Source organism: Malus domestica, chromosome 11 (genome assembly GCF_042453785.1).
Source record: "Malus domestica chromosome 11, GDT2T_hap1".
Lineage (NCBI taxonomy): Eukaryota > Viridiplantae > Streptophyta > Magnoliopsida > Rosales > Rosaceae > Malus > Malus domestica.
In genome coordinates, this window is record NC_091671.1 from 20,109,709 (window position 1) to 20,181,797 (window position 72,089).

The window sequence follows — 72,089 nt, forward strand, 5'->3', positions numbered from 1 at the left end:
CGCCAAGTTATGAGCAATATTCCCGCCAGCCGAGTCACCCGAAACAAACACGTTCCCAAAATCCGCCACCTCAGTCAGCCACGTGTCCGGATCCTCAGCCTCGGCTATGGCTTGGAGCCATTTCATAGCCGCGAAGCCGTCGTCCATGGCAGCCGGGAGGCGGTGTTCTGGCGCGAGGCGATAGTCAGGTGCAACGACGACGCATTGGAGCTGGGAGGCGAGCTGAAAACAGTAGTTCTGGCAATTGGGCCAAGCGCGAGAGCCGATGCAGAAGCCGCCGCCGTGGATGTAGTAGAAGATGGGGAGCTTTTTGGACAACGACGAGGGGGAGTGTGTCGTTGCAGCTGGCTTGTAGAGGCGGAGTTGGAGTTGATTGGTTGGGTCGAAAACGACGTCTTTCCAGTCAACGGAGCCGTCGTCGTGGACAGGGACGTCGAAGCTTGGTTTGGGAGAGCGGACGATGGACCCGTCGCTGTAGACGCGGAGAACCCCGCGGCATTCTTCGTAGGGCAAGGTTGGAGTGATGGCGGTGTTTTGTGACATGTTTGGAGGGATTGTGAGGAATAAATGGGAGAATTGTGAGAAGGGAAAGGAAGTGAAGTGGGAAAGAAATAGGGAGGTTAGTAATGGAGTTGGTGGTTTTGCCTGTCGTTTTTGGTGTTTTCGTATGGTTAAAAAATGGAGAAGTGGGGTCCAATGGTGATTAGGCAAAGCAAGTTTTAGTGACTTGTCTTTAAGTTTTTGTGTGGACATGGTGGTTGTTATATGCGGAAAAGGATCCTCTCCCGATCCTCTTTGTGAGGATTTGGGAATCAATCAATCACGTCCGTTCATCGTATATCGTATGATCAGTTTTTGTTAGATACTATTTATATTCAATTTTAAATTTTAAATTTAAAATAATGTTTGACCGCACAATATACGATGAACGGACGTAATTGATTGATCCCCCGGATCCCCACAAAGAGGATCCGACGATGATCCATTTTCGTTATATGCATACATAAAATGAGAAATCTTTCAGTGTGCCGATAACAAGCTCGTTACATCAAGTGTAATAATATAATAGGAAAACTAATGAAAATGACTTGAAAACTTTGAGTTTTAACGATAAGGACAAAATAAAAGGTAAAGTGAATAGTACTAGGATTGACATTTTAGTATAAAAATGTGGTTTTTCGTTAAAGTGAACAGTACCGGAAGTTTTTCGTTAAAGTTTCCTAATATAATTAGTTAGAATTCTCTTCTACTAGTTTTCAGTTAATTACATTATTATATTTGATATATCAAACTGTGTTTCTAACCCATTGAAAAATCTCTCGCGTATGAGTTTTGATAAAGAGAACCATTTAGGATTGCCAATGGATCGAAATTTAATTATAATAATATCGGATTGAGATTTCCTATCCCTAAAAACATTCCAAATTCTACAAAGGAAATTTGGCCATAAATCAATAAAAAGTTTGCTAATTACACATATATCAATGCAAAGTTTTTATTTATTTATTTAATCAATGGGCTAATTGCAAATGATGTGTTTACCCTTTAAAAGCCATCAGCCAATTGAATCAACCCATTCCATTTGGACACACGAAGAGAGCCGTCACGTTCAACAACTTGAACTATCGCAACAGAGCTTTAATGGCAATGGATTTATTTTTTTTCTACGATTTTTTACTCTGCGTTCAATCATGATGCTTGGTTGATTCTTACGACTCAAAATCTTCTAAGATTTTTTAGATTTCTGTGGTGTTTGGGAATCAACCGTATTTGGTGTTTTATAAATTAAGTAGTGTGTTTGTTTACATGCATTCTTATGTTTTATGCATTCTGTTGATGCACAAAACCGAAATGTCTTAAAACAACGTAAATCCAACCGTGAATCATGCAAACACCCAAGAACACAAAGATGTATCGTAGTTCACCCCAATGTTTGGGCTACGTCCACTCTGATGTTGATTGTATTTCTCTGTAATTGTATGTATGGATTACAAGTGTGAGGGGGAGTCCCCTAGAGAAAGAGAGAGATTAAGAGAGTTTCTCTGTTTGTGAGGGTATTGCCCTCTATTGGGTTCACAGAGTCTGATTTCTGAGGGGGGATGAGTCATCTTTTATAGAATAAAGGGCTTCTCCTTTTACATAATTATGGGCTGGGTAATGAGGCCCAAATGTTGAGGCCCAATGTGTCAAAGCCTGAGGCCCAATATGTGTGGTACCAACAGCAGTCCCCCAAGTCTTCAGTCAAAATAGTCTTTTGGTTGGAGACTTCAAATCCAATCCATGTACGGGCCAAAGTGGCTAGATGTCTTGAACCAATACTCAACACAAGGCAATGCTCAACATAGAGCAATACTTGGCTAGATGTGTCACACGTTACGAGACTGCTCGGCTGGAGGCGATGCTCGTTGCGAGGCTGTTCAGCTAGAGGCTATGCTCGCGGCGAGGCGGTTGCTCAGCTGGAGGCAATGCTCGTTGCGAGGCTGCTCGGCTAGAGGCTATACTCGTTGCGAGGCGGCTCGGCTCGTGGTATTCCTCATTGCAAGTATCTACTTTATGTCGACATGCACTTAGTATGAGTTGATTCTCAACATGATTCGGGTCCGCTTGTCAGGTTCGCATATTGCGTTCTTTTAATCAGCAATAATGTTGATCAGTGGATCTAGTTGCTCAATAATTCTTGACAATAAGTGACAGTATAAGTATGACCGTATAATGAATAAATCAAATTGACAAAATATTGTATTGTGTGCCTTTTATAAAAAAATAATTTATTCAGTCATGTGGTAAATGATTTGTATCATATATGACACTGTTAAGGGCAATCACATGACACTAGGCAGCATGCTAACAAATATCATAAAATAATAATAATAAAATATTAGATAGGAAATGATATTGAGAAAACGTAATGATGTGAAAAGTAAAGCTCTTTTTCTTTTTCCTTTTGGCAGATGGTAGATGGCAGACGAAATAATAATATAATTAATAATAGAGTGATGGCAGATGGCAAACAGAATAAAAACTTATCTTTTTAGACAATGGAGTGGGCATCATCTTTGGTGGTCGACAAAAGCCATCGGTCTTGATAAAGTTCTTATCTTAATGATCAAGTGCTTGAAGACTTGAGCCAAAGTGAAAACCTTTCTGACACCACCCATTTGCTTTTCTTGATCTCCCCGCTCCAATAGTAATCAAGATTTGGGCATGAAAATGTAATCCACGCCAGCAATGTTGCATCCACATCACTTTCCATTCTAAGAGATAAGTTCACAAGGCCCGGGCATTTCTGCAATACCGATCCAACATAACCGACCTGTGCCCTCGTCGGAACCCTAATCCTAAGCATCTCCGCCGCCTTCCACAACCTCCTCGTCGTCTCCCTCCATCTCTTGCACACCCTCGCCGCCGACAACAGCCCCGGCGGCGACAACCTCTTCAAAATCTACCAAAGATAGCTAGTCGTTTACTACTGCATTGCTGGTTGCTTCGGCTGGTTCTCTGCAGCCTATGTTTACAAACTGTCCTAGTAGTGTTCGGAAGCCGAAGAAAGTAAAATGCTAAAACTTGGATCAGAATCGTCATTTGGACATCATACTTATTAGTGGATAGGGTTGCTACTGTCACGCTTGGAATGATATCCAGCTTCCAAGTAGACGATCAAGAAAGCTCCCCATATCCAAACAGCCATACCATTATGGCTTTATGGGCACCATTTCTTCTCGTGCATCTTGGCGGTCCAGACACCATCACTGCTTACGCGTTAGAGGACAATGAGCTTTGGTTGAGGCACCTGCTGCGTTTAGTTGTCTAGGTTTGAGTGGCTTTTTTCATCTTTTTAAGATACTGGACGCCAAGCACGTACCCCTTCTCACTACTAGCAATACCAATATTTGCCGATGAGGAAGACGTGCTTCTGATTTGGGTACCTGGAGGGCAGGGAGACGAGAAAGTCGATGACTTTTTTAGTGTCCGGGCCGCGGTCGCGATAATCACCGAGAAAAATAATGAGGGCGGTGGAGAAATCTGATGGGTATATTCGAGGTTAGAGTGAGGAGTTCTCGAACTGGGTATGACAGAGCGCCGTGAACTGGAAGAAGAGAGCCGTGTGCGATGGCTGTTGGCTCGCAAAGACGACGTCGTTTGTCTAGTGGAGTGAGTAAGAGGGACTTGCGCCAATGATGTCGTTTGCCTCTAGGACCTTCCACCCGTACTGTTACTGCCATTAGTATTTCATGCTGCCGTCAAGGACAATGATGATCGTGCGGACGACGATGACGAAAAAAGAAGAAGAAGCGGCCATTGATTTGTCAATGGTCAGAGGAAAATGAAAGGGAATGGCAGAGGAAGATTATGGAGCTTTCTTGTTGTGAGGAGTGAGAGATAGATTGGGAAGAGTGAGTGTGTGAGGGAGTCAGTGAAGGTTTTCTGGAAAAGCCCAAAGATGAAGGTATTAGGTTCTTGGGTTGTGCAGATTCACGGTGGTGAGATGAAAAAAAATGAAAGAGAACCGACATAGCTTTTCGTGTCGTTTCCCACAGACGGCGCCAAATGTTGATGCACAAAACCGAAAGGTCTTGGAACAACGTAAATTCGACCGTGAATCATGCAAACGCCCAAGAACACAAAGATGTATCGTGGTTCACCCCAATGTTTGGGCTACATCCACACTGATGTTGATTATATTTTTCTGTAACTGTATGTATGGATTACAAGTGTGAGGGGGAGTCCCCCAGAGAAAGAGAGAGATTGAGAGAGTTTCTCTGTTTGTGAGGGTATTGCCCTCTGTTGGGTTCACAGAGTCTGATTTGTGAGGGGGGATAAGTCCCCTTTTATAGAATAAGGGGTTTCTCCTTTTACATAATTATGGGCTTGGTAATGAGGCCCAAATGTTAAGGCCCAATGTGTCAAAGCCTGAGGCCCAATATGTGTGGTACCAACACATTCAATTATTTCTACGTTTTTTTTCTTTGTTTACTTGCCTCAAATTGATGTAATTTTGTAATTTTGTATTAAATTTTGAACTTGAATGTTTCAATTTTTTGCTTTGCCTATGGTTGTGGATTTGATTTGATAATTTTGTTGCTTTGATATTTTATCTTCCTTGAAATTTCAATTAATTACTGCTTTGGGTGTTGGTGATATAATTTCAATTTTGTAGTAACTTTGTTGTAGTGTCTGTTTATGCTTCATCTTAGTGATTTAAGTCCCTTTTTGTTTTGTTTAGGATAATGGAGCTTTATGTGATAGCAAAGTGTACATACAAAATGGAAATTGTGAGATTTCTAGTTCCACATTGTTCTTCATTTGTTGATATTTGCAAAACAATTTGTTTGTACCATACTTGACCAATCCCGAAACTACCGAGCACCGTCAACATTATAGCTTCAAGGACCCAGAAGAGTTTCCCTCCAACAAGGAGGCCAATTACCGTGCTACACTTGTCGACATCAGAAGCCAATCACAGCACGACATGTGTCAACATCAGAGGCCAATCACAACACGACACATGTCAATGTCAGAACAAAGCTAGAAACTCTCTTCTATAAAAGGAGATCATTCTCCCACAATAATCCCTAATGTCATTTGTACTAAATCATTCACTAGAACTCACTAAATGAGAGCTTGAACCTATGTACTTATGTTAACCCTTCACAATTAATGAGAACTCCTCTACTCCGTGGACGTAGCCAATCTGGGTGAACAACGTACATCTTGTGTTTGCTTCCCTGTTTCTGTCCATTTACATACCTATCCATACTAGTGACCGGAGTAGTCTAGCAAAGGTCACAAACTTAACACTTTCTGTTGTACCAAAGTTCTCACCGATTTTGTGCATCAACACAATTCATTTGAAGTTTAAGGAGTTGTACATGAAGAGTTTAATACTTAAGTATTCGCGGCCTAATTATGCATTACAAAATGAGAATGGCTTTGATATGATGTAAGAGCTTTCATGGGGCACTTGGTGCGGATAATGGCTCCCATGTGGTGAGTCAACAGGTTGTCGAATTTGGCTGCTCGCTGATATCGTGGGTCGTAAATGACCACGATATTGACATGCATTATGCTGGTGGTCCAGTGTGAGGACAAGTCTCAATAAATTTCTCAGACATTCACCTTCTTCACACCCTTAGCTAGGAGTAGTAAGATGAGAATTAGTGGGAACTTCATGATACTTGAGAGTAGTAAAATGAGACAAGCGATGATCCATCATGAGCATTGTAGTGAGGCGTAAACTTGTTTAGGTTTAAATTTAGAATTAGCTACAATACATACATGTATATAGCACAATCATCATCTTACAGTTGCATATAATTCTAGTGAATATAGGTATTGCATACAATCATCACATGACTACATGAAAACATGGAACATCTAAAGTGTTTTTTTTTTTAAGGAAAACTAATGAAAAAGGCTTGAAAACTTTGAGTTTTAACGATAAGAACAAAATAAAGGGTAAAGTGAATAGTACCAGGATTGACTTTTTAGTGTAAAAATATGGTTTTTCGTTAAAGTGAACAGTATAGTGGGCTTTTCGTTAAAGGTCCCTTTTTTTTAACCCAAAAACCACTCATAAACAAGCTCTCACACAACTAATGTAAACATTTCAACATGCACCTAAAGTCTTGTGTTTGTTTTATGATAGGAGCATATTTATGCGACTTAATTAGCTTGTTTCCTTGCATTTACTTAATTAGTTCTTAGTTATTTTAGTGTTTTAAGCTATTTTCGTGTGTTTGTAGGTCCATAGGCCTTATGAAGCAATAAGGTGCATTTTGGTGCAGTTTTGGGCTTGGAATGGATAGCACATGCATGGAGCAAGGTGGATGGACGAAATTGAAGACTAAAGAGGCTAGGGATGTGTTAAAGAGAAAGAAGAATTAATTTAAAGAAGATAAAGAGCTCAGCAAGAAAAGAAGAAACATGAGTCAAGTTACCTTATTTTGATTTAACCTTCCTTAATCCTAATCCAACTAAGTTCCAGCCACAAGGAGGGTTCCCAAAGATATTAGGACACTAAAAAAGGATTCTAGAAGCCTTAATCTTAGCCATAAAGAGGTGTCACACCACCTTTCACCTTCCTTGCCGTGCACACCATTCTTGTCCCCTCCATTGTCTCATTGCTACACCATTTTATCACTTTCCCCTTCCTTGCCTTACACACCACCCTTGTCCCCTTCATTGTCCCCTTGCTGAACCATTCCACCACCTTTCACCTTCCTTGCTGTGTACACATCCATGTCTCCCTCCTTGCAGCCTTAACCTTTTGCCTTTCCTTCCCTTTTCCTTGTCACACCACTCCCTTTCCTTTCCCTAGCTATGCACTCCTTCCCCTTTCTTCTAGATTTCTGCCACAACTTTCACTTTCACTTTCAATTTCATTATTGTGTCATAACCTTTCCCTTTCCCTTGCCTTGTGTCCCCTTCCTTGTCCCCTTAACCTTTTCCTTGGATTCTGATTTGATTTATAGTTAAAAATCCTTCTACAAACATTACTTTTTTTCCCTTGGTTTTTCTGCCGCACCCTAGCTGTATTTCCCTAGTGTTTTGACATATTTTTCTATTTAAGTAAGTGTGTGTAACAGCCATTGGGTACCAGATTTCATCCATCCTCCACCATAATCCACCACCATTCAACACAACCAAAAACACATCCACACACCATCCCTCTACTTTGCCGCACCCCCTTACCAACCCAAATCCATTCCTAACCCAAAAACACATCCAAAATCATCCCTTTACCTATGTGCCGCATCAAGGAAAAGAAGAGAGAGGAGCTTGAACGTGCAGGGCATTCAAGTTGATTCGCTGGGCGTTTTAGGTGTAATCAATCTTTTGTTTTCAATGTTTAAATTCAATTTTGTTTCTTTTGCTGTGAATATAAGAGGCTAAACTTGTTTTAGCTAGGGGAGACTTTGAAGCCATGATTTTATATGCAATATGAATTGATTAAATCCAGTTATGAATTTGTGAATCGTGAATGCAATTTGCTTAACTGTTTTATTCAGAACTTATTCTTGTATGTCGATTAAGGGTGCACACTTAGTTTGCATGCATGAATTTGATGCTATAATATAAGGGAATTTCACATAATCGTTAGGAACTTATATTCACAAGTAGTGAAGGTTGCTAATCACGATCGCGTTAAGTTAAATTCCTGGCATGAGTATCATGATGTCATAGTTACGAATGCTTTGTCAATGCTTATGATTTTCACAGAACATAATGATCTTTGATTGTATCTCCATTATGATGTCATGTAGGGAACTTTTGAAGAATGCTTTGGGTTGTCGAATGATGTCATCCAATCCAATAACTAAAGGAAAATCTAAGGGTTAATTAGTGATTGACACGGTTAATCTGGGGCATTGTCGTTCATAATTCAACAAAAGAGTAACTGGAAATCGATTAATTTTCATATAATTATGTGTGGATAAGGAACCTCTAGCTAAGCCCATAAACCATCCATAAATCCAAATTTGTACCAAACTTTGTCTAGTTTAGTTTCTGTCTTGTTTTAGTTCAAATTTGTCAAAACCAAAACCCCCCCTTTGTTTTAAGTGTCAATTAGGTTAGAATCTGTGTTATTTTGTGTTTTTGAGTGTCTTGAGTCATAATTAAATCAATTTTCGTTCAAAGTCATTCCTAGTATCTAGTTTGAGTCAATTTGATTGTTTAAAGCTGTTTTGAGTCTTTTAAGGTTGTTTGAGTCATATAACCTTAGTTAGAGTTTTAGAGTCTAGTTTTTATGTTTTTAGGTCAGTTTAGTTTAGATTAGCATTCCCTCCTAATCCCCGGTTTAGAACGATCCATACTTATACACATACTACAATTGTCAAAAGAGGGTTTTAATTTGTGTGTTAAGTTAATTTTCGCATCATTTTACCGCTTCCACATTTGAGTTTGCTAACAAATTAAAAAGCAAAGCAAAATAATATTATATCCTTATTACATCAACAATCATTTATAATAGGTTGTTTTGTAAAAACATCAACGTTCAGTGATCAACTAAAATAATCTGAAAATCTAACCACTACTTACCTAATATACTAAGAAGAGCGTTACTCACACATCCATTTTTATTTTTCACACATCCGGTAGTATGTCTTCACAGTTGTAAACCAAAACAGAAAACAAAATCACTACTAACATGAAATGAGAAATTTTTTAGTATGCCAAAAGTACGGCTCGTTGCATCAAGTGTCATTATATAATTAGTTAGAATTTTCTTTTACTAGTTTTCAATTAATTATATTATTATACTTGGTGTACCAAAACGGGTTCCCAACACATTGAAAAATCTCTACGTAAATGGGTTTAGTTGAAGAGAATCATTTAGGATAGGATTGAGATTTCCTATCCCATGAACATTCCAAATTCTATGACGGAGTTTGGCCATAAATCACTAAAAGGTTTACTAATTATCCATGTACCAATGCATAAGTTTTGTTTGGATTTAATTAATGAGCTCATGTCACTTAGTACTGCGGTTTAGTAGTATTCCTATTCACTTGTAAGTGAGAAGTCTTTGGATCGATTCTCGCCAAAGACGGATTTGAATCCTATTATTGTTAGCTCATTGTGAGGTTTAGCCTATTCTCCCACTCTTTTAGTATAGATAATATCGTTTGTTAAAAATTAATGGGCTCATTGGAAATGACGTGTTTACCCTTAAAAATCCATCAGCCAATTAAATCAGCCCCTTCAATTTAGGCGCACCAATAGAGCCCTCGCGTTCAATAGCTTGAAGTATCACACCAGAGTTTTAATGGCAATGGATTTTTTTGTGCGATTTTTTACTCCAAGTTCGATCATGATGCTTGGTTGATTCTTATGACTCAAAATACTCTTAAGATTTTCAAATTTCTGTGGTGTTTGGAGATCAATCGTATTTGGCATTTTATGATTGAGTAGTGTGTTTTTATATTTCAATTATGTTCTATGCATTCAATTATTTCTATGTTTTTTCATTGTTTACTTGCATTGGATTGATGATTTTGTGATTTTGTAATAAATTTTGGACTTGAATGTTTCAATTTTTGGCTTTGCTTATGTTTGTGGATTTTATTTGATAATTTTATTACTCTGATATTTAATCTTCCTTCAATTTTCAGTTAATTACAACTTTGGGTGTTGGTAATGTAATTTCAATTTCGTAGTAACTTTGTTGCAGTAACCGTTTATGTTTTGTCTTAGTGATTTCAATCTCTTTTTGTTTTGTTTAGGATAATGGAGGGGGAGGCCAACTTCATTGGTGCTAGCAGTGTCCTTAGAAACTCGTCGGGGGCATGGGTTTTTGGTTTTTGTGCTAATCTTGGTCGAGGTGAGATTCTATGTTCTGAAGTTTGGGATGTTTTTATTGGGCTGTAATTTGCATGAAATAATGGAATTAAGAAGATTATGGTAGAATCAGATTTTGCTCTTGCAGTTCAATTGATTTTTAATGCAAAAGTGGATAATCACCCTCTGGGAAGTTTAGTACTGAATTGTCGAGCCGTTATGCACCAAATTTGGTATTGTGAAATTTGTCATATCTATTGTGAAAAGAATTTTGTTGCTGATGATGATTTAGCTCATTTGGTCCAGTGTTTTTTAAGCAATCTCCTTATTCTTGTCATCGATTGCAAGTTGCAGATATAATTGGGGTCTCATGGCCTTGTGATATTCTATTGTAATCTTCATTTTCTTTCAGGCCTATGCCCCTTTGTCAAAAAGAAAAAAAAAAGTGTACATACAAAATGGAAATTGTGACGTTGATTGTGAACTACAAAATCAGAATGACTTTGATATGATGTAAGGGTTTTCATGGGCCACTAGGTGCGGATATGGCTCCCATGTTGTCAGTCAACAGGCTGTCGAATTTGGCGTCTGCTCGCCGATGTCGTGGGTCGTCAACGACCACGATCTTGGCTTGCGTTATGCTGGTGGTCTAGTTCGAGGTCAAGTCTCTACAAATTCCCTGCACGTTCACTTCTTCTCACCCCAACTAGGAGTAGTAAAATGAAAATTAGTGGGAATTTCATGATACTTAAGAGTAGTAAAATGAGACAAGTGCTGATCAATCATGAGCACTGTAGTAGGGCGTAAAGTGGTTTTAACAACAAATTGTCTAACATTTACCTAGGCTGAAATTAAAAATAGATTGTCTTAACATCAATCATAAGCTATGAAGATGAACCAGTTTCTGTAACTGAAAGTATGATAGCATAATATCCCTATCTATTCTACTAGTTGTTGTAAAAATTTTGGGGATAAAATTCTCTTAAAGAGGGTAGACTGTTACAACCCATGTCGTAAAATATTATATTTTATTCTCGAACTAGTGGAATGTTAAGTAATTTTCATGCCTTGACTCGAATTTAAATTTCTTATATTTTCTTAGTCTTCCTAAATATTCATGTTATGTGAATGTAAAATGCACGGAGGGGTAAAATGGTTCCACTGAATTTTTTCTTAGTCTGCATGGTTTTGATTTTCATTATTTATCAAAACACTCTATTAATCAACAATATTTCATAGTGAGTTCAATCAATTGAAAGGATTGATCAATAATCTTTCACAAAAATTGGTGTATTTGCTCATGGCAGTCAAATTAAAGGTTGTGTACGTAGTCATCAACCTCATGGCAGTCATACATATCGTCGTATAGCTAGCCACAGCTGTAGGTTTATGTTGCAGGTACTTATATTTTCAGGAGAGGCTAGATTCGCTAGTAGACGCTAGTCATCAATCAGGTAGATGTCGTTTCACCTGCTTGTTATACATTTTATTTACTTTGATAATGTGATTGAGATTACTTTCTTTAATATGACGAGTGATGTGATAAGAACTTGATTACTATTACGATAGTACTCTATGTATGTAGTTTTCAACTATCTATGGGATTTCAAAACGGAGGTTATTATATTCGAATGATTTTGACTAGAATAAACTTGATCCACTCACACTTTGTTTTTCGACGCTTCAGGATATAGCGAGAGAACAAGGATGATTTAGGAAGTGGCGATTGGGCTTGGCAGTGAGACCTTCACCTTCAGATTTTGGTGACGACTCTCTTATTGCAGTTTACTTTAGTTTGTAATAATTGCATGATCATACTTTCGATTATGCATGACATTGCACTACTTTGTGTTTACTGTTGTATGAAACTACTACTAGCTATGGTATGTTGTGATAATAATGAGATTGTATCACTGAACATGTGTCCCCAAGTGGGGGGGGGGTTGATTAGTAACACTTTGTAGTTGCTTTTATTTATGAATAATGAACTATTTGGTTCAAATTCCTTCACATCATAATTATCTTATGATGACTTTCATCATTAAGTTCGGCTTATGACGTCATCTCATGATGGGATCATATGGTCAATTAAGTGGCGGCTAACACATTATAATCTCGTCACTTGTGTTATTAGGATTAAGCATGGTCTGATTTGAATCCAATTTGTCTATAAAGGTTTATCATTTAGATAGGCGTGTTCGAGTTTAAGTAGGTTTACATCTCAAACTACAACTAAACCAAAGCTAATTTACAGGTTGATTTTGTTTGATTTAAGCTTCAAGCTAACTTAATAATAATGATAATAATAATAATAATTATTATAATAATCTAAACTACCTATTAATAAAACTTTGTTTGTCAACTAAAAATCAATGAAATTATTATTATACCCTACAACATATAATTAAAAAAATTAGAAAAGAAAAAAATATGAGCATTAAAGTAATTTCACATAATCTAAGTTTTTGCTGTTTTTTTCTTCTCAACCTCGCAGCATGTCAACTTATCAATAATACCTAAGCTGACATTTCTCTCTCTCCTGGTAACTGTCAACCGCAACTTACATCTCTCTCTCTCCCTGTCGACCCCCATTTTATTCATGCTGCCCGTTTAAAATAAATAACTTCTCATAAAAACATTAGAAAAAAAAAAAACAACTATTTGAGAAAAAAAATAAAAAGAATTTTTTTCACACTGTGGCATTTGCCTACTAGTAGTAGCAATAATAATAATAATAATTATAAAAAAAAAAGAAGAGAAAACCTCTTATCTTTTAAGATAGGGAAATGACGTCAAATTTTATTTCGTGCATTAAACAAAGGCTTTTGTTGTGAATGGTTTTTAAAATTAATCAAACTCCTCTATTTGGTCTTTAAGTTTCAATGTCAATCAGTTTATTCTATGGCTTTCACTGTTTCACATCAATGTGGTTCTTTTGGTAAAATTCTATCAATAATTTTGTTATTATGTTGATGTAGCCGTTTGGTAACCATTTTATTTTCAATTTTTAGTTTTTACTGTTTTTGAAAGCTGAATACTCAAACCACTTTCAATTTTTTGAAAAATGAAAAACTCAAAATGAAAAACTGAAAGTTACTTCTTTGAGTTTTGAAAGTAGTTTCAACACAAGTTATCAGTTTAAAAAATAGTGAAAACGAAATGGCTATCAAACGACTAAATGGTTTTAATCCATTTCTCGCTAACGAACAATGCTTGAGAAGATTTCGATTCTAATAATAATACACACACACACACAACGGAAGAAAATACGAATTAGAATGCAATTTTTTGAATTAGCACATGTACATTAGAGCATGTGGCCACCACTTGAATGTACAAAAAGAAGATATACATCTAGGCAAAAAGGAGTTGGAGCTAGAGAAAGTTCATTCAGAATTGCAAATAGAGAGAGACAGAGAGAGAGAGAGAGAGAGAGAGCAGAGTAATATTCTAAAAATTGTTACATAGTTCATAGCCGTCGAGAGTAGCCAGAACCTGCACATTTCTTGCAAAGTACCAATCCTACCAAAAAAAAAAAAAATCGATGAAGCTACTGCGAAAGCTACGACCTAATAAATAAATATGTGAGAAAATGAGAGATTGAACCATACAAAACAAATATCGAAGAAGTTCACAATCTGGTGAATAACTTGACAATCTGATTACTACCAGAATCATTGAGGGGCATGCAGAGTTCAAGACTAAAAGATCCTAATAATCTATGTCCCCAGAAACCAATAGGAGTACAAGACTACTACTTCACTTGTTCAATGGCATTTCAGTACTTAGTAGTAGTAGTGATATGATTAGGGTTGCATTAGTATTAATCTACACGATTTACTTATTGGGTACTCGCTCAGTACTTCAACTTGTGACATGCGACACGGTACTTCAGTAGCACTTGTTGTTGTAGTACCACAGACATAAAAAAAATCAGAAGGGCGAGAGAGTATTATTAACCAAAACCCTAGATCGATTATGTCCTTCGATGATCATACATGCCTAATTAAGGTCTAAGGATCGTAATAATTCAGCAAAGAAGATGTCAGAAACTATTACCTGCACCCTTGCAAACCTTGCAGTCAACCAAGCCTGTCTCTAGCTTCATTTTGCCATTGTTGCAGAAGACACATTTCGTACCACCTACCGGTCCCAAAAATATTTATGTATTAGGAGAAGACGGACAGTACTGAGACACCACCGGGGGCAAGTCTCAGTGATAGACAAAATGTTGAAACAAATAAAAGAATTACTAAATGTTGAAACAAAGAAACTAAACAGATGGTTTACAGATCCGTATATTTTAATTCCAGTACTAACATTTTTTGCTTGCAGCATTGTGATCCTAATCCTATATGATAGATCCTTGGATGCTTCAAACTAAGGTTTTGTAGAGCAGGGATCAACAATTAGATGTTCAACACTACATGACGTTCTAATGGTTGAGTACCAACGTGATTCCCCTGACTCGAGAACTCGTCCAAAACCTAGCTCAAACTGTGCACAATACTGTGAAATGCTCACAAAAAGAGACTCCAAGAAGATAAATCGTAGCAATCACATCACATTGAAACTGAGAGAGTTCAAAATCATGATTAAGATAAAATTCAGAGTAGACCGTTCCCAAGTTATAATGTGCGACAGTGCAAGCTACAAAAGGGCTAATTGTACTTAAAACCCTTCAGTCTAAACTGGTTGGGTTCAGTCCCATGTTTAAACCTCAACCTACGCTGGTAAGCACTGGGAAAATCTTACTTGTCTGGTGACTGAAACTACGTGAAAAATAATATTAATCGAGATCCAAAGAACACATGTTGTCAACCAAGTCCGTCTTCGGCTTATTTCTTCGCTGCAGATCCTAAGTTTAAAATTGATCAACTATAAGAGACTTTACTGCATGATTAGTGTTACAATTTTCCCTTCCATATTAGCATGAAAAATGCATAAAAAAAGGGCTAACTAAAATGCAAATGCCACACAAGTGGACATGAGCCCTAGCGGCCTAAAGCCTCCATTAGGAAAAGTTGCTTGGTCTCTGCTTGCACCGTTTGATTAGTACCTGAGTGTCATATTAAGGGCCTGTATGGTATGGGACTACTAGGAGAAGAACCAAAAGCGTTTTCAAACAACCAAAAGTTCTTTTGACTTAGTTTGGGAGAAAAACTTAAAAGTACATATGGGCCATAGAAGTGCTTTTTTGAGAGACTTGGGTTTTTTAATAAAATTTCAACGTGTTTCACTAGTTCAATGACATAAGTGCTGAAACTTTATCCATATCATATTCATATTGCTGTCAATCATTCATTTCTTATCTCAAAATTAAAAACCAAGATAACAAAAGCAACCGGAAAGTGATTACCATTGCCAGCACATCTCTCACAAGGCACAGGGTCACCCTGCAAAAGATTCATCACATTTAACCCAAAAAAGCTAAAATCCATAATCCCCATTTTGTAAAGATAATTATAATTTGGAAAACTAGCCACAATAAACGTATTTTGATATTTGGTTAGCAGAAATGATTAATTTTCAGTAAAGACGGCATATTGATCTCATATATCAACGACACAACAACACAACGATGTTATGATGACGACATAATAAACACTGATCATTTCTACAAAGAAATGTCAAAATATGTTTATTGTAGCTAATTGCCCTTATAATTTTTCGAAAAACAAAGGCAGAAGGAGTAGGTAGTTACCTTAAGGCCGAGAAAGAGGGAGAGAGCAATGGCGGCCAAGACACTGATAGTGGCAAGAAAAGTTTGGGTGTCCAAGGGTCTATCGAAGCCAGCAAATAGGAGAATAGGTTGGACCAACAGCCGAGTGGTTGGCTGAATTATGATTTCACGTCCGGGGGCGGCAATAGTGGCAATGCCGGTTGCGGAGCAGCGGATGAGCGGAGGAGGGGTTTCGGGTTTTGTTTGAGGTTGGTGTGGAAAAGATTGAGATGTTGAAGGAAAAGAAGAAGAAGAAGAAGAAGAAAGAGGGTGGAGGGAATAGCAGGAAAGTGTGGCCATGGATACAAGTTAAATGAGTATGTGGAGCTCAGTTTCGGTACTCTTATTCTGTTTTTTTTTGTTTTTTTTATTTATTTTTATTTATATATATTTATTTTACTTATTTATTTATAACTTTTCGCAAGGAAAAGAAAAAGAAACTTTTTTCAATTTTTTTTCTTTCTCTTTTTGGCATTAATTTAATAATTCGAAAAAGAAAAGGGACATAGAAAAAAAGGTTGCTTAGAATGGTAAAATGGGTGTGTGAAAACTATTTTACTTTGGAGTTTCATTTCATTGTCATGACCTTGACTTCCAACTTTTTGGTAAATATTCCGTCTTTAACTTGTAAGTTGAAGGTCTTTGAGACGAATTTCGTGGATAATGAGCTTGATACAAAGTTATTATGAAAAGAATAATGTTATTTTTACCGTCATTTGTACCATCTCTTTATTAGAGATGCGACACACATGTGTTTGTGGATCCTAACTCTATTAGATATATGGTACAAATAGATAGTAAGTGTATTACTACTCTTATGAAAAACTTATTGTGCTGCTTAGCCCACATCTACCACCCATAAAAAAAGAGAGTCATGTGAAAGCCCAACTAGGCTGTCATTGGACTTGAATTAACGGCCTATGGGCTTAACTCGGTATATGTTAGACCTGAATGGATACAATAAAACCTCTATAAAGTTGAGACTAAACCAATTTTATAACTTAGGAAGGTTCTTACTTAATAGAGGTGTAGTTAAAAAAATATTAGTTATTGACTTATTTATCCTCAATGAATATTGCATTTACTAAATAAGAATATTTGAGCGCCAAGTATTTTATTTCTTGCATATTTTTGTCCTCATTGACAATTAGAAATATGTGGAAGTGTGTTTCCTTAAGATGAGACCAAGAAAAATTTATAACTTATTACAACATGGAAGTGATTCAATACATAGTTGGGCCCAAGTTGGGACCGGAACTTTTGATGAATTTAAAAAGGTTATTTCATTGTAGAGTATTACTTTAAAAATGTTTTATCGTAATAGTTGGACCCACTAGTAAGAGATTAATTATACTAACACCCCCGAGGTCTTTTTGAGTTTTCACAAAACCGCCGCGTCCCTTCCTCTCTCCACCTCTCTTTTGAGTGTATTTTTTTTCACTTCAACTAACAAGAATCATCTAGGATGACTTGAAATCCTCCGTGGAAGGATGTTTACAAAGCGAACGCTTCCCTTTTCTTCTTATTACCCTCCCGATCTTCATTCTGGGTGAACAATCCCAAAGCTTTGCAAAAAAAAAAAAAAAAAAAACAGGGATATTTCCTGGTAAGTAGGAAATTAAAATAAATAGAGTGAAAGAGATGGTGACGACAATGAGAAAATTTCGTCTAAATTTCAAGTTTAACTCCCTCGTTCAAACGCAAGGTTAGAGGATAGATCAACAAACGAAGGTTGGTTCCCGGATTCTGAAAAGGTTGCTACAAGCAAAACAGAAGCTGTTGCTGAAACACGAAAAGCAGGTGCATTTACTGCCCTCAATTCAATAGCAGCGCCTGGCAAATCTCTTTTACAAAAGTTTAGAAACATGTTCGGGAACCGACTAATCAACCCATACGCCACCCCGTCCATCTCGCTATCTAAACCGACCAGAAACGCGAAGCAAAACATGCAAAAAACTAGTTCAAAAATCTTGTTTACTTACTGTCAAAGTTTACATTGAATTGAACTGATGATGGAAGTCCATTCACACGTCACCCAAAGACGAAGCACCTCTGTCCAAAACTGTAGTTGAGCGAGCTCAAGAGGGGATTTTTCTTCAAGACACTGATTTAGGAAATGAGTCGTCCCCAACCACTCTGGATAAAGAATTATATAGCTAACAAATTCGACTACCGAACGTTGCCAGACGCCTTTTCAAAAGTTAATATCACTGGATGGCTGCACAATCACTTTTCACCAATTCCCTCTTCACAGCCACACGATGTGAAGAATTTACCCAACGCATCTCTGGAACGACAAAAAGCTCAATCATCCAACTACTTCCTAGTTGTAAATTTTTACTGGCTTTTCAAATGTATGACGATTCTGCAAAACACAAATTGTAAAAATGGCAGTCGCGTCAACATACAAGCCTATCCACAAATATATTTGAGCAAAAATATAATCTACTAGTTTCAATGCCATTCTTGTTTTTAAAGAAAGATGGACACATGGAAGACGAACAAAATGGAAATATGCAACTCACCTGATTAGCTGCATAAGATCTTTTAGGAGCACTGTCAGAGTGCTCCAGCCCAAGATATTGTTCCCAAGCACCATAGACATCTCTTCTCTATATAGGATGGCAGATGAAAAACAAAACAACGGAAATAAAATCTTAGATTAGAAACATACTACGAAAGTAATAATGTAAACTTCTATTTCTAAAGATTTCCGTATCACTGATTTGCTATTTCTAATTCACACCTGAAACCGACTAGACACAATGTCCGAGTCCTGAAGATATTCTGGGCGACCTAGGGAAAGAAATGCAAACTTCCACTGGCAAAGGGAAAAAAAGTGATGTTTCATCATTAGAATACAAAAATCCCATTTCTTCATTTAAAACTTATGAGAATGTCCATCTTTCTAACAAAATTATAAAAGTGAATATGATGATAATGATAACTTAGGTTGCACCTTAGCGAACTCCTCATCTGCAACCTGTAATTTCTTTTGTACTCGAGCTTTAATTTCAGCCAAAGTTTCACCTTCATGTATGACCAAGAAAAAAGGTTCCCCAAAGTTTTGAATTTGCTAGGAAAGGGAAAATTTGAGCATATAAGATACACAACTTCATATGATAATCATTTTTGAAAGGCAAGCATACATCTGGAGGATAGCAGAACTGTGAAACTAAATAGTTGCAACTACCATTTGGTTTTGAGCTGTGTCTTTAGTGAAATGGTAAACATGAATTACACGATCATTAGGACCAAGATTTTTCTCTTCCTCAGGAACCTATGAATTGAAAGGATACAAAAAAACATCGATTAGACACTCATAACATAAAAAACGCAACCAATAGCTAGAATTAAGACCTCTTAGAGCATAAGCATGAGAGAGAGAGAGACATAGACCTCTTCAGCTCGTAATGTCCAGTATTGATCATTTATGTTCTCAATCTTTTCACTGTGAGGAAAAACCTGCAGATATTTTACAGCAAGATTGATTAGTAGCAATAACAATAAAAATCAACTTTGTATTTATAAGCATTCTAACGGCCATAGAAAATGGAAAAATGGATAAAAACCCCCAAATGTGAATAATCCCATTCTTCCAACCAGTTATATCAACATTTGATTGAGAAAAGAACTAGAAAAGAGGAAAGGTATATCTCACAGAACCACGGAAAGCCCAAAAGGTAATTAACAGAATAGTGTCATGCCACACAAAAAGGGCCTAGGTTTTTGTGGTGGACTCATGATTCATTTTACTCACGGTTGGATTTTATGTCCTCACCGTACCTGTAATACTTGATAAATATAAATTTTGATAAAAAGCTATGCCTATCGCAGAATTCACAATGTTGTACATTTGACATGCACAGATATAGAAAACAAGCCAATTAACACTTAGCTCAAATAGCAGGGACATAGAAAACATTAATATCGCAGAGACATTTGACAATGCACAGATATAGAAAACAAGCCAATTAACACTTAGCTCACACAGCAGGGACATAGAAAACATTACTTTCAAAGTGTATTCTTACAAACTGTATACATTACAAATAAAACCCTATTTTTGCGATGGTATTGTATAATTTACTTTAGAAAGAATCCATTAATCAGACCAATACCTATCAATTTTTTCTTATCTACTTCACAGGTATGGTAGTCAGAGCGTTTTTATTGGAAGATGAAGCTCATACCTTGTAGATCTTGTGATAGAAAACTTCAAGCAACCTAAGTTCTGCATCCGGATGAGACAATTCAACCTGTTCCAAGATGGGATACACCAGTTAGAGCCATAAACTCAGGGTATTAAACTAAGTAAATAAACGATTAAAGTAAACCATTGACAAGATCAACAAAAAAGTGGGCCAAAAAACAAAAAGTTCTACACACTACTAGTAAATAGTTAGTTTCAATTGGCTGGATAGGATGATAGTGACATTAACAAGCCAAAAATGTCACCTTAGTTTTAAGATCATTAATTACATCCCCAACAGTGCTCTGTTTTGGCAGTCTTATGGTGTGAATAACCACCTGGTAAAAGACAGAAATATCAGAAAATAATTAAAACTAACAAACCATAACTTTGTACGAACTTGTAGGTGTACTCACTTCTTCCTTAGTAGCATGATGGAATGCGACTTTCAGAGTTTTCAAACCTTGTAATTCAGGCAGAGGGATGTCCAACACTTCATAGTACAATATATCTGAAGTCTGTCATAGATTGTTGTAAGAGTTTTGTTCTAGGTATTAAAATAAATATCCCCTAGGGATGTGGAATTATCACCTGATTGTAGTGGACCAGCATATCAGTCAAGTGGTCAACCCCACGATACTTAATTGGCTGGGGTTTGGGTTGTTGTGAGTAACAGTTGTGCGGTGTAAGCCTAAGTTTGGATGGATCATCCAAACCAAGTTGTTGAGCTACTCGTTCCACAACATCATCATAGGTATGGAGTTTTGACCTTAAAATCAATACGACAACCCGTGAGATTGTAATGACAAAATCACTTTTAGATCATATACAGGACAGTTAATCAACACAAATGCATTGGTATTGTAAATAATGTAGATAAACATTAACCAACAATAATGTAGCTTACAGTTCAAGGGAGAAATCCTCTTCTTTGGGTTTCTCAAGGGATCGGAAGTGAACAACCTGTGACATATCAGATGATAAAGACTTAGCCAAACTAAGGTACCTTTTTTTATGAGAAACAATTTTATTAAAATACACAATACTTACCTCCTGAACTCACAGAATTGTGACAATGAGAATATATCACCAACACAAGCATACATAATAGAGATATAGGATACATTATCTGAAATAATGCTCCTCAAGAATATTTATGGTGAACCAACTAGATATTCAGACACAATAGTCATGAGAGAACAAGGTCTAGTAATCTACAGTATAAAAGTCTACCCAGAAATTAGAAAACATGACTATTCCATCTTATTATACATGATGACGGTACAGCACCCACAGTTTACCACAGTTAACTTCTTATATGGGTGGGGTGAAACAAATCAATCATCCAGAAAACAAGCATGTCTTTTACATCCTTTTTCTAGTAACAGGACCAGCATGAGATCAAGCTTCAGTAAGAGTCTCACAGCTATACCAAAAGTCTGTTCTCATATGACTACCAATTAAAATAAAGCACCAAAGGAATAGTAGTTTCCAAATTCCAACACATTAAGTATAAGTTTCAGGAAGTCTTACTTGACGGTTGTGCACATATTCCAGAAAAGATGGGACATCATCATAGCGGAGACGTTCACCTTCAAATGAAGTTGGCTTCTGAAAGCAGACAATGTCTCCATCCTCAAGCTGCATACAATGACAACAAGTTCAAATATTGACGAGCAAAAGTACTAATGAACACTGATAATATTTAGAAAATACCTGGCAGGCACGAAATGTGAACTTCTTATCGATGGGTTCACACATGACATTGGGCTCAAACTTAATTTCCTGGGAATCAGAGCATTGGTAAGAAACCATGGTTGACCACTAAAGAAAGAATCAAAATAAATCAACCGCCACATAAATAATTAGTAAATAACAGAGACCAGTAATCAGGCAGCTCTACACCAGACAAACTCAACTTATGGCTCATGAACCTTGGATTCAATCGGTAAAGGCACAAGGTTTTGGGTACTTGTTTGTAGATGAGACAAACAAATCATATCGCTATGAGACAATCAGAAACTTCTTCACCCAGTCATGGTTACTGTCGTGAACTGACTAATGTGCCATCCTTAGCTAAATTGCTAGTTTCATTGTCATAAGGAGATATACCATGTGGTTCTAGAAGTTGCCTACAGAATGACACAAGGAGCTGAGACAAGATGTGATTGCATACAAACCTCATATAGGTCAATCTCTTCCTCGGGAGCATAGCCAGCCATTTCATTTAATTTTGACAAGATTTCAGCTGCCTTACCAGTACTCTTCACGAAAAGTCTTCCAACGTATCTGACATTATGGAGAAAATAAGCAAAAAACATAAAACTTCATCTTCTTCCGTAACTTATTGAGTAAGAGTAACCCAAATATGCCAAATTAATGTACCGTAATTCTTCTTTTTCTGGATCATAAAGCTTAAAGAACAGCAGGATATCATCCTTTGTCTTGTCAGGTGGTGCAATAGGGTGTAAATCCTGAATAAAAATGCAGAAAATCTGGGTAAATGCTACAAAGAACATTCCATACAAGAATGACACAATCTTTAGCAGTAAAGTACAATTACCAGCCCAAGCTCTACTTCTAAGAATAACTTTAGTTCTGCATTATGAACCTTGTTCGATACCTCCCTCAACTGTCCAACCTACAATGCAATGAAAGAAAGACTGATGTAAAAAGCACTTTTCTGGATTATGTTTAATGATGTAAAAAGCAAAGTCAAGTCATCCATGTGGCCTTTATTACTGTACTGTACACATCAGCTATTTCCAGAAAATGTTTCATTTAAAAATACAAAAGCAAAAAACTCTTTACTTGATGCTATAGAAAGAATATTTCTGAGTTTCCAAAAAATAAAAAACTAATTTTCTTCAAAATTGTAATTTTCCATGGAAAACCTTTCCCAACCAAGACATACTAATTGTTCAACCATTTTTATTGAAACAATGTGGAGCAATTCTCATTGAAACAATGTGGCCTAAAAAAATCATATAATCTTGGCCAGGCTTCACCACCAGTCAACCATGTGTAACAATAAGTCTACATAGTGCACAAATATGGAATTAAGACTTCTATACAGAAAAAAAATATAGCAAGGCATCCGATGTAATGCAACATGAAAGAACTGCTTCAACAAGTCAAAGACAGAAACTATAGCTTTTTTTCCATTTTAAAAAACGCACTCTCTAAAAAGCATTAGCTTGTACATGCAAGCATCATCAAGAGCATGGTAGGCATCAAATGGATATGGAGATGAATTTCATCTGTCCCACAAACATTGAAGAAAAAGAAGAAAAAAAAAAAACTTTAAAACATAAAAATAGTAGCAGCACAAGATAAGTACAGATTGTGTTTCCTCCATAGGCGTCAATGGACGGTTAGGACGATATGTATGGTTTTGACGCTTTGCCCACAGCCAAAAACGCTGAAAATGCACTGGTATGCCAAACTCTTTTGCAACCTCCTCCTGAGTTAATCATTATGGAAAGCAATTAACAAGCGCAGCAAGGAAACACAATCCATGTTATTGGAAGCAGCACATCATCACTAAAAAGAAAACACAAGATTGGAAGTGAAGACAGTGATACATATTCGGAATTTGGAGGAGGTACCTAGTTATCAATCATTTCTTATACAAATCTTTTTGGGAGCAGCTTTATTTTTTATTTTTTTATATATAATAAATTAAATAAATTTCAGAATGGATATAATCACCATATGCTATATACCTTGAAGTCCACTTAGAATACTATGCAAAAGGCATAAATCCCTTGGAATGTTTCATTGAAATTTGATTCATCTGCTAGCAAAACTTTTCACTGAGCTACCAGCCGGTTCACCAACAAGTTTTCCTAACCTACAATCCATGTAACAAAAAAGCCACCTACAAAACTGCAAGGGAGCCCTAGCTGCCATTTTCATAAACTTATACCTTTGATTTTTATATCTCAACAGGAAACCAGAAATTTAATAAAATCGGGATACAAATTGAGCAATCATAGTCAGAGAAATTTAAAAACAGCTAAGCACCTTACTCTCAAAACAGAGTATGCCCAGAAAACCCAGACGAGCATACCTACCATTCAAGCCTAATTTGGCACATCCCAGATGATGCCATTGTATTAGGAATATTTGCGATAAAGTTAGAGGTACTTTAGTTACCTACGGTTTCCCTTAGGTTTTCTGCTGGACTCTTGTTATTTCATATTATTTAGTTTGGCGTATTTTAGTACTTTTGTTACCCTAGGGTTTTCTTAGGTTTTTAGGTTCTATAAGTTTCCAACTGTAATCCCTTAGAGGATTTTGGAAGATTGAATAAATTTACAGCTGTATAATTTCCTTCCAATATTTCTTGGGTACTACTGGTCACCAATGCAACCGGTGTTTGGACCGCTGGATTTGAAGACCGTTCAACAAAATTAAGCGTGGATCAAATCTGGCAGTCCAAACCATGATGCACTTAGTCACCGGTTGAGCAGAAGGAAAATCGGTTTGCTTCTATCAGGATTGTGTGTTGCAACCTAAACCTAAAATTACATGCAAAGCCACTGGGAGTGATTCCTACAAATTTAAGCCCTGCATCATATGTTTAACAATTACTCAATGGCATCAAATTTAAGCCACTGGGAGGAAAAATATAAATAGCCATATCTCACCATGAAACTTAATCAAAATCATACAAAAAAAATAAAAAATAAAAAAAAAAAAAACACAAAACAAGGACCTGCCGTCCCAAATCCATGGTAGAAACAAATAGAACATATCTTTTGGTATACCTATAAATGTCATCTAGTGCTCAAAAGCATCAAATGATTATCAATTGAATGAACGCCAAATTTAATCATACATTTGTTCTCTATTTATCACTTCACTTGCCAGTTGCCATAATATTGTCATGTTTACTACTTTTAATTCCCTATAGTGCAGACCCTCAATAATACACACACACACACACACACACACATACATACAGACATACATACATACATACATGTACGTACGTATATATAGTTAGTTAGGATCCGGATAGTGGAGACGCATCTGACACACATTTTGACACAAGTGTTTGTGAGGCCCACTACGTAATGTATTTAAACAATCCAAACGTCCATCTTTTATGTCCTACCTCAAAGATCATGTCTACCAAAATCACACAAATCCAAAACCGTATGACCGTTGGAATTTTTTTTTTTTTTGAGAAGAAACTAACATTTTATAAAAGAACAGAGATACACAGAAGTGGATAAGAAATCCACCAAGAACAAAAACAAGAAGATCTCTCAAGAGGATCTGGCTACAACAACAAAACCTAAAGCTAAATCACTTTACTGCTGCTAACATATCCCACAGTAACTGAGAAAGAGAGTAATTTTTAAAATCATTTGAAACTGAAGCCCAGAGGGCTGCCCAGAATCTTACTCTTCCCCAAAGTACTTCTACCCCCACACCAATATAATCCTCAAAAATTCTTTTGTTACGCTCCAACCAAATGTTCCAAAAAACTGCCGAGACCAGACAACCCCACAAAGCTTTAGCATTCCTCCCAATTCCTAGGGCCTCAAAATTGGTGCTTAGAAGCTCGAAACAACCCTTTGGAATGACCCAACTAACCTAACCTCCTGAAACAATTTCCACCACAGTTGAATCAAGTAAGAACAATGGAGAAAAATGTGGTTTACACTCTCCTCATTAGCTTTGCACAAACTGCACCAATGGGGGCAGAAGCAAATAAAAGGGCTTCTCCTTTGAATTTGGTCACAAGCGTTGAGCTTCCCATTAGCCACAATCCAGACAAAAACTTTGACCTTCGGAGGAACTTTTGATTTCCAAATCTGTGAAGAGGGTGGAAAATGTTGCACAATCCCATTGTTACTCAAGAAAGAGCGATAGGATTTGCATGTGAACAGTCCTGATGCGTCCAGTTTCCACCTTCTGTTATCCGTTCTTGATTGAGCCAAGCGAACATTTTCCACTTTCTGTAATAATCTAGCCGCCTCTTCTATCTCCGCCTCATTCAAATTTCTCCTGAAATCAAAATTCCAGCTCAAAGAATTGATAGAATGATCCGCAAAACTTGAGATATTCTGATTGTGCAATCTCGATAGCAAGAATAATCTAGGAAATTGCTCTTTCAATGGTCCCCCTTCCAACCACCCATCCTCCCAAAATCTCACCCTCTCCCCGTTGCCCACCTCAAACTTGCAAAATTGAAGAAACAAATGAGAACCACACAAAATATCTTTCCAGGGGCTACGACATGAACCCCTCAGCGTAGGATTTGCGTTCCATCCGTTATTATGCAGCCCATACTTGCTTCTTATCACCTTGTGCCAGAGAGAATGTGGTTCCTTTGGGAATCTCCACAACCACTTAGCCAGTAAGGCTTCATTCCGATTCCTCAAATTCCCCACACCTAAACCTCCTTCCTCTTTACTTTTAATAACTATCTCCCATTTTACCAGGTGGCCTTTCTTTCCTTCCTCCACACCTTCCCAAAGAAACCCTTTCATTAGTTTTTCTAGGCATTCAATCACCCCCGCAAGGAATTTTGAACAAGGACATGTAGTAGATCGGCAAGCTTCCCAAAACAGATTGAATCAAAGTTAATCTACCTCCTCTGGATAAGAAGGCCTTCTTCCAACTTTTAAGTCTTTTTTCCATCTTTTCTACCACTGGATCCCAAAACTTAAGTGCTCTTGGCCTACCCCCAAGAGGGAGTCCCAAATACTTTATTGGCCAATTACCCACCTCACAACCCCAAGAATCTGCCAACCTTTTTAATTTCTCACAATCTGAGTTTATTCCAGCCAAATAACACTTAGCTTTGTTGATTTTCAATCCTGAAACGGTACAGAATAAATTGAGGACCTCTAATAAATTGTTCCAAACTTCCTCATCTTCCTCCAAGAAGAAAATGGTGTCATCTGCAAATTGAAGATGAGAAATCTCCACCTTTTCTTGCCCAATGCATAAACCTTTGATCAGATGATTTTCTTGAGCCTTCTCCATTAATCTACTCAAGACATCAACTACTAAGGTAAAAAGAAAAGGTGACAGTGGGTCGCCTTGTCTCAGAACTCTTGAAGCTTGAAATTTTCCCCTAGGCCTCCCATTGATCAAAACGGAGAAATTTGCAGAACTTAAGCATCCCTGCACCCATTTCCTCCATCTATTGCCAAAGCCTTTTCTTTGTAAGACTTCGTCCAAAAATCTCCACTCGACATGATCATAAACCTTTCCAAAATCGATTTTGAACACCAATCCCTCCTCTTTCTTCTGCCTCACCTTTTCTACCACTTCATTTGCAATAAGGACAGCATCCAAAATTTGTCAACCCTTAACAAACACTCCTTGATGTGGAGAGATTGTGCTGCCCAAGACCTCCCTCAATCTTGAAGCCAGGGTTTTCGCCATAATTTTGTACAAACCAGTAACTAGACTTATAGGCCTATAGTCCGTCACTTTCAAAGAGTCTGACTTTTCAGAATTAGACAAATAAAAGTTTCATTTGTCACCACATTTATTATCCCTGTCTCAAAGAACTCCTCCATGACCTTCAAAATATCCGCTTTCAAGATATCCCAACAATGTTGAAACATTTGCAAAGAATAGCCATCTGGTCCTGGCGATTTATCCGTTCCACAATCAAAAACTGCTCTTTGAACTTCCAATTCCTCAAAAGGCCTCTCAAGCCAAGCTGCCTCAGATTCGCTTATTGAGGCCCATTGATGCCTTCCAGGCCCCAACAAGCCTCTTCGTTGCTGCTAAACAGGGACCTGAAGAAGTTGACAATATGTTGTTCTATCTCTTCCGCATCCTGTATCACTCCCCCGACATCCGCTTCCAACCTTTCTATATAGTTTCTCTTCCTTCTCCCGCTTGCAATTCGATGGAAAAATTTAGTATTACCGTCCCCTTCTTTAGCCCATTCCACTTTACCTCTTTGCCTCCACTTCACTTCTTCCTTGTAAGCCATATCTTCCACAAGGAAAAGTAGCTCTTCCCTCTTACTTCTAGCAGCAACATCTAGCCCTTCCATCCCCTCTCTCCTATCTAACTCCTCTAAGCTGGTCTCAGCTTCTTTAATGTCGTTCTCGACATCACCGAAACTCTCCTTACTCCATCTTTGCATCTTTTTTTTTTTTATGGCTTTTAATTTGATTAGAAACTTATAACCCTCCCAACCTTCCACCTGCTCAGATTGCCACCATTGTTTGAACTCGTTCCTGAAATCTGGGTGTTGTAGCCACATGTTTTTGAATCTGAAAGGACTTGGCCCCCATTTCACCTTGTTGGTATCTAGCTGGATTGGGCAATGATCAGAAATGACCCTTGCCAAAGCCATTTGTCTTACCTCTGGAAAAATCTCTTCACAACCTACAGAGAACATAAATTTGTCTAAACTTCGACACACAGGTTCTTCTCTGAGGTTTGACCAAGTATATTGAGCGTTAAGCAATTCCAAATCCTTGAGTTTTGTATCTCGGATGAAATCATTAAAATTCCTCATGCTTGTAGTCATCCTTCCCCCGTTTGATTTCTCATTTACAAATCTCACCACGTTAAAATCTCCTCCTACACACCATCTTGGTCCGCAAAGGCCGTAAAGGCCAGCCAATTCTTCCCAGAACTCCCTTCGGTCTCTATTTTTGCAAGGACCATAAACACCTGATAACCACCATTCCAACTCGTTGAGGGCCTTAATTTTTATGGAGACAGAGAAAGCTCCAACCAAAGATTCAATAACTGAGATGTGTTTGGTGTTCCAAATCACAGCTATACCCCCGGAACTTCCTTGTGCAGGAGCATAATTCTACTCTTTAAATCTACTTCCCCAAACACTAGCCACAAGCCTCCTATCGATTGATGCTTTCTTAGTTTCTTGTAAGATAATGATATCGGGCATTAAGCGTCGGAACTGCTGTTTCAAAATCAACCTCTTCTGCCTACTTCCCAATCCTCTAACATTCCAGCTAATTATCTTCATTAAATCTGATTATGCCCATTTGAAATTTCTTGTCTCCCTTGTTTCCACCCACAATCTTGTTAACTTTAACTTTCCCAGTTTTCATTTCATGAAATAAAGACCTTTTCAGAGGAACCAAAGAAACTTTCATATTTGACATAAATTTGGACGTTTGATTTTGTGCCTCATGTTTGACTGATACGCAAGCCGGCCTTTTCCTTCTACTGTACTTTAATAGTTTCTTGTTTTTTCCAGTATCCTTGAATTCAAACAGTTCCACAGCGTCTGATTCTGCTATATTTCTTGTAGAACTGTATTTTTGCATTTTCTTCATTACAAATGAATGTCTTAATGGTTTTGGATTTGTCTAATTTTCTGCAAGGATGATCTAAAACACAGATGGTTTGGATCATTAAAGTACATTACAAGGTGGGCCCTACAAAATGGGCTTCAAAATGTGTGTTTAAAGCATGTGTCCCCAGATCCTAAACCATATATATATACATATATAAAATATATTCCTCTTTGTGTGTGTACTTCTGCTTGTGTAGAATGGTTACAGTTACTAAACCGTAACTGTACAAATGAAAAAAACAATGACACACACAGGTCAGTTAACTGTTATTAGACAATGTAAGAGGACTTGAAAGCATCTAGAGTTCTATCCTCTGCTTCTACCTTACATCCAACCTACAAAGGGGGGAAAAATAACTTATTTTCTTTAAGAAAAAAGGAGAACTATTGACAAGTAAAGCAATAACTCTAGCCTTTCGAGTTTTAATACACTAACTAATATCTTGCAAAACGAAAGAGGACATAAGCAACCATTAATGCCATAACGTATTTAGCAGACAATATGGATAGTTGGATACCAGCGGGACAAGAAAGTTTTTTTTCTTATTGATAGAAGAAAAAAAAAGGTTTGAAATCAGGTGCAACAAGCACCTTCTGAATTGTACCTTAAAAAGGTTAAAAGGGGTCTGCTTCTGAATACGAAAACTTCTAACTTTGTCATGATCCACAAGATCAAAATAAATATCCTTCCCAATTTGCTCCATGAGGTTCTCATCCCTGGCAACCTAGACGATTCATATACCTCTTAAGCATATTCAAACTAGAAACTTGTACAAATTGACCATTAAAGTCACTTGTTAATAAGGGAGACATTAACAGCTAAACCCCAACCTTTATAATAGTATACAGGTGTGCCTCTGCCTTTTCTTTCTTCTTGTGCTCCTTTTCTTCTTGTTCTTTTTTTAACCTCTCCTGACACAAGTCAAATGAATTTATTTAGAACTTATCTCCCGTAAGGCAAAAGTGTATTTGTTTTCATTTGTATATAAGTAACTCATAAATTAAGCAAGTTTGTCTACAAAGCAGTTGATGTGCCAAATGTATGAAACAAACAAGCAAAGCATGACCTTATTTGTATCTCATTTATTTCTGATTCCAAGTTCAAGTAGAACTTCACTTGGATCATTATGGGAATTTGATCTCAAACAACAGGATAATTGAGATAAGCATTGTTCAGAGGTTCTTTCAAATACATCGTCAAATGGAGAAGCCACACATCCAATTTCTTAAAAATGAATAAAATACCCTAAAACTTGGCCTTAAGAACAGGATCTCACCCTAAGATGTTCAGCAATGTCCCTTTCATCCACATTGCAGATTATTTTATCTCTGTCACTTTCCCGAATGTACACCAGCATGTATGCATTTGAATATTTAGTAAATTTGAAAGGAGTGTTATTAAACCCAGGGTTTGCCTGCGGTAACTGTAAAACAATAAGCAAATTATGAAAAAAAGAAAAAAAAACTTAAAAAGTATAAACATTGATTCAATATCGCAGGCAGAAAATGGAAAAGCATACCTCTTCCTCACCACCATACTGCTCCTCTAGTGCCCTCTTTATATCTTCTTTTGTTACCCTCTCATCATCGAATTTATACCTGTGAACCACATTCTTAATGACATGTGAAATAAAGGGTGCTTGATTGAAGATAGTAGCAACTTCAGTTCCTTGCTTTCCCAGCATTTCTCAAAATTCAATCAAATGTCTAGAATTAGCATAAAACTTGGGAAACAGAATTGGCACAGAAACATACCCACTGAGGTGCCTATTATGACACAAGGCCTCAAAACATCCATATGGCATGGTCATTTACTATGTTATAATTACCTTATTGTGGCACACTGAAAGTGAATGTGAGTGTGGTTGCCACTTATCGAGGAGATTGATATGAAGGTGGTATGCTTAGTTATACTCATATAGATAGATTGCTATATAAAAGTTACAACCACATCCATCTTCATATAGATGGAGATAGACACTGCTAAAAATCAAACTACAGTTCACCCAGAAAGGTTGACAATACAACTGTAGTGAGTCATTAATTGCCTTAAGATTCAAAGAATTCACATATAAGGTCCCTTTTGTATTAGATAAGCTTCTTGTTTTTTTTTTTTTTTTTTTTTTTTTTTTTTCCAGCTTTTCTGAAGTGGTCCACTCCCAATTTTGAAATTTGGATTTCTACTGTTTATAGGCAATAAAATTGTCTCTTCTGAAAAGACAAATGCAGAAAAGGGTCCTCATGATGCTAGGAAAGAAGTTGATCAAATTTAAAACGTAAAGTATATAGGCATATTTGTACATGTGTGCTTCTAGAAATTCTGGCTTCAAACAAACAATATGAAAACCAAACTAGGGGGTTGATGCAGCAAGGTGATGAGAATCAATCATGAGTTTTCCAGACAAGCAAAACATGTGTGCACACTTGAGAGATGGATACAGAACTGTGACATACCACTGATCAGAAAGTGTTGGCCTGATAAAGGCATAATAGTGTCCACCGTGCACCCCACCACTATGCACCAAAACACTGTAAACAACCATAAAATGGGTAAGTACAATAGAAAGATTAACTACAAATCGAAACTAATTCTTTTATAGAGAGATCAAAACATGGTCATCCTGTGTCTAAGGGAGACATAAAAATGCCTTAAGAGTGTTTGTTTATTCCACAACAATAATTTTTTGTAGAGTAAATTGGAGTAATGGTCCCTCAACTAAAAATCGATTACCAATGGTCCCTCAACTTTAACCCAATTGGAGAAATGGTCCCTCAACTTTAACTCAATTGCAGCAATGGTCTTTCCAACATAACTCATTTTGACAAAATTCTGATGAAGTTGACGAAAAGGACCATAGCTGCACGTTTTGATGAGTTGAGTGACCAATGGTAATGGATTTTTAGTTGAGGGACCATTGCTCCAATTTGATTAAAGTTGAGGGACCATTGCTACAATTTACTCTTTTTTGTAAGAAAAAAACATTATAGGTGAATGAGCAGTACAAGACAGGGAAAAAGCAAGCAAGAAGAAGAAAATAGAATAGGAAAGCACACAACATATATAAAATGAAACGTGTACATACATATAACATCATAACAACTAAAGGTGAAGAAGAAGAAAATAGAATAGGAATGCACACCACAGATATAAAATGAAACCTGTACATACATATAACATCATAACAACTAAAGGAACACGGCCACTTAGAGCATCACCAATGGAAGATGCAAAATGCCTTGAAATTGATATTTACATTTTTTGGTTGGCTTGAAAACACTCCAATGGAGGGATGTCAAATATCCATATTCCCCAGAAGATGTAAATAAAAATGTAAATTTACATCTTTTGGAGGTCGCCCAGCCAATCAAAGAGCGAACAATGAATGAAATTCCAAATTTCACATCTCTCCCATTGGAGTAAAACTAACACTACACCTCCCGGAAATGTAAAATGAGATGTAAATGTGGGTTTTACATATCAAATTTGTATCTCTCTTAGTACTATGAATCTTGTGGCTGGCGAGTTCGATACCAATTTATTTCCTTACAAACAATGTGCAACAAAAGTGAAATTCAGCATCACTATCAGATAGTAACGTCGACCAAAATATCCTCACAGCAGAAATTTTGGCACCCTACCAAGATTCCTTAAAGGACAAAAATGTTTCTGTCCAGAAAAAGGAGATGCAGCTAAAAGAGCAAAGGGGTTTCCTACAAAGCATGCATGAGGAATTTAGAATTCTTTCAATAACAAGAGCTACATAGAATCCTTCCCCAACTATATCAAGCACCAGTAAGTGAACCTCATAACTATTATTATCACATGAAAGGGATCACCAGAAAGCTTCCCTAAGAGATTTAACTAAACAAAGTGGCCTCCGATACATGACAAATAAGAATGGTGCTGAAAACGTACCTGTGAAGTGTGTAAAGGTTGCGAACGCTCCTATCAGCTTCAGGCGATAAATATTTTCCATTCTCTCGATCAAGGTCAAGTTGTAAAGGGAACTCATAACGATCATTAATCTACACAATGAGACCATCAAGAACTATATTTAATGTCGAGTAAAGAAATGCAGTTTATCAGTCTTATGTAATCAAATGCTAATCACATCACTCCAATCTCATCTGGAATAAATTATGAATGGATGGTTAGAAAGGCGCTATATATGACAGACCAGTCTAATAAACAGGTCATTCAAGTCAAATGTCTGATAATAGAACCATTAATGGCCAGATCACAGGACATGCAAATCATAAGGACAACTTTAAAGCAAACACAACATGGGTCCTTACCCTTTTTTGTCTAAACTTTGATTAAAACTGGTTTAATTGACTGCAACTGAACTTTCAGTCTAAATTTACTCTCTTTTGTATTCTTTCCTCAGCATTCATACTGACCACAACTTATCAAGTAAATATACTCTGATTGCGAATAAATGGATCATTAAATACAAACAACAGTTTCCCATCTTCATTTTCAAACAATCATTTGGACACAATTGTGATGGACAAACTATAGTGAAATTCATGGTAACAAACTAATCATGCACAAATAACAGTCATTATGGCATGTTATATCAATTTTTTCCCCTTATTGAATTCCAACCTTCACCATTGTGTCCCGCATGAAGTCATACTCAAATCGTTTCAGTTGAAGTTGAAGCACAGGGGGGAAGTCAATGAACAGAACACCTTTCTTGGCATCCTGAAAAGATCCCACAACGTCCAAAATGATCATCCAACAAATATAAGCCAATAAAACAATAGTTTTTCTTATGACAGACAGCCAAAAACAAAATGCAACAAACTGAAGAAATAATCACACTTGTGGCTGAAGCAAACCAACTATTAGAATTGGGACATTACAATCCCTCCGCAAAACAAAAGACAAAGGTAGATTTAGCATGGGAAAGAGAGAGAGGAACAATAAATAGGAGAGAGGTAGGCAAGAGGAAGAAGCCAAGGAAAAGAAAAAATTGAACGTAAATATTGATGCTTAAATCTACCCACCAAATCATTTATATAAGTTTTTACAACTTTCTAAGATAAGATCCACTTTTACAACTTCTACTGAATTTACGCAGCAACTTGTTTGAAAAGACCGTCAGTTTCTTTTGAACACCCCTAATATCATGTACAACTAGGCTATTCAAACTTTGTTCTGCCTCATTATTCAAACATTTTGTTTTAAAAAGAACCAAACTTTTATTTCAGATTAAAACAATACAACAGAAAACGAGATCTCTCTAAATTACAAGACAGGCTTTTCCATTTCTGAGAAACAGCATAAAACAAATAATTACAAGATAGAGGCTTTCCAATTTGAAAAATAACAGAAAACGAGCTCTCTTTAAATTCCAAAGCTACACGCACTCACAAAGATGCCCAACAGCATGCCCTTTCCCATAAGCATTCCACCTCCTCACAATATCCACAAAATTTCTGCTTTTCTTATCTCCACGTACCACTGGAAAAATTCACAGCACTAAACCCCCTTTTCAAAGCTTTTCACATAATAACTTATTAGACGACATTGGAATGGACCAGCATAACCCAGCCTCCTCAATTAACCAAGCCCACAAAGAAAAAGCCACAGGACAGGGCAACAACAAATGATCCAAAGTTCCAAAATTTCAGTAGAAGAGACGGAGCCGAGATATCCAACGTGTATTGAGTGACTTAGAAGAAAACGTTACAGAATGCTCCAACTTCCAAACTCTCCAATTTTGCTTTATGAGGGATGAGGGAGACTGGTCCTAGAGTTGACAACAGCGACAACTCTGCTTCTTGATCATTCAGATTCCTTTGAAACCCAAAATCCCAACTTAAAGGCAAAGGAAAGAACTGACACACATTCTTGGAATAGATATGAAATTGTGATTACCTGTACAGATGCAGATATAACGAACAAAACTCTGTATCCTCAATCCATCTGTCTTTCCCAAAACCTCACTTTAAACTGTGTCCTTTAGAAAGATCTGTCGATGGGCAGCAACTTGTATCTCTTGCCTCAACCTTCAGATCCCAACCAAATCAGATAAACCATACTTCTGAATTTGTTTTATCCCCTTGCAGCTGAGAAGAACAATCCACTATTTTCTTCTTCTTTCTTTTTTCTTTCTCATAATAAAATAACTCATCATATTTCCAAAATCCTGAAGGTTTATGAACTTGGATTGTGTAGACTATCCATTCCAGCATTCAGGAAATTAAGTTTAACAACTGCCAACCTATTTCTTCCCCTCCCTCAGTTGTAACACCTATTTTACCACGCCTCAATCTTATTCATCAATTTGAAGGGCCTGTGAATGCCCAACCCTTGCGACTTTGCTTTTTATAATTTTCTTCTCTTGTTTGGGTTGAAAATGCCTTGCAAAAGCAATGGTTCGATAAGTTGAAGAAAAAAAAAAGCTAGCCACCATCTAATTTGCAATCATTTTTACCTTGACTGCCTCAAGTTAATTTGTCTCCACCCAAGATATCAGGTTTATTTGTTTACATTGGGGCCAAAAGTGTCCTAAGACACAAAACTAAAATTCGAAATAAAAAGGCACGGATGGCATTGCAAAAATAGCATCCTGCAATCTTGATCAATGCAAGGAGCAAGCAAAAGTGAGCTGCTCAGAAGCTTAGTCAACAGAAATAAGTTTAACGCTCCAAAGCAACGAATTATCTAAAATTTTCTCAAATTAGCAAGCAGATAAGTCCCACAGAATTTCATGCAAAATTGTCCAAATTATCTACACCCTGAAAATTTAATAGAGCTACCAACCTGTAATCCATACTGTTCAGCATGATACTTGTTATCACCCTCAAGACGTTCCACTTCAACATACTTATCAAAAGAAGCATAAACATCACGACAGCCCTTGACATCAAGTTGAAGGTCTGCCAGGCACATATTAAAAAATGTTATGCAAAAGGAGCATAACATGGGAGAGCGCAAAACATAAACAACAAAGTACCATAAAATGATTCCTTTCTTGTAGATTTGTAGTCCACGTTGATGCATTCAATGTAGTTCATATGGTGTCCTTCGAATAACTTCTGTATAGTTCCCTCTACAACAGTTCCCTGGTGTACTTTTCATTAAGTATCCAGAGCTTCCAATTCATAAGATTTTCAAATTTATCAAACTAAGTTTAGTTAGAATTTTACCTTCATTTTGTGCTCAAGTTTTTCACACAAAACTCTATTGAGTTCTTGCACATCATGCTGCATAAATGAATCATATGTGTCCCATCCAAAAGACTTTGTAAGCTCTTTGGTCGCCACACTATTGTCACTGTACTGGAGCTTGTAAAATAGACTCTGCAGAGCCAATGGTATGCTTTGCGATGGCAAATCATTCTCAGTTGTGGGCATATGGTAAACAGCCTGAAATATATAATCCAAGAAATTGTTTTCCTCAGATCTCTAAACAAACAAGTTAGCATGAGGGAGAAGAAAAATGTCGGCAGCCGCTAACCTTTCTGAAATAAGGAATATGATACAGAGTCTGGAGAAGAGAGTTCATGTAGCACGTTGCTCCTTGGTTCTTAAGCCCCACATAACCTGTCTCCTTTTTTGAGTCATATGTCCAGTAATCTACAACCCTACGAACAAGAACCTCGGCTTCAACTATAAGTGTATCATTCACAAGATACCCTCTACTGGGATCGTAAAGTTCACTAAGAGGCATGAAGGATGTAAAACCCCAATCACTTTCTCGCGCATTGAACTGGTGCTGTGTGTCTGTATCACACAAATACAGTAAGTTGAAATTTATATGCACAACAACAACAAAGCCTTATCCCAAAGTGGGGTTGGCTGAAGAATCCTAGAATGCCACTGCGCTCAGTTAATTGAAATCTATATGCACATTTTTGTTTAATTCTGCAGGTTTCTGTCTGTAAGTATACAAAATGTCAGCACCGGCTTACGGAATTGGTAAAATTTTGGTTTTCGAAACAACTCCAACTAATACAAGCCTAAACATAACTATTGAATTTCTAGATCACATGAGCTGAAGCTTAAGTACCAGAAGCAAACCGAAAGGCCAAACACATCTACATTCTGAATTTCCCTATTACATAATGCACTCCTTACAACCAAGTCCTCCACTGAATTCATTGGGCTCTGATACTTGTAATGAACCATGAACGATTTTCTTTCCTAGCAAATCTACTTATTTTCATCAACATAAGAAACCATTATTTGCAACATTCCTGATTTCCACATTTAAATGCACACACGTTATGATAGATAGAGAATCACACCCAACATCATGGATTAAGTCCGGAAATTCTTATATTGCCAAATGCTCCAATCCGAAATTTAATGAGCATTGGAAGATTAGAAGAATATATATCCGAGGAGTTACCTTTTCGTACTGAATACTTGTTATGAATTTGATTGATAACCCCCAAGCTAAACTGTGCATATCTACTCCACCCATATGGCAAACATGAAGAATCCGCAACATCCAAATACATAGACAAATGATCCACATTGTTTCCCTTAGGAAAAATAAGCACGCGCCTGCCAAAGCAAAGCAAAGCAAAGAGGAACATGTCAAAGAGGAATGTATCACAGCAAAGTGAAGATGTAAAAAAAAAAAATAAAATAGAGAAGATGACCATTACCATTTATAGCCGCCAACAACAAATACATCTGAATAATACTTCTTTGTATTCATCCTAGTAAAGTTGTCAACTCTCCATGTGAATCTTGATGATGGAGGATCCTCCACGGGCTGGTTCTCCACATTATTAGCAGTTTCAGGTTGTGCAACGACTAATATGCAAAGAAACAAAAATGAAACATAAATATGTTACAAAATTTTCTTGCTGTTAGTTGTTGAACGGACAACTAAAATAACAGTACTGCCAGAAAACTAAAATATTAAACTCAAAGGATCTATTTCAGTATCCAACTGTGCAGAACATGTATATATGATCTTTTTCAATGGACACTGTATGAGAACTTCCTAGAGTTTGCTTTCAAATGCAAAAAAAAATAATCCTAGTGAAGACAACCACTTGTAAGATACAAGTAACACTAAAATTACAGGGAATGGACATGCTGTAAGGATCATAATACCTTCCATGGGTTGGTGATTGTTTTCAGGCAAATCCGAATGCGGGACAAGCATCTCCTCGTCCTCTGGTTGCTGAAACAAAAACACAAGGGTGACGAAGAATTCTGAGCATTTACCAAAAGCAAACCCTTATTACTATTTCCAACAAAACCCTAAATTTCAAACAGCAATGGAGAGAATTATAACCATATTACAGAAATTTGGAAACCAAAGCCCTAAACAACCCCAAATTTCAATTTTAGTTCTGGAAAAAAAAAAACCCAATTACAATAATCTTAGGAAATACATACAAATTTGAACCAAAAACCAAACCTCTGATATCGGCAAACACCAAACACATAGATGCATGTATACTTAGATAGAGAGGAGAGAGAGTCATACATCAATAGGGGCAGGCGTCACGACTGTCATGGTTGAATGAAGCTGCAGAATGAGATATGGAAATACCTCACAGAAAGGTACGAGAGAGAAAGTGAGAGAGGGAGAGGGAGAGGGAGAGGGAGAGGGAGAGTAAAGGCTTGCAGTAAGAGAAGTGCAAAATGGCGATCACCAGAAGCTAGTCGAGGAGGGAAGAGTCTTTGCTCTTCTTTATATGTATGTGTCGGGTAGTACGGTAACAATATGTTTGGCGAAAGAAATTTAAAATTATTAAAGAAATGTAAAATGATAGAGATTGAAATGATGAGATTTTATTTTTTAGAATTTGTGAATTTTCTTGTTTTGTTAATCTAAAGAATAATGGAATTAAATACAGAATTTGTTATTTTTAAACTCTTAATCATAGAAATTAGAAAATGATATATATTTTCATAGAATTTAAACTTGGAAATTGGAGGTTCCAAATTCCAAGTTTTTTTTTCCACGTGGAAATTCTAAATTTCTATGTTTATGAATCCAAATAAAGAAATTGGTGCATGTCAATTTATAAATTCCGACTTTTAACAAATTCCAAGTTTATTTCCCTCATCCAAACTGTAACATCCCACATCGCCAGGGGGAGTGGATCATGTAAGCCTTATATGTATATTCTCATATTTACCTAGCACGAGGCCTTTTGGAAGCTGGCTTTGGGTTCTATCGGAACTCCAAAGTTAAGCAAGTTTGCGCGAGAGCAATCCCATGATGGGTGACATATTGGGAAGTTCTCGTGTGAGTTCCCAGAAACAAAACCGTGAGGGCATGATTGGGGCCCAAAGTGAACAATATCGTGCTACGGTAGAGTCGAGTCGGGGATGTGGTGGGGGCCAGGGCTGGGATGTGACAATTTGGTATCAGAGCCGCTCCCTGGCCGGAAGTGTGTCAATAAGGATGTCGGACCCCTAAGGGGGATGAATTGTAACATCCCACATCGTCCGGAGGAGTGGATCTTGTAAGCCTTATATATATATTCCCATCTTTAACTAGCACGAGGCTTTTTGGGAGTTCACTGGCTTTGGGTTCTATTGGAACTCTGAAGTTAAGCGAGTTCGTGCGAGAGCATTCCCAAGATGGGTGACCCCTTGGGAAGTTCTCGTGTGAGTTCCTAGAAACAAAACCGTAAGGAAGTGGTCGAGGCCCAAAGCAAATAATATTGTGCTACAGCAGAGTTGAGCTCGGGATGTGGTGGGGGCCCGGTCGGGATGTGACACAAACATAGTGGTACACCACGTGTTATTTTATAGATAGAAGAATATTTTATATTTTAAGTTATTAATTTTTCAATATAAGTATCTCACTATTTATATAATAATGACACATAGTGTATCATCATATTTCTGGGCATATTGAAAAATCCCTCATATAGTAAATAAACCAACGCAAATTCTTTTACGCAGACTGGTCTTTGGGAACCAGAGACCAACGAAGATCATTAGATATGATCTCAATGGTTGGGAACAAAGCAATGAAGGCAAGCATATTGTGAAGGCGGGTCTCTCCTCTCTCTACATTTACCCATCAACCTTTTATTAATGTATGTTTCTCTCTCCTCACTCTGTTCCTCTCTCTTTTTCCTTTCTCTCTCTGCTTCTCTCGATCCCTTTATTACAAACAGATCACAAACCACCATCTTCTCAGTCAAGCAAAACCTCCTAAAGAAATTCCTTGTCATTCCTTGTCATCCATCATCTCTTGTCCCACGAGCAAAACCACCTAAAGAAATCTGAGCCCATTAAGCTCAAAATCTAAACTTTGGAGCACGAGACCAAAATGTGTTGAGCTTGAGCAACGCGAGGTCACGATCAGGGACAACTTCGAGGTACGCCACCTTTATAACGTTGTCTTGTCATGGCACAATGTGAGGTCACGATCTAGGCTTCTTCAAGCGTCTATGGAATTTGCGGTTTAAGATTAACGATGGGTCATATCCAGTACTCCGAGAAGCTGTTAGATGTGAGATCCACATGTAACTCTCCCTGCGTAAGTGATAGACTCTGTGTTTATTTAAAGGTGTCTTGCCAAAGCTTTGAGCAGGCTTTTAGGCTCTTCTAAACGAAGTGATTAGGCATGCCACTATTGACCAAGACCAACAGATTGATTGTTTCTTAGATGTTTGTAAAGCTTGTTTGTTTATGGCACAAGTAAACTGAGCCTTTTATAAAGGATTGTGCTATGGAAGGGTTAAATTCATGTTATGTGTTTTTTTATGCCTTGGTGACAAGGACTATATATTTTCTTTGTATTGGTGCCAAGAAAGAACCGCAAACCATTCAGAAGTAGTCTAAGTCAGTTTGCAATTCCCTTTTTAAATGTAAAGACAAAAAGTAAAATAGCAAAAAGAACAAGTAAATGACTGAATGTAAAGAAACTTTATAGACTTACCAAATTATCCCTATACTAAAACCCAACACAAAATCATTGTTTGCTAATAGTGAATAGGCGAAAATGCCCTCCAAATACTTTGTTGGTTGGGGTTTTTTATTTGCTTTTCCATGGTGAAAAGGTGTTTATGCCCTTGCTCTCCAGTTGTCAGCCATTCTATTGTTTTTCACTTTTCTCTCTCGAATTGCCCTTCGATTGAAACCGGGTGGGTTCATCGATGGACTCAGTGGTTTCAAATGTTGTTTTTGCCCATTTTTGCAACGTGTCGGTCATCCTTGGACCCTGTCATTTCCGTCAATTTTCCTTACTTTACCTTTCGTTTTTGGTGTTCGTCTTCACATATCATTTTCTTTGCTTATCAATTGCTATTCTCTAGCTTTCAAGGGTCCTTATCTCTGTGTGACTATTTTTGGGACAAAAGCCTCTTTCTTTTCTATCTCCAACCCCCGTGTTCGAGCCCATTTGAAAGAGTTGTGTGTCTGTGCAAATGCGACGAATGATTGGTCGTATATGAGCACTGCCATTTTTTCTTTTCGTGGAGGTAAGGTTGTTGGGTGTGTGTATGTTTTTTTTAGTTAATTTTGATGCTATTAGTCTAGTTTTTTAAATGGGTGGTTAAAATCGGTGCTTAAAGAATTATTTTGTGTGAGAATATGTTGATGCAATTTTTTTTGCCCAGTGAATTAACTTACAAAGCTTTCTCTCCCATTGCGCCGTTTTTTTATCTTCGTGTAGGTATGGTTGCTGAGTGTGTGCATATTTTTTAGTTAATTTTGATGCTATTAGTCTGGTTTTTTGACGTGGGTGTTAAAATCGGTGCTTAAAGAATTCTTTTGTGTGCGTATCTGTAGATCCAAATTTTTTTGCCTAACGAATTTACTGACAGAGCTTCCTTTGAGTTGAATTATTAAACTTTTAATTGGACTTCTTTTACAGTTTTTGTAATTTTTTTTTTATTTCTGTTGTTTTTGGTTTATTTTTTATTTTTTATTTTTATATGTGCAGGTGACACACCCTGACCTCAACACGTGAGGGTGACGTAGCTATGTGCGCCGTGCAGAAGTGAACGTGATGTAAAAATACGGATAAATAAAAACCAACTAACTAATTTACACTGGACTAGCATATCAGTGCGAGTGAAAGTGTTTAGAGTGTAGGTACACACACAACCAGAGTGTAGGTATCATAATGCAGTCCAGAAGTCTAATTACTAATTATACAGATCATAAAAGAAACCCTACACTGATGGATATCTGTCAGAACCGCTATGGAGTCCTCGTGAGCCACCAGCAAGAACTTCTATCTAGAACCCGGAGGGGCGCAAAACAGAAAATGTGAGTGGGCAAAAACAAAGCTTTTCAAAACAATTTATTTTTCCAAAAGTAATAACCCATCATCGTAAAACCCGTATAATTTCCCAGAAAATAATACTACGTACGTATGTAAGAACCATGCTCGAAAGTAGCAAAACCCACAGGTATGCCATGTCAATCATCTCCATAATGCATAAGTAAGCCAAGTGAAATGAATCAATATAAAATGACATATTAGCCGGAGTCACCTAACGTGACCTATACGGCTGAGTTTATAACCCATCAGTGAGTCGGAACCACCTAATGTGGTCTGTGAAGGAAATTTTATTAAAAACATGTTCATTTAAGCAACATCTATAGCATGCAATTAACAATTAAAAGGCGGAATCATGCTTGTATGCACTTAAAAACAAAACATTAACCATGAAATTCAAAGCCTAGTAGATTGGTGAACCAAGACTCAACTCAAATCAAAGTGAGTTGAGAAATTTATACCTTTGTTGATTCCTCTTTGCATAAGCAAAGGATAATCACCCAAGAGATAGGGCCTTCATTCCTTGCTTCTTAGCTCCATGGATTTGGATGGAAGAATTGGTTTCTCCAAGGTCTCAAAGTAGAGAACCTCTAAGTCTCCACACCAAGGTAAGATGTGAAGAAGAGATGAGTGACCTTGGAGGAGAAAGATTACTAGCTAATCCCTCTAAGGGGGCCGCCCTCTTAGAGAGAAAAGAAAGAGATATGTTCTCTCCAATTCTCTAAAAGAAACCCTAAATGAATTTTGGCTATAAAGTCATATTTATACCTTTATTCATTGGAGTGGCAAACTTGTAATTAAAGCAAGTTCACTACCCTTCCTTTAAATGGCCGGCCATAGGGTTCTATTGGGCTCTTTGGGCCTTTGTGAATTAAGTTGTCATACAACTTAAGTTAATGGGCTTGACGTTCGAAGCCCATTGGGCCTTGAGGCCCAAAACTAACCCGTGGTCTTTTAACGAACTTTATTCGTTTGATTAATTAACATATTAATTAATCCTTGCCATAAATAAATAATCAAACCATTTAATTATTCTTACTCATCTCCTTTGTTTCTTCAATCTTTACCTTACACGGTGTACGATCCATTAGGTTCCTTTTAGCGAGGCAGTGGGCGATTAGAACCATTTCAAATCGATTGTGAATTGAAACTTACTTTCAATTCTCCCTTTAGTGTTTATACACGTTTAGGGCTTCCACAAACCATGAGTGACACCTAGCAGTATGTCATGGTTACCCAAGCTAATCAGAAGAGGTGGAGAACCTATTCAGTTTAGGATTACAATGCAATACGGTCTTTCTCTAATACAATACTCTTGATCACATTGTTTGGATTGATAGTTTATTCATGTCTACTATCCAATGTGATTCATTACTTATATGATTACTTTGAATGTGATTTGGAATGACTTCCTAAATCTCATTCATACTCTAGCCAGAGATTCTTAATCATATCATAAAGTATTCTCCCCCAAACAGTTTGAAGGTTAGAGATCCCTTGTTGCGCATTCACTTGCCTCCATGGCTAAGTGGCTTAACCCCGACGATGCCGTGGACACCCGCGAATAGGGTTACTTTGACATAATAAAAGATCAAGTACCTAACCACAAGACAACTATGATGCCTCAGGTCAAAGGACTACTTTGCATTATCCCAACCATGAGTTCTCATGTGACATGAGTACGAGAACTCCTCGTTGATCGTGTTCAGTGGACTCATTCATTATTGAGCACCTACATGCTTGTCTTGGTGTCAATCACACCAATGACTCGAGACTAGTCACTCTCACTAAGAGAAGACATAGCATGTACTGATCTTAACGGACTGTCAATGCCCAATTGGCAATCCTATGATCAGGAACGTTTAGGATATGTATACGAAAGAGAATGGTCTCAGTAATCTAACTTGTTTAAATCACATTCTCCTAATTACATATTCCTTGGACTTATCGTTTATGCATATAACATTTATATGAGACGGCTTAAACAATAATATTTGCCCATGATATTAAACTAGATTAGTTTAACATGTGAAATGTCCGTAAAGTATCATCATATGATTGGTTTTAGGGCACATTTCCAACGATCTCTCACTTGCACTAGAGCCAATCAGCTTGGTCATCAGTGATGATACCTCTTCTGTAGTCATTTCATAAATGGCTGAGTAGTAGGCCTAGACAATGGATATCTATATGTTATCCATAGAAGCAACCTTGAGAATAACGACGTCACCATTATACATGATTCTTAATCATGTGGTTCAGTCTCTCATTTGAGTTCGGATCGTGATGTGACCTTGATTCCCTAGCTTGAGCTATCGCCCCATTAGTGTCGTAGTGTCAGTACACTAGAGACACTTTCTGGTTGGAACCGAATAGAGAGTTCATAAATGAACTTTCCCATCCAAACAATATTGTTTTAAGCTTCTATATGGCAATATATTTTGCATTTACAATGGAACACACTAAAGTCATTACTTTTAATGTTTCCATCCAAATATCTCTTTAGTCATAATAAAGAGATATCTGATTATCTCTTCATTCATAATGAAGAAATATCCAATGATGGATTAGATTCATAATCTAATACATTTACGCTTCCATTACGTTACTCTAATTCTTCCTCATTCTTTGAGGAATCTATCCTTTAGTATTTCTTAAATACTTAAGGACTCACTTGACAGTTGCCGTGGTTCTGATCCTGGGCTTGCACTGATATCGTCTTGTACCTTTCTAGGTACAACTCATATCAATGTTTTTCATACAATATGAAATACATAAATCACCTTTCTGCGTATGCATAAAGGATTCTATTTACGCATTATTTCTTTGGGAGTCAAAGGGTAAGTTCCCTTTGAGAAGGGCAACTTGCTAGTCTCACTAGAGTCGTCCTTCTAATTGAAGTTTATCATCATATGAGAAACTTCCTAGCATCTCTTGTCTATTATTAGGGATTGATATAATCGAATTATATCTTGAAATATATCATTATAGATTTCTATCCCATGTATTTAGATTATATCTCCCATATACATTCTATCGTTATAGAATGTTTAAAGTCATAACTTTAACGAAGAAGTATTCTTTTCATTTCCAAAATTAATATATATCATATATATATATATATATATTCAAATTTAGGAATTTGATTAACTCCCACTAATCTTTTGTAAACCTAGTAAACAAAAGATTCATTCACATCTTTATGAGAAATCAAACAATTTGATCTTTCTCTCATAAGACACTTATAGCTCCCACTAGCTTGCTAAGATTCATGATGGATGGATCTCTACAACTTACATGTCTTGTGATTCATAGTTTTAGACATATATTATCAAGACTATCTTAATAATGGTTTCGGAAACCCATATTATGTCCAAACATTGAATCACCATTTAGTTGTAGCTAGCAATCTTCGAATTAATTGAAACTAAGACTACGTCAAAGATGGTTTCTTCAAAGTCAACCATTCTCTTTGATTGTAGTCACCTTAAGCTACCAATTAGCTATGGAGGTTTCATTATTTCGGGTCAAATGGTACTTTACCATTTCCTTGAGTATATATCGTATATACACTCAATGTAGTCATAAGGATTTTCATTCTTATTTCTTTCGAATTAAGAGGTGTAACTCTATGACATAGTCATAAAGTTCAAACCATTCAACTGAGACGGTTTATAAATCCTTCTCTACTACCTTGGAGCTTGTGGTGTAGGAACTAGGTTGTTATATTTGTTGATCACTATCTTGTTTCTCAAAGAACCCATTCTTTGAGTTCTATCTCTCGTTCATTTGCTCTATCTTAGGCAAATCCTGGTGTAGGATTACAATGAACTACCCAACAAACAACATTTGTTAGTTGGTTTATAGAAGTGATATCCAAATGTTAATTTAAGGATACCCACAAGATAATTCTCAAACAAATATTGCTTATTAGCACACAACCCCAAATCTTAACATGATTAAGATTTGTCTTTCTTTCCAACTACATCTTATGGAGTCATGAAAATTTTGGAAGATCTTCTAATTGACAATCATATTGTCTTAGAAGCATATATCCCATATATGGGTAATTGATAACATCCAACGAACTAAATCTTATTCAAGTTTGTTCTTCTCCTAATGGAGAAATCCATTAGCTTTTGATGCTTATTTCCTTGATATTTTTCAAGGAAACTGTTCTAAAGTGTTATCTTTCCTTAGATCAAATCTAAGGAGGCAAATACTTTAGACGTCTTACTCATCAACTTACATTTCTTGAATTCTTTGAAACCTTTTGCAAAGTATTCGGACTTGTGTTTATTCAAAATAAACTATAGTCCAACCGAGAGCGATTTTCGGTGAATGTCATACAACATGAGTAGTATTATGTTGTGGACAAGTGCCACTAACATCTAAGTGAATTAACCTCAACAACTTTGTGATTCTTTCTTCTTTCCAAAAGAATAAAGATTCGAACATTTCGTCTCTATACAATTTTAATAAGAAGGTATTGGATCCGGATCTAATGATCCAAGACATCCATCTATGACCAACTCGTATTTTATGTTTTTGAGGTATCACAACTCAGTTGGGATTAGTCACTACCTTGCAACCTTTTGGGTTTTAAGCATCGTTATATTCTAAACAGTTAACACTACCATATCATCACTACTATAGAGACAATCAATTAGATTACAATAATCTAATCATTCATTAATAAAGAACAATGTTTTGTCAAACAAAACATTTATCCATCCTTTATAGTGATGGAATTAAGTTCCTTAAAATTGGAATGTAAAGACAATCTTTGGTTTTTCAAATTTCTTTGGTAGTTCATATGAGGAAGTAAGTACCATCTGCTTTCGCAGAGATCTACATTTGATTCTCGTTCCGAATGTGAAGTACTTTCTCTTCTCTCATTAATCTTCTACTTTTTATTAGCCACACTTTTACAACGATTGTAAAACATAGTTACTAATACTGAATCAAGCATTCAAGTAGAAGAACCAACTGTTTTGAACTTTTCAAGAACAATTTACAACACCTTCGAAAGGTGTGTTCTTGACACTTGCAAGACATTTCTTGCAAATACCCCTTCCAATGTCCATCCTTTCATAAAGAAAGTTTGTTCCCTTGGAGTTTATTTCGCTTTCTTCATTTGACTTCTCATTTGACTACAATAGTGATGGTCCCTAAACTCCCACTATCTCTCTTGAAACTTATTTCAATTGTGTTATACACATCAAACAATTTGGAGAGCGTGTGGTTATTGTTCACTATATAGTTTACAATAAACTTAGTGAACCATTTGGATAGGGACACAAAGGTGAAGTCCTTGCCTAGTTTCCGTTTCTAGAAGTGGTTTAACACTTCAACACTCAATGATTCAAAATCATCATAAGTCCATGTTGATGGACTATTTTTGTCAACCAACCATTATGTTCTAAACATAATTACAAACTTTCAAGAGTTGTTCAAGGCAACTCTCATTTCTTCATACAACAATTTGTAAGTGAAGAATCATGACACATAAAGTGTCCATGCCCTTGTGCTTTCTTCTCAAGTTCTTTGTTCATTTAACAAAGAAACAAGCACTAGTGTTTGCATTAGCTAAGGGTTGTTCAAAGCAACTCTTATTTCTTCATACAACGATTTGTAAGTGAAGAACTATGACATTAAAAGTGTTGTCCTCCTTATGATAGATTTATCTAACATGTTCTTCCAATGATACATTATCAATAGGAAGATTGTGAGGATTAGACTACTTAGGTACATATACAATCCATTTAAGACAATATTTGAGATTGTTGTACCAAGTCCGGAAACTAAAGCATTCGGCTTTTCTTAGTCAAGTTTTGGATAGCGTTTGCAAATATATTGGTAAACAAATACATAACGAATATAAATTGATTGATTTTAAGCCATTTGATCCGGGTCTTTAAATCAAATAGCACCACCCACTATTTTTGGCAAATTCCATATCCCTCATTGGAATTCGAGAGTTTTGGATGAAACTCTTAGTAGGGTATGGGAGACTCACCATTACCAAACCCACCTCAGAAGAATATCATATTGGCTAGCAACAATAATGATGAGAGGATAACGCTTTAGCCATTTACAACTTTTGTAATTAACCATCTTATTTGGCCTCTAGAAAATGATGCCTCAGAAGAATATCATATTGGCACCATTGCACTTAGTTAAGTCATTCCCACCATGCTAGTTCAAGTAGGGGTTCAAGAATGGCCTCAGAAGAATATCATATTGACCATACTCGTTGCCTACCTTCACTTCATCATATGTTTATAGGCTTCTCTTGAATGTAAGCACATACTTTGCATACCCCAGAACTGGACGAATACGGTGTATGAGTCACAAACGATTGAAGCCCACCATGGTGGAAGGCCTACGAAGAGATGTTCAAAGCATCTCTCGCTTATCAACTTAATAATGGTTTGGTTGAGGGTTTTAGGTCTCATCATATATAAACATACATTTTAATCTTATTAAAACAATTTTGGTCCTATTACAACTATTGGTCCATTTGATTGATTTAGTTGTACATGATACTCCCACTATGCTTGTAAAACGGTTTTTAAAGCAAGAGTATATGATACTACTAACTTAAACTTTGCATTCATTTGATGGACTATATAGTTGCCTTAGGGTCTTAGGATGACTATGAACCTTTGTTTAGATTCAACACGAGCCTAGTGTTGAATCTCGGTCTAGGGATGGTGATTGATTTTAGTTACGCGTTTAATCACATTAAGGTGTGTTGTCTTATTGGGCATTGGACCCGCTACTCCATTTTCATGCATATCAAATAAAACAAGAAAGGAGTACTTTTAAAGTAAAGATGAGCTTATGCTCTTTACAACATTTGATCAAAACAAATTACTTTAATGTAAAGAAGAGCTTATGCTCTTTTACAACATTTGATCATATCAAATTACAACCAAAATCTAATCTACACATTCCCATGGTTCAAACAAATTTGAAACGGCCTTTCACATAGCTCAATTATATTAGGCTTAGGTTCATAATCACCATTTCTTTAATTAATTAACGCTTTAACCAATTAAACTTGAATGCAACATTTTCATTTGGTTTTTGTATCCATAGAATTGATTTAAATGGAGCTAAATGAAATGAAAATCCAATTCTCATTTAAAGAGACAAAACCATTTTGTTCTCAACCTAATTTGGGCCAAATGCAATAACCTCAACTTTTTGGGCTATGTTGCAAAACTTAAACTTTTGAGCTCATTTTGTAAAAACACAAAAGTCCACTACTTCATGTAATTACAACTAGAACCCAAAAATTTCAACAAATTCAAAAACTTCATTAAAGGAACAAAACAATTTGTCCTTTAATGATTTTGGGCCTTTACGTAAATACGTAAACTTTTGGGTTAAACTACAAATTACACAAAAGTACCAAAACTTTATGTAATTGCATAAAAGCCCCAAAAACACCCCACTTGTAGGGTGGCCGGTTTTGGAGAGAAGGGAGTGATAGGAGCATATTTATGCGCCTTAGTTTAGCTTGTTCTTATGCATTTGTAGTGTTTTTCCTTAGTAAAGTAGTCTTTTAAGCTAGTTTTATGTGTTTTCAGGTTCTAAGGGCAAAATATGAAAAATGATGCATTTTGGAGCCTTTTGGAGCAAAGTTGAGCTTGGAATGGATGTCATATGCTTGGAGCCAAGAGGATGGACGAAATTGAAGATTTGAAGATGATGTTTCCTACTTGAAGAAGGTTTCCTAGTCGAAGTAGGAAAGCGCCTAAGTGAAGATGGAATCCTAGTTAAATTAGGATTCCTAGTCAAAATGGGTTTCCTAGTTGAATTAGGATTCTTTGAAGATGAAGTTTCCTACTCGAAGTAGGAAAGTTGAATCCAAATGGCATCAAGTTTCAGCAACAAAGAAGATTTCCAAGTCCAAGAAGGAAAGGTTTCCAAGATGAAGTAGGAGAAGAATTCCAAGTCAAGGGAGGATTGAGACATGTTTTCCTAATGCTAGAAGGACTCCTAGGTGTTGTAGGACACAAATAAGAAGTTCTAGAAGAATTCCCATCCTTGCCGTGAGTTTCTACATTTCCTATCAGTTTTGGGGCTTTCTAGAAGCCCTATCCCTAATCCCTACATTGGTGCCGCACCCTAGCTTCTAGATGCCCTAGTTCCTTGCCTTGCAAGGCATTCTAGAAGGCCTATCCATGTCCCATAAATCCTGCCGCACCCCTACTCCTTATCCCTGAGGATTTCTGATTGTTTAGACCTATTTCCTTGTGGATTTGGGTTATCCAAGTCCATATCTGATTACCCTAGGGTTTAAGTGCCTATATATATTCCTATTAACCCCTAAATCAGATCACCACTCACCACAATTCACAATTCATTCCAGAAATTCGTCCAACCCTCTCCTCACTCTTGCCGCACCCACCAAACACCATTCCCCCTAGTTCTAACTCTTGCCGCACCATCCCCATCCCCTAAACACTACCACATCCATCCATAACCATGCATCCATACACCTAAGGTCCTAAACCTGTCCCTAGACCCTTTGCCGCACCAAGGAGGAGGAGAAGGAAGCTCGGAAGTTCATGCCATTCAAGTTCGCGTCGCTGGAATTTCTAGGTGTTTCTTTTCCTTTGATTTCAATGTTTAAATTCAATTCTCTTTGTTTTGTGCATATGAGGAACTAAACCCTCCCTTGGCTAGGGGGGAGTCGAAATACATGTTTATGCTTGCGATATGATTTGATTACTTCTAATTGCGTTTCATAAGTTGTGAATTCAATTTACTTATCTATGTGAATTACATTGATTTGTGTGTGTTGGTTGAGAGTGCACGCTTAATTATCATGCATAAATTGAATGCTAGGATATAAGGAAATTTCACCTAATCGTTATGGACTTATATTCACAAGTAGTAAAGGTTGATGATCTCAATCGCGTTAAGTAAATTCTTGGCATAAGTTTCATGCAATCATAGTAACAAGTGCTTCGTCAATGCTTATGGTTTTCATAGAACTTAATGATTCTTGCTTGTATCTCTATTATGCAATCATGTAGGGGACTTGTGGGGAATGTTTTGGGTTGTCGTATGCAATCATCCAATTCAATAACGTTAGGAAAATCTGAAGGTTAATTTAAGCGGAACTAATTAACTTGGGGCATTGAGAATTCATGGTTTATTGAAAAGCAATTGGAAATCGTTTTGTATGCAAGTGTAACATGTGTGGAGATGAACCCCTTAGCTAGCCTTCCATTCACCCATTTAAATCAAATTCGTTTTTACAATCTGTTCTAATTTACAAAGTTTGTTTTGTTTTAAATTCGTCCAAAACCAATCCCCCTTTGTTTTAAAGTGTCAAATTAGTTAGTAAGTGTTTTACTTTGTGTTTTTAAGTGTTTTGATTCAAGTTAAAACCCAAATTCGTCCAATTTGGTGTTTAGTGTCCAAAACTGCCCAGATTGTGTTTTTAAGGCAGTTTTGAGTGTTTTGGTGCTGTTTTGAGTCTTTTGGTTTGTTTTGGTGTTTTAAAGTTTAGTTTTGCATTCTTTGAGTCTATTTTAGTGTTTTAAACTTGTTTTTACGTATTTGAGTCAATTCCAAGTGATTTTGCAATCCCTCCTAATCCCCGGTCTAGAACGATCCCTACTTACATACATTGCTACAATTGATAAAAAGAGGGTTAATTTGTGTGTCAACATAATTTTCACATCAAATTTTGGCTAAACCCTAAACCCTAGAACCCAAAAATTTCAACAAATTCAAAAACTTCATTAAAGGAACAAAACAATTTGTCCTTTAATGATTTTGGGCCTTTACGTAAATACGTAAACTTTTGGGTTAAACTACAAATTACACAAAAGTACCAAAACTTTATGTAATTGCATAAAAGCCCCAAAAACACCCCACTTGTAGGGTGGCCGGTTTTGGAGAGAAGGGAGTGATGTGTGTGTTGATTTGTAGTTTTAGACATAAAGTCATGCAAGTGGTGCATGACATAAATGTCATGCAAGTGGTGTGTGTGAAAGGGAATTAATCCTTACACACCCACCAATATTTCTTTCACCTTTCAAAATAAATATCTAATACATTTAAACATACGAAAAACATAAAACATAAACTTTATGAAATAAATCAAAACTTTGAATCAAAACACCAAACTTTTTGTTCTTGGCAAAAATGTCAAGAACAATGAAGAACACTCATGAAAAACTCAAAAAAATTTCCATGAACATTTTTCACCCAAAAACATCCCAAAACCATTCAAACTTAAGGGAAATAACATATAACCAAACTAGGGTACATAGGGGTTCCAAAAGTTACTTGAAAACATTTTTAACAAGTCAAACAAGAATGATGCGTAAAATTACTTGACACACAAATTAAACCCTCTTTTTGACAATTGTAGTATAGATGTAAGTAGGGTATCGTTCTAGGCCGGGGATTAGGAGGGATTGCTAATCTATTCTAAATTAATTTAAAAATATTAAATAAGACTCAAGGACACAAAATTAGGCTAAAAACTCTAATAACTCGAAACACACTTAAAATGACTCAAAATAATGAAAACAATTAAATTAAACACTAGGAACTGAAATGGACGGAAATTAAATTAAAAGACTAACAATAAAGAAAACTAACTAAATAATATAATTTAATAATGGATGGGTGTTTGGTTTTGATGAAAAGTAAATTAAACTTAATTAAATTACAGAATTGATAAAAACATAAAATTAAGGTAAAATGATAAATGACGGACTAGCTAGAGGGTTCTTCTCCACACATGTTATACTTGCATACAAAATGATTTCCAGTTGTTCATTTAATAAATTGTGAATCTCAATACTCCAGATTAACCGTGAACAGCACTTTTTTAATCTTCAAGTTTTCCTTAAGTTATTGAATTGGACGGGAAAACGCATACAACAATTCAAAACATTCTTCAAAAGTCCCCTACGTGAAAAGCACAATAGAGATACAATCAAAGATCATTAAACTTTGTGAAAACTATAAGCATTGACGAGGCATTCGTAACTATGAAAAGCATGATACTCTTGCCAAGAATTTACTTAACGTGATTGTGACTAGCAACCTTTACTACTTGTGAAAATAAGTTCATAACGATTAGGTGAAATTCACTTATATTCTAGCATCAAATTCATGCATGTAAATTAAGCGTGCACTCTCAACCAACATACACAAATCAGTTTTTATACGAACGGATAAGTAAATTGAATTCACAACTTATAACTCACAACTGAAGATAATCAATTCATATTACAAATATATTCATGGTTTCGAATTAACCTCTAACCAACATAAATTTAATTACACATTATTAAAAACAGAAATAAAATATGAGTTCGGAAGGATTTAACCGAAAGAGAAGGGTGCTTGCTGCTTCTGTCTGTCTTCCTCCCCGAGGCTCACTGTCTTTCCCGCTCACCTCTGCCCTCACTTCTCGTCCCCGCAGTCCCGTGCTCCTTGCGCCACGTGCTGCAAGGCAGCTTCTCTCTCTCTCTCGCACCAGCTGCCAAATGGCAGCTCTCATCTTTCTTTTTTTATATATTTTCTTTTTCTCCTTCTGCCGCAAGGCAGCTGTGCTGCCAGCCTTCTGTCCTCCCTTTATTTTCTGCAACTGTCCTCTCCTTGTTCTCTTTATTATTCTTTTTGTTTCTGACCTGTCTCTCACCAGCTGCCAAAGCAGCTCTCCCTCTTGGATCCCTTTCACGTTTTCTGCTTTTCTCTATTGCTCACGCTGTCTCCTTCCTTTATTTTTTTATATTTTTTTCTTTCTTGTTTCTCCATCCGTTCCTTTCTTTTCTTCTACAAAACAAAACCATCATGATGATGTTTCAAACATCATCATGACTTATCATTATTATATATATATTTTTTTAATTTAATTTAAAAGCTGATCTACACAGACAGTTTTGACGAATTTATTACATAAAATTTCATTTGTTCTATTTTTATTTTCTTTGCATAACAAATCCTATAAACACAAAAATAACGTAAATAGCTCAAAAATATAAGGAACTAACTAAGAAAAGACGAGTGAATTCGAAGTAAAAATATATATAAATATCATCCGATCAAATACCCCCACACTTAACTTTTGCTAGTCCTCGAGCAAAACAAAGAAAACAAGAACACGAAGTAACAAGAAAAACATTAGCTTCCCCCTATGTGACCCTCATAGAATTTCATTCGAGAAAACAAATCATCAAGAACCATAGCTCGCATCAAGGAACTAATCCAAGTTCATCTTCCTTATTCAAATATTAGCAGTAATCTTTGAATCATCCTTGAAGTGTAGTGTGTGAGATAGCCAAGCTAATGCAATTTCAAGTTTTTATTTTTAAAATCATCATATGCAAACTAGCGATCTTCTCACGGGATATGCACTCAATCACACATGTGTGTTTAGTTTTAATGTGTTTCGCTCAAAGAAACAAATGTGAAATTTCTACCATAAGCTTGCATAAAGATCACTTCTCCACAGTCATAATTGCAAAACTTAAATCAAGAGGACTTTTATTGGATGTAATGAGGCTTAGGAATAGGGTTATTGAAACGAAAGAATAGGAAAACACAAGTTCCAAGCTACATTGCAAGCAATTCTTTTATTTAGATTTATAAGAACTCAACCCTTCCAACGATTCTTTTAGCACCTCCAACCACACTCTTAAACTGAAACTTGAACAACTTTTTATTTTCTTTGTGTACAATCTTTCTTTTTTTCTTTTCTCTCTTCTTTTTTTTTTTTTTTTTTTTTTTTTTTTTTTTTTTTATATACAAACATGAAATACCCCCACACTTATTCTTTTGCCAAACACCTTCAAAGTACTTCACAAACGTTTCTCATAAGACAATCTCGCATTGCTCGCTTGGAAAGGGTAATGAAAAATGTTTCAGGTATAAGGGTAGACATATCTGGTGATAAGAAATAAAAGGTTCAACATACACGGCTCAAATTGGCAAACTAATGATATCATTTTTTTTTTTTTGGGAAACATGGTTATTTGGGCCATAGTGGTAAACCTAATGCCTCTATCATTTCCAAATTCATGCAATCAATGACAAACATTTCGAAAGATCGTTACGCAAGTTCTAGAGATGTATCTCACATAAGTTCATCACACATAAAAAAATAGGAGTGTATGAAAAATGCACACACTTTCAATCGGCTCAAAAACTCACATAGGATGGTCACTAAATTCACATATGAAGCTTTAAGTTATGCTTTAGTTTCACATCAACAAGGCTATGTGCATTTGGTTTTTCAAAGATGATCAAACATGTACAAAACTAACAAAAGAATTAGGAATTTCACAAAACACATGTTAACTAAGTTCTTGATAATCATGATTCAAATTTGATCTAATTATATCATTGGGTCGGGAAACTAACAAAAAAAATCTGATTCAGAACAAAAAGGGAAACAAGACAATATTTTTGGATTTTTAAATTTTCCGATTTTTTTTTTTATTTATTTTTTATTATTATTATTTTTTTTTTTTTTTTTTTTTTAAGAAAACAAAAACTAACAACACAGAAACAAATGAAATTCTAGAGATTTCTACCCCCACACTTAAACTTGACATTGTCCCCAATGTCAGAAAACACTATAACGCAAATAAAAATAAAATAAATAAATAAATAATAAGAAACAAAATAAAACAATGGGACTGAAAACTTCCCTAATTTGCAGTAAAATCAAGCGATGACCCCCAAGCTAAAATTCTGCAATCAACTTCAAGGGTGGAAATAACCAAAAGTTCCTGCAAAGAAAAGAAATAATGCAGTTAAGTACGCAAGAAAATTAATTAAAAAAAAAAAAAAAAAAAAAAAAATTGCAAACGAAAAATTGAAAATTACGATAAAAGATAATGAATAAAACTAATAAGTAATCATTGGTCGTGCTTGTTGACTTTCCACAGCTTTCCTCTTGAACAGGGTGACACTTAGCTTTTTACTATTTGATGATATTGTACGGCGGAGCTTTGCTCTTTGGGAATGTTGCAGTTCCTTATTTGTTCTCCAAGCAGATGTGGCAGCTTCTCTAGTTCCTCAGTTCGGACTCCTTCCGCTGGGATGATTGTGCAAGCTGCATTCTTCTCTGCTTGTTTCTTCTGCACAACGGGCAGGCACGAGGGAAAGGTGTTGGTCCTTATTTCTTTCTTCAATCTTTCCAAGTGCCCACCTCTTGCTTTCTTTCTCCTTGTCCCTAGCTGAATTGTCTCCACATGCTTCGAGGTATCATTTTCACTTCCCTTACTGTCCCCCAGGCAGATGTGGTAGACGAAGAGAAAGCATAAAATGATGAAGATGAGTACTCGAGAGCAAGGCTAGGTAAGCAATCAGGAAAGGGTTCCAGGCAGTTGGCTCCAGATTGGAAGATTGATACCAAATGCTGGCTGATTGCTCTCTTTCTCCTTGTCGGAAAACAAAGACAAGGAGAAGGACATGGAGAAAGCATGATATGAGATACTCTTGCTTTCAACCTTTATGATATGAAATACTTTTGCTTTGAATGGGTTGTTCGCAGGAGTATCCCAAGGAATGAGGAACACAGAGTGACTCGAGAGGATTCTTTGGGAATGCATTTTCGGAGATGAAGAGGTGTTGAGAGGGTGTGCTGAGAGAGTGTGCTTTTGCTGTGGAAGGCGAAGGTAGAAACTTATAGGACTTGTCTTCACAACCGGAACTGTTCTCTCACTTAGTGTCGGCAGCCGGTGGATGGGTGAAGAATACAAATTACGCGCTTTCTGACAAAGCTGCCCGTAATTTCCGCAAAGCTGATTCCTCATTGATATCTGTAATCGGCGCTTCGAGCTCTGAGCATCGTCGATTGTAGAGGTAGCATGTGACACGTGCGGATAAATCTGGAAAAGAAGATTTTCCCGTGGGTTGAAGCCCAGCTTTTGAGAAAGCTAGCGTGTCTTTGACTGTTGAATTTCCCTCTTCGATTTCTGAATTGGTGCTTCGACAAATTGCCCGAGATTTCCGCAAAGCAATTTGCATGTGACAAGTGACGACACGTCTGGACAAATTGATCTTTTGAAATCCGGGGTTCGGCTCGTGGTTTCTGAGCAAGCCCAGCCTTTAAGAAATGAAACGCCTCTTTTGAGAAAAGAATCCGGCTTTTGAGAAAGGAAACTCCTCTTTTGAGAAAAGAATCAGACGTTTGAGAACGGAGCCCCGACTCTTCGATTTGCGAGAGGACGCTTCTCTGAGGAGCGCCTCTTTGATTTCTTCCTTTTTATAGAGACGTTAAGCTTGTTCCACAACACACTTGAGCTCCCTCCTGTAAACACTCCCTTCTTGCATTTGTTTAATCTTGATCAGTCCAACTCTCTTCATTCTTTACCACCTCTGAAAAATGTCTGGCCCTTCTGATCGTCGTTTTGACTTGAACATTGGTGAAGAGGCAGCTCCGCCTTCACCAGACAACATATGGCGGCCATCCTTCATATCCCCTACCGGTCCCCTTACCGTGGGGGATTCGATGATGAAAAATGACATGACCGCTGCGGTGGTGGCCCGAAACCTTGTCACCCCCAGAGATAACAGACTGCTCGCTAGACGATCTGATGAATTGGCGGTTAAGGAGTCTCTGGCTCTTAGCGTGCAGTGTGCCGGTTCCGTGTCCAACATGGCCCAACGCCTATTTGCCAGAACCCGTCACGTTGAATCCTTGGTGGCTGAAATACAGAGTCTCAAGCAAGAGATTAAAGGGCTCAAGCATGAGAATAAGGAATTGCACAAGCTCGCACACAGCTATGCCACCAGCATGAAGAGGAAGATTGACCAGATGCAGGACACCGATGGTCAAATTTTACTTGATCATCGGAGGTTTGTGGGTTTGTTCCAACCGCATCTGCCTTCGTCTTCTGGAGCGGCACCGCGTAGTGAAGCTCCAACTGATCAACCTCTGCTGCCTCCTCCTTCTGTGGCCCCGCCGACTGCTGAAGCCCCGCCTACTACCGAAGCACCACCCGACCAATGAATACTATTAGTTTACATTATTGTAAAATATTTGCTTTTTTTTTTTTTTTTTTTTTTTTTTTCATTAATTTTAAATTTTATCCCTTTTTTTTTTTTTTTTTTTTTTATATGTAAATTAATGTAAAAAGACTTTGGTTAACCTTCCCCCACACTTAAACTAAATAACACAAACTCACAGAAATCAAACAAATAACACAACTAACTAAACAAAACAAAATGAAAGCAGTAAAGATAAGGGTGTAAAAATGCAAATCTGATTGGGTTAGCGATTCCAAAGTCTCCCTTCGTTGAATGCTTGGGTTGCCTCCCAAGAAGCGCTTGATTTAACGTCTTTAGCCGGACGCATCTTTCCTTTAAATTTCCCTCAGCTCCATTTGTGCCTAAAATCAAAGAAAGAAAAATAAATCAAATATCAAAAGTAAAATACACAAACACCAATATAAACATAAACAAAAACAAAAATAAAAGGATTAGCAAAGTTACTAATCCCCGGCAACGGCGCCAAAATTTGATGCGTAAAATTACTTGACACACAAATTAAACCCTCTTTTTGACAATTGTAGTATAGATGTAAGTAGGGTATCGTTCTAGGCCGGGGATTAGGAGGGATTGCTAATCTATTCTAAATTAATTTAAAAATATTAAATAAGACTCAAGGACACAAAATTAGGCTAAAAACTCTAATAACTCGAAACACACTTAAAATGACTCAAAATAATGAAAACAATTAAATTAAACACTAGGAACTGAAATGGACGGAAATTAAATTAAAAGACTAACAATAAAGAAAACTAACTAAATAATATAATTTAATAATGGATGGGTGTTTGGTTTTGATGAAAAGTAAATTAAACTTAATTAAATTACAGAATTGATAAAAACATAAAATTAAGGTAAAATGATAAATGACGGACTAGCTAGAGGGTTCTTCTCCACACATGTTATACTTGCATACAAAATGATTTCCAGTTGTTCATTTAATAAATTGTGAATCTCAATACTCCAGATTAACCGTGAACAGCACTTTTTTAATCTTCAAGTTTTCCTTAAGTTATTGAATTGGACGGGAAAACGCATACAACAATTCAAAACATTCTTCAAAAGTCCCCTACGTGAAAAGCACAATAGAGATACAATCAAAGATCATTAAACTTTGTGAAAACTATAAGCATTGACGAGGCATTCGTAACTATGAAAAGCATGATACTCTTGCCAAGAATTTACTTAACGTGATTGTGACTAGCAACCTTTACTACTTGTGAAAATAAGTTCATAACGATTAGGTGAAATTCACTTATATTCTAGCATCAAATTCATGCATGTAAATTAAGCGTGCACTCTCAACCAACATACACAAATCAGTTTTTATACGAACGGATAAGTAAATTGAATTCACAACTTATAACTCACAACTGAAGATAATCAATTCATATTACAAATATATTCATGGTTTCGAATTAACCTCTAACCAACATAAATTTAATTACACATTATTAAAAACAGAAATAAAATATGAGTTCGGAAGGATTTAACCGAAAGAGAAGGGTGCTTGCTGCTTCTGTCTGTCTTCCTCCCCGAGGCTCACTGTCTTTCCCGCTCACCTCTGCCCTCACTTCTCGTCCCCGCAGTCCCGTGCTCCTTGCGCCACGTGCTGCAAGGCAGCTTCTCTCTCTCTCGCACCAGCTGCCAAATGGCAGCTCTCATCTTTCTTTTTTTATATATTTTCTTTTTCTCCTTCTGCCGCAAGGCAGCTGTGCTGCCAGCCTTCTGTCCTCCCTTTATTTTCTGCAACTGTCCTCTCCTTGTTCTCTTTATTATTCTTTTTGTTTCTGACCTGTCTCTCACCAGCTGCCAAAGCAGCTCTCCCTCTTGGATCCCTTTCACGTTTTCTGCTTTTCTCTATTGCTCACGCTGTCTCCTTCCTTTATTTTTTTATATTTTTTTCTTTCTTGTTTCTCCATCCGTTCCTTTCTTTTCTTCTACAAAACAAAACCATCATGATGATGTTTCAAACATCATCATGACTTATCATTATTATATATATATTTTTTTAATTTAATTTAAAAGCTGATCTACACAGACAGTTTTGACGAATTTATTACATAAAATTTCATTTGTTCTATTTTTATTTTCTTTGCATAACAAATCCTATAAACACAAAAATAACGTAAATAGCTCAAAAATATAAGGAACTAACTAAGAAAAGACGAGTGAATTCGAAGTAAAAATATATATAAATATCATCCGATCAAAGAACCCAAAATTCCACCCTTTGGATTTGGCCGAAAATTCCCAAAAACATGGCACCAAATTTTAGCTCCAATATTCATGCTCATATGAACTACATCTACAACATTTGAGATGGTAAATTTTCTAACAAAATTTACATTCAAAGAAACAAGAATAAAGCTTGTAACATATTACAATATTTAAATCAAAGACTATGAACTACAAAACCCAAAAGGATTCACCAATTACTAGACCTAGGCTCTGATACCACTTGAAGGAAATTTTATTAAAAACATGTTCATTTAAGCAACATCTATAGCATGCAATTAACAATTAAAAGGCGGAATCATGCTTGTATGCACTTAAAAACAAAACATTAACCATGAAATTCAAACCGTAGTAGATTGATGAACCAAGACTCAACTCAAATCAAAGTGAGTTGAGAAATTTATACCTTTGTTGATTCCTCTTTGCATAAGCAAAGGATAATCACCCAAGAGATAGGGCCTTCATTCCTTACTTCTTAGCTCCATGGATTTGGATGGAAGAATTGGTTTCTCCAAGTTCTCAAAGTAGAGAACCTCTAAGTCTCCACACCATGGTAAGATGTGAAGAAGAGATGAGTGACCTTGGAGGAGAAAGATTACTAGCTAATCCCTCTAAGGGGGCCGGCCTCTTAGAGCGAAAAGAGAGAGATATGTTCTCTCCAATTCTCTAAAAGAAACCCTAAATGAATTTTGGCTATAAAATCATATTTATACCTTTATTCATTGGAGTGGCAAACTTGTAATTAAAGCAAGTTCACTACCCTTCCTCTAAATGGCCGGCCATAGGGTTCTATTGGGCTTTTTGGGTCTTTGTGAATTAAGTTGTCATACAACTTAAGTTAATGGGCTTGACGTTCGAAGCCCATTGGGCCTTGAGGCCCAAAACTAACCCGTGGTCTTTTAACGAACTTTATTCGTTTGATTAATTAACATATTAATTAATCCTTGCCATAAATAAATAATCAAACCATTTAATTATTCTTACTCATCTCCTTTGTTTCTTCAATCTCTACCTTACACGGTGTACGATCCATTAGGTTCCTTTTAGCGAGGCAGTGGGCGATTAGAACCATTTCAAATCGATTGTGAATTGAAACTTACTTTCAATTCTCCCTTTAGTGTTTATACACGTTTAGGGCTTCCACAAACCATGAGTGACACCTAGCAGTATGTCATGGTTACCCAAGCTAATCAGAAGAGGTGGAGAACCTATTCAGTTTAGGATTACAATGCAATACGGTCTTTCTCTAATACAATGCTCTTGATCACATTGTTTGGATTGATAGTTTATTCATGTCTACTATCCAATGTGATTCATTTACTTATATGATTACTTTGAATGTGATTTGGAATGACTTCCTAAATCTCATTCATACTCTGGCCAGAGATTCTTAATCATATCATAAAGTATTCTCCCCCAAACAGTTTGAAGGTTAGAGATCCCTTGTTGCGCATTCACTTGCCTCCATGGCTAAGTGGCTTAACCCCGACGATGCCGTGGACACCCGCGGATGGGGTGACTTTGACATAATCAAAGATCAAGTACCTAACCACAAGACAACTATGATGCCTCAGGTCAAAGGACTACTTTGCATTATCCCAACCATGAGTTCTCATGTGACATGAGTATGAGAACTCCTCGTTGATCGTGTTCAGTGGACTCATTCATTATTGAGCACCTACATGCTTGTCTTGGTGTCAATCACACCAATGACTCGAGACTAGTCACTCTCACTAAGAGAAGACATAGCATGTACTGATCTTAACGGACTGTCAATGCCCAATTGGCAATCCTATGATCAGGAACGTTTAGGATATGTATACGAAAGAGAATGGTCTCAGTAATCTAACTTGTTTAAATCACATTCTCCTAATTACATATTCCTTGGACTTATCGTTTAAGCATATAACATTTATATGAGACGGCTTAAACAATAATATTTGCCCTTGATATTAAACTAGATTAGTTTAGCATGTGAAATGTCCGTAAAGTATCATCATATGATTGGTTTTAGGGCACATTTCCAACAGTCTGTACGACAGGCTAGGTGTAAATATGCTCAAGTGCTACGATCACGTGAAGAATGTGCAAAGTATCGCAAGTCACCTATGAGTCAGAACCACCTAATGTGGTCTGTATGACAGGTTGGCACCAGCCTTGGATCCATGGTGAATGTGTGGTGCGGGAGCTGAATGATCACATGAAGGCTAGGCCCAGGCCTCGGGCGAACCACTAACACCGGGGTGCAGGACAATGAATTCTACGTACAACAATTCATTACTAACTACTACGTAATCATACCAACAATGTGTACTTACCTGAACTTACCCTGGCATCCGTAATAATATGCAATATTATGCAAAGCTATACTAAACTGTATGCTAAATATAAAGCAAATATGACATGGCATTTTAAAATGTAAAAACCATTTAAAACTATTTCTGGGAAAACGTAAAGCATATATGAACGTATATATAGAAAATCAAAAGCCCACTCATTGGTATGTAGCCGGGTCGTAACCCCCTAGTCTCGCCTGGCTGCGCTCGCCCTCCGGAAACGTCTCACCTATATGTGAAACCACTATTTTAACGTCAATTTTAAGCACATAACCAAAATCGTGTAATAACATCTCATACGTTGTTCAATTTGAGTGTTTGAATAGACCTTTGTGGCCTACTCAACACCATGAGCATCCCCATATTTCTAGAAAATTTTTCCAACGTCCCACGCGCCCTCACGCGCCGACCATGCGCAGGCACGTGCTTGGCACATGGACGGAATCCCTAACGACGTTAGGGAATATTTCATCAAATAACAACATATTCTGTTTAAAATTAACGGTGTTACCTGACGCCGTTAGCATATTCTGTCAAAGTTGACGGAATATTCCTTATCTTCTCCGATGGTCCTCACCGGAGTTGTCGCTGGCCTTTGTCTGCGTATTTGGGAATTGGAAAATTTTCAAACTTTAATATCTTCCTCGTTTTTCAACCAAATTCCACGAAATTTATGTCAAATTGAAGCCCTAAACGAGTAGAACATTTTCTTACCTCTCAGAGGTCCAAAAACTGACGGAAACTGGTCGGGAAGTTCATCAAAATTCCGGCTAAACCTAGAAACCCACAGTTAAGCTTATCCCGACGTCCAAACTACTTCCAAATTACTCTAACACACCATAGAAGCTAGAAAAATACCTTTTTAAGTCTCAACACTAGCTAAAACGGTTGTGATCACGTCGGAGCAATTTACTCTCCTCGCCGGAGCTCGGGTATCTCAAGTTCTTCAAGTCAGAGGGTACGGCTCGACTTGTGGTCGAGGGAAGCACGAGAATGTTATCTTCACACTCGATCTATAGGTGTATGAAGATGTTTGAAGGTTATGGGGTTTGTTTGTACGGACGGGGAAAAAGGTTCGAAAAAGAGAGAGAGAGAGAAAAGGTGGGGTGAACATATGGGTGTGTGTGTACATGCTTGGATTGGGCAAATTTTAAATTATCCTAAGCCCTAATTGGGCTGCATGCCTAGACTCATGCAAACTTAGGTCCGATCCAATTTCCTCCATTCCTTAATAATATTTCCACTATAAACCCAACTCGGCCCTTGATAGGAGCATATTTATGCAACTTAGTTAGCTTGTTTCTAGGCATTTACTTAGTTTAATTCCAGTTATTTTAGTACTTTAAGCTATTTTCATGTGTTTGTAGGTTCAAATAACAAAGTTGGCAACAAAGTGCTATTTGGAGCATTTTGGAGCATTCTTAGGCCAAGATTGGATAGTGCAAGCATGGAGACATGAGGGTGGACGTTTTTGAAGATTTGAAGGCTAGATCAGCATGTGTGTGTGCAAGTGTGTTGACCTACAACTACAAACATCCATCCACTACACCCATTACATCCACTCATTACCAAACATCCATCCACTACACCCATTACATCCACTCATTACCAAACACTCACCCACTACACCCACTGCACCCATTACATCCACTCATTACACCCATTACATCCACTTATTACCAAACACTCTCCCACTACACCCATTACATCAACTCATTACCACAACACTCACCCACTACACCCATTACATCCACTCATTACCAAACATCCATCCACTACACCCATTACATCCACTCATTACCAAACACTCATCCACTACACCCATTACATCCATTCATTACCAAACATCTATCCACTACACCCATTACATCCACTCATTACCAAACATCCATCCACTACATTCATTACATCCACTCATTACCCAACACTCACCCACTACACCCATTACATCCACTAATTACCAAATATCCATCCACTACACCCATTACATCCACTCATTACCACAACATACACCACTACCACTTTAATTAGATGGTGGTCCTCTCCCTAGCCTATAAATACATCCACCCTTCACCATAACAAAGGGGGGGAGATCTATCCAAAGACACTACATTCACATCTCACAACTCCATACACTTACACTTTCATTCCTTGGCTGTGAGCACCATCCATTCATCCATTCATTTCCCATATATCTCAAAACACAACTCGATACACTCCCTTCCCTTGGCCGAGACAATACACCCTTCATCCAAACACATCCATTTATCTTCACATCCATTCCTCCATACAACCAACCCTTCAAACACTCACCAACACCTTGTGCCGTAGCAAAGGAAGGGAAGGAAAGTGCTTGGACGTGCTTGCTATCCAACTTGGATCGTTGGAGCGTTTAGGTGTTTTCTTTCTTTTGTTTTCAATGTCTAAATTTGTTTATCTTTGCTTTATAAGTATGAGGAACTAAACCCCCCTTAGCTAGGGGGAATTCGAAACCATGTTCATGCTTGCAATATGATTTGATTACCTTCAGTTGTGATTTCATAAGTTGTGAATTCAATTTGTTTAACTGCTTGATTGATAACTTATTCCTGTATGTTTATTAAGAGTGCACACTTAGTTTGCATGCATGAATATGATACTAGAGTATAAGGGAGTTTCACCTAATAGTTACAAACTTATATTCACAAGTAGTGGAGGTCGCTTATAAACGATCACGTTAAATGAATTCTTGGCAGGAGTTTCATGCTCATCATAGTAACGAATGCCTCGTCAATACTTATAGTTTTCATGATGCTTAATGATTTTTGATTGTATCTTTATTGTGCTGTTCATGTAAAGGACTTTTGAAGAATGCTTGAATTGTTGTATGTGCTTTCCCATCCAATTCAATAACTTAGGGAGAACTTGAAGGTTAATTGAAGCGGACTTAATTAACCCGGGGTGTTGAGTTTCATGATTGATCGAAAGAACAATTGAATTTTGGTTTATGTGCAAGTATGTTATGTGTGGAGAAGAACCATCTAGCTAGCCCATCATCCATAGTTTGCCCAAATTCATCCAAAATCTGTTTTAGTTTACAATCTGTTTGTTTTGTTTTCAAATTCGTCAAAATCAAATCCCCCTTTACTTTAAAGTGTTTTATTAGTCAAAATCTGTTTTGATTTGTGTTTTTAAGTGTCTTAAGTCAAGTTAGAACCTAATTTCGTCCAAAACCATCCCTAGAGTCAGTTTAGAGTCTAATTCATTGTTTTAAGCAGTTTTGAGTCTTTTAAACTAGTTTTGAGTCTTTTTAGTTTGTATTGCATTTTTTTAGTCTAGTTTGGTGTTTTAAACTTAATTTTACGTTTTTAAGTCAGTTTCAAGTGTTTTAGCAATCCCTCCTAATCCCCGGCCTAGAACGAACTTACATTCTTTACTACAATTGACAACAAGAGGGTTTAATTTGTGTGTTAAGATAATTTTCGCATCAGCCCCTAAATCGCGTCGACATTCTTGTAACGTCAAAAATAACTTAGACCATATGTATACATTCATGTCACAAGGTCAATGAGGGCAAATTCATCATTTCCACATTTTCGAGGATAAAAATATATTTTAATTCGGGACAGGCTGTCACAGCAGGCGCTTGGGTTAGTATTTTGTGCTTTTATTTTTATCTCAACTGCTGAATTTCATTTTAAGTTTTGTGGAATTTATTGATAATTATATGTTGTGGTTTGGCATGCATTGTAATGTAGACATGTAAATTTCATTGTATACAAATGATGCATCACAAAGCTCCACGTGGCATATAACTCATCATAAAACTTTCCCAAAAACCCGGCAAACAAGGAGAATCCCTCTTAAATTCGGCAAGGGCTTAAAATACCTTCAAAACTGGAAAGAAAGTTAAGGCATCTTCATAAAACAAGCGAGAATTGAAGATTTCTCACAAAATAGGCAACAAGGCCTCATAATTTCGGCCAAGGGAGTAAAGTGGTTGAAATTAAAACACAAAACATGCCTAAATTTTCACATGGACAAATTAGGACATAAATCAAAGTCAAATCCACCCAAAGGCTAGCTTTGAAAAGCCTATAAATACAAGGTTCTCCCACAAGCATAAGGGTCGAAAAATCTCTACATAGAAGAACCTCTGCCAAACCTTTGAAGACTAATACGTTGCCAAAGCTCTTTTCGAAGAACATTCAACGAAAGCAGAAGCTTTCTCTCGACCAAAGACGAAGTACTTCCTTGAAGAATCAACAAGCGCTCGTGCTAATTCCTTTAAGACTTTATTGCAAGCTTATAAACTTGTGGCAACTCATTTCAAGATCAAGTTGCCAAAACTCTTGAAGCAACAAAATCCCGCATCAAACACTACCTTTGCTGCACCCTTGAGGTGAAGATCATCCACACGTTGTTTTCAAGCTCAAAACTTAAAGCGATTGTTCAACCGTTCGTCCGAGATCAAGTCATCATGACCCTTGGATCAACAATCACGCATCTACATCAAATTTGAAGATTGAATCAGAGGAAAATTGTAAACAGAGATTGTAACCTACAAATTCAAATTAATATAAATGTACTTTGTACACATGTTCTCGTTTCATTCAATATAGAATTTTCATGTTTACAAATTTGGCAAGCCTGGTGGGATCTCTCTGCCTCTCATCTCTGTCTTCAAAACCCACACAAATGGCATCAAGAAATGATCAAGTTGTTCCTGCTACCAACACGAAGAACAAGGGCATCCTTGCCACAAGTGGTGGCACTTTGGGCGTCACAACCCTAAGCAAGGCAATAACTCTCTTTGCCATGCCTTCCACCCTTCCATCAACTTGGCCTCGCTAAGGGTACCCGAGGCATGAACCTATGATCACCCTGGCCTCGCTAAGGGCGCCAAGGGGAGAAAGTCTAAGAAAGTGGTCTTGAGTTTTTGACTTTTGACGCTGACTCAAGCAGCTTATGTCCTGTAGCCATGCAAGTCATGACTACTGGTGCGACTTTCATCTAGGAGCAGCTGGCTCAAATGAGTGAAGCAATTTCAAGGCTGACATGGACCGTGGAGGAGAAGGACTTGCAAATTGCTACGCTCGTTAACCATCTAGAGGAGCAGCACGACGACAAAGCTAACCCGAAGGTTGATCCACCAAAGGAGGAAACCGACGAAAAGGAAGAGCCTTTGGTGGAGAAAGCGGAGGAGAAGCTGGACCAAGCAACAACGTTCATGTGATCTCTTTCTATCCAGCAGCTACAAGAGATGATCACTAATACCATCAAGGCGCAGTACCAAGGAAGCTCGCATGACTCTGTATTGTTCTCAAAGCCTTACTCCAAGAAGATTGATGCCTTAAGGATGCTAAGGGGTTATCAGCCACCAAAATTCATGCAGTTCGATGAAAAGGGCAATCATAAACAACATATTGCCTATTTCATCAAAACATGCAACAACGCTGGGACAGAGGGAGACTACCTTATCAAGTAGTTCGTGCGCTTGTTAAAAGGTAATGCCTTTCACTGGTACACTGACCTCGAGCCTGAATCCATCAACAGCTGGGATTAACTTGAAAGGGAATTCCTTAACCACTTCTATAGCACTTGCCGCACCGTAAACATGCTGGAGTTGACGAGTACGAAGCAATGGAAGGATGAACTGGTCGTCGACTACATCAACAGATGGCGTTCATTAAGTCTGGATTGCAAGGATTGGCTTTTTGAAACCTCTGCCATTGAGATGTGCGTTCAAGACTTGCATTGAGGGCTACACTACATCCTCAAAGGCATAAAGCCAAGGACATTTGAGGAACTGGCAACTCGTTCCCACGACATGGAGTTGAGCATCGCCAACCATGGGAAAAAGAAGCCAACCACCGACTTCAAGAAGAACAAGGTGTTCACTTCGAAGGTAAACAAGACTGGGAATAAGCCCACCAAGGAAGCTTTTGCCGTCAACACTACCCCTATCAAGACCTCCCATGCACTAGTCAAGATCTCCTCCTAGAACAAAGCGAAAGAGATAAAAAGAGGTGAGGCTTCTCGCACCCAAGATAGGTACAAAAACACCTTAAGGGAACTAGAGCAAAAGACGTACCCTTTTCTAAACTTTGATGTGGCCGCAATGCTAGACGACCTGTTAGAGAAAAAGGTGTTCGAGCTACATGAGTGCAAACGCCCTAAAGAGATTAATTGCATTAATGATCCTAGGTACTGCAAATACCATCGTATCGTGAGTCATCTGGTTAGCAAGTGTTTTGTCCTCAAATTGCTCATCATGAAGCTAGCACAACAATGGCAGATTGAGCTTGACCTTGAAGACACGACCGCAACATACACTACTTCGATTATGTTTGGATCTTTCGATCCCGTGCTTTTCCAAGTGATGCATGCCCATTCCTATCCCTGCTCAAGCTGCACGACACCTTCTACACAGCCATCGTTGGGGGCAAGTGACCAAAATGCACTTACCGACGATGAAGAAGGATGAACACTGGTGACCTACAAAAAGACAAGGAAGCCAAGACCCCAAGCCATAAAGCCAAAGGTGGAATAAGGGAGAAAGCACCTCCGCCGTAACAATAAGAAGCCTAAAAAAAACGTAAGAATTGCTAAGTCGACGTACGCTGGGGAACTTATGGAGCAAGATCCACACATTCCTGTCTTCTTGCACAAGTACTTCCCGAATGACTTATTCCAACAGTGCATTACCATTGCCGCATATGGTTGAAGTGGAGATAGAAGAGCCTTCAAAAGGCAAAGTTATCACTATTGAGGAAGAGAAAACTCCCACACCTGAAGAAAGCCTAGCGTCATACTTTTGTTGGAAATATGCCCTGAAAGTCAATCTTTGGAAGAAACCTTTCAGGACAAATGAATCGATGTATAGATGACTCTTATACATCAAATGGCAAAGATACTAATTAGGACTATCTCAATAAACGATATATGTCCTAAATAGTGAATCCATGGACAATGGATCGATTGAAGAAGTAATCTAATGATGTTAGACTACAGAGACCTTCTTCACATAACCATTATGTCCAAAAGGTTCCTGGTCATTGGATTGTCGGAGGGATACTGACAATGCTTAGACCGGTACATACTGTGTCCGCTTCAAATGGAAGAATGGAAAGTCTCATCCCATTTGTGTAGTGACATTAAGACAAGTATGTAGGTGCTCATTAAGGGAATGAGTTCACTGAACACAATCGAACGAGAGTACTTGCATGGAGGTCTACTCACATGTCAAGCAAGTAACTCTAATGGTTGGAATAATGTAAGTAGTCCTTTGACCTGAGGCATCGTCGTTGTCTTGTGGCTAAGTACTTAATCTTTGATTATGTCAAAGTCACCCCATTCGCGGGTGTCCACGGCATAATTGGGGTTAAGCCACTTAGTCATGAAGGCAAGTGAATGCGCAACAAGGAATCTCTAATCCTCGATAAGAGAGGAAGAATACTCTAAGATATGATTCGGGAATCTTCGGCCGAAGTATCGAGCGTAATAAAGGAAAGCGTTCCTATACGACTCAATTGAATCATAAAAGAGCGAATAATCACATTAGGGGTTTGACATGATATATCCATACCCTAGTAATGTGATTGAGAGTATTGTTTTAGAGAAGGATCGAATTACATTGTAATTCCAATTGAATAGGTTCTCCGAACAACTTCTACATTAGCTTGGGTAGCTATGACATATGGTTAGATGTCACTCATAGCTTGTGAGTTCTTCTAGATGATTAAATGTAGTCATCAAAGAAGAAAGGTGAATTAAAAGGAAGTTTTAATTCACTAAGTGATTGGATTAAATATAATCAATTGGATTGATGTCAATCACCTCACTGCCTTGCTAATTAGAACCTAAAATGATTGTACACCGACACACTCTTGTAGTGAGTAATTAATGGATGATGAAAATAATTAATTGGATTAATTAAGTGTTGTGATTAATTTAGAAAGTCTAAAAAAATCATAAAAGCGATAAAAGATCGTTTTGGGCTTAAAGAAACGTTCGGGTTTAATTGGGCCCATTGGGCCTAAACCCATTGGGCTTTTATTCAAGCATTGGATGACTAGAAATAAATAAAAGCCCAAAGCCCAAACCAACACAAAGGGGCCGGCCCTTTAAAGTGGAGAGGGAGAGATATTTAGTCAAGTTGTTGACTAGGTTTGTTTTTGTCTATATAAGGAACTTTATAGAGTTTTAATCCTTAGGGTTTTTTGTGTGTTTTAAAACAACAAAGAGGCAAAAGAAACATCTCTCTAAAACCACAAAAGGCCGGCCACCTTGAGGGTGATTTAGCTAACAATCTTTCACCCTTTTGGTTATTCCTCCATCCATCTCACTACACTAGTGGGTGTGGATATTTAGAGGTCTTCTCATTTGGAGACTAAAGGAGAACCTTGGAGCACTCTTACTAACAAAGTGGAGGAGGCAAGGAGGGAGGCTAGGCTCAAGGACTTCAAGGAGCAAAGGGCTTGGAGGTGGTCCATCCTTGGTCTAAAATCAAGATCAAGAGGTATAGATCTATACCTTCACTTTATTCTTAACTTAAATGTTTTAGATGCATTATATATAAACCTATGAACCTTGAAGGGGATTTGCATGACTATAGCTTTGATATTATTTGATAAATTGCTTCCGTTGCTCATGTATATAAATTTTGAATTGTATATGCATGCTAGTCATTTAGAAATCCCATGTGTTAAACTCATAATTTTCCCTTCAACTTTAGCATCGATGAGACGTTG

The 72,089-nt window shown here is 37.2% G+C and overlaps 3 protein-coding genes and 1 long non-coding RNA gene across 5 annotated transcripts in view; 1 reads left to right on the forward strand and 3 right to left on the reverse strand.

The window, feature by feature from the left end:
• The window catches only part of LOC103448130 (carboxylesterase 15-like), a 2,002-nt gene extending 1,360 nt beyond the window's left edge, over nucleotides 1–642 (reverse strand). Inside the window, exon 1 of the mRNA XM_008387373.4 lies at nucleotides 1–642. This exon is cut by the window's left edge and continues 149 nt beyond it. Coding sequence (XP_008385595.2) covers nucleotides 1–543 — 543 coding nt within the window. The 5' untranslated portion in view covers nucleotides 544–642.
• A 7,996-nt stretch (nucleotides 643–8,638) lies between these two features.
• Nucleotides 8,639–12,194, forward strand: LOC139189307 (uncharacterized). The gene is made up of 2 exons (XR_011573080.1): nucleotides 8,639–11,735; nucleotides 11,969–12,194. It is a non-coding gene; the product is annotated as an uncharacterized lncRNA (long non-coding RNA).
• Nucleotides 12,195–13,552: 1,358 nt separating this feature from the next.
• Nucleotides 13,553–16,348, reverse strand: LOC103448131 (protein disulfide-isomerase LQY1, chloroplastic-like). The gene is made up of 4 exons (XM_008351603.4): nucleotides 15,986–16,348; nucleotides 15,641–15,677; nucleotides 14,341–14,424; nucleotides 13,553–13,803 (listed from the first exon to the last, which is right to left on the reverse strand). Exons 1-4 carry the CDS (start codon nucleotides 16,301–16,303, stop codon nucleotides 13,751–13,753), a joined length of 492 nt encoding a protein of 163 aa, XP_008349825.3. The 5' UTR covers nucleotides 16,304–16,348; the 3' UTR covers nucleotides 13,553–13,750.
• Nucleotides 16,349–17,786: 1,438 nt separating this feature from the next.
• Nucleotides 17,787–39,183, reverse strand: LOC103448146 (ubiquitin C-terminal hydrolase 12-like). 2 transcript variants are annotated; one of them, XM_070807745.1, is made up of 32 exons: nucleotides 38,975–39,183; nucleotides 38,596–38,665; nucleotides 38,139–38,289; nucleotides 37,877–38,034; nucleotides 36,983–37,248; nucleotides 36,673–36,891; nucleotides 36,480–36,588; nucleotides 36,287–36,402; nucleotides 34,121–34,219; nucleotides 33,428–33,537; nucleotides 31,966–32,040; nucleotides 31,032–31,110; nucleotides 30,789–30,926; nucleotides 30,343–30,423; nucleotides 30,117–30,236; nucleotides 23,536–23,658; nucleotides 22,759–22,836; nucleotides 22,581–22,669; nucleotides 22,376–22,484; nucleotides 21,912–21,980; nucleotides 21,729–21,836; nucleotides 21,103–21,158; nucleotides 20,787–20,964; nucleotides 20,612–20,713; nucleotides 20,462–20,533; nucleotides 20,197–20,262; nucleotides 19,403–19,468; nucleotides 19,197–19,283; nucleotides 18,963–19,079; nucleotides 18,750–18,824; nucleotides 18,529–18,615; nucleotides 17,787–18,368 (listed from the first exon to the last, which is right to left on the reverse strand). In XM_070807745.1, the coding sequence occupies exons 1-32, from the start codon at nucleotides 39,002–39,004 to the stop codon at nucleotides 18,327–18,329; spliced, it is 3,345 nt and encodes a 1,114-aa protein (XP_070663846.1). In that variant the 5' UTR covers nucleotides 39,005–39,183; the 3' UTR covers nucleotides 17,787–18,326. The 2 variants fall into 2 exon arrangements, with proteins under 2 accessions (XP_070663846.1, XP_070663845.1); XM_070807744.1 differs by having other exon boundaries at nucleotides 30,789–30,935.
• Between the last annotated feature and the right edge of the window lie 32,906 nt (nucleotides 39,184–72,089).

Bases quoted from the DNA above. Each gene is read 5' to 3' on its own strand.
- LOC103448131 (XM_008351603.4), bottom strand. From the start codon at position 16,303: ATGGCCACACTTTCCTGCTATTCCCTCCACCCTCTTTCTTCTTCTTCT. The intron at 14,425-15,640 runs GTAATCACTTTC...TGGGACCGGTAG, and splicing joins TGAGAGATGTGCTGGCAATG to GTGGTACGAAATGTGTCTTC. The intron at 13,804-14,340 runs GTAATAGTTTCT...TTTTTTTGGTAG, and splicing joins CAAGGTTTGCAAGGGTGCAG to GATTGGTACTTTGCAAGAAA.
- LOC103448146 (XM_070807744.1), bottom strand. From the start codon at position 39,004: ATGACAGTCGTGACGCCTGCCCCTATTGAT. The intron at 36,403-36,479 runs GTACTTTGTTGT...TGTGCCTGGCAG, and splicing joins AAGAAAGGAATCATTTTATG to ACCTTCAACTTGATGTCAAG. The intron at 32,041-33,427 runs GTACGTTTTCAG...GGTTGTTTACAG, and splicing joins AACCTTTACACACTTCACAG to TGTTTTGGTGCATAGTGGTG.